Source organism: Scophthalmus maximus, chromosome 3 (genome assembly GCF_022379125.1).
Source record: "Scophthalmus maximus strain ysfricsl-2021 chromosome 3, ASM2237912v1, whole genome shotgun sequence".
NCBI classification, from domain to species: Eukaryota; Metazoa; Chordata; class Actinopteri; order Pleuronectiformes; family Scophthalmidae; genus Scophthalmus; species Scophthalmus maximus.
In genome coordinates, this window is record NC_061517.1 from 3,536,077 (window position 1) to 3,605,484 (window position 69,408).

The window sequence follows — 69,408 nt, forward strand, 5'->3', positions numbered from 1 at the left end:
AAGGTCCCGTTTCAGCGAGCACTCGCTTTTCACGGCCTAACCACTCTCCTCGTGGTCTTGTGTGACTCAGAGAGGCAGGAATACGACATCTTCCCTTCCCCACACCGCCCGGCCCCCCTCTCTCTCACAGGAACACGTCGTACGCGCCCGATTCAGATCTGTAATTAGATAGAAATACACATGGATCACACGTTCAGTTCCAAGGGTGTGTGATGAAAGTCTAATTAGTGTGGAGTTGGACAAATAGGTCGCGGCTTTGTTGTTCTGCGTTTGGGACGTTTATTTGTGGAGCAAATGGTTTTAGCAAGATGCAATTGTGTAGGAGTCTGATGCAAAAATATCAAAAACATGCTATATTATTGCTATTATAGAACATGTTGCGGTTACTATGGGCTGTCAGCACACAAACAGTGCTTCATAACAGTTGGAATTCCTGACCTATCAGTGAAAAACCTCAAGAGATAGAGATCCACATGTTTATCATGGCCTGGACAGCGGAGGCATCTCAATGGGTAACCACATGTTGGTTTGGACATCATTGAATCATTGAACTTTCCATCACCTTCCAGGCTGCCCCCTCTGAAGATAAAAATCTTAAAAGGAGGCTTCATGCCTCCATTGTCCTTTTGGTCAATAATGATAAGAGAGTCTGAGAACATCTAAACTGACACATTTTCCCCCACATTTGTGAAAACACACACTCCCGAGATAGGTTAGTGGATGAGAAGAGCCCTCTTTTTTTTAAGGGAATCACAGGCTCCTCCTCTTCCAAAACTTTGTCACGGCTGTGGGAACTCCCTCGCGCCGTGGATCATGGTTAGGTGAGCGGGGAGGAGGAGGAGGAGGAGGCGTGCGCGCTGCGAGAGAGCCACAGAGCCAGAGGCAGGCTGAGGACGCGGAGAGGAGCTGACGGGCGCAATTCACGAGACTCCGACCGGGCAGAGTTACAGGGATGCACTTTTAAACCACACACACACTTCCACCGCTGCCTCCCCCCCCCCCAGACTGAATCCTGTTGGGAGAGAGAGAGAGAGAGAGGAAATCTGGGACATTTTTCCCCCCAAAAAACCAAACTTTGAGTGGATTTAATAATACACCCCAAAAATGGGATTGGAACGGTTCCGCGTAAAGACGCAGAGGACGGTGGCCCTTCTCCCCCGCGCGCTGCTCTGCGCCATCGTCGGACTGTCGCTCCCTGCGCCTCCGCCCGCCTGCGAGGCGTTCAACTTGGACGTGGAGAGTCCAGCTGTTTACAGCGGACCTCGGGGAAGCTACTTCGGATACGCCGTTGACTTTTATTTGGCCGATTCTTCCAGGTGAGTTTTTGTTTAACGCGCGAGGTAGTGAGACTTCACTCGTGTAGTGTCGTTGAAAGTATCAAGCTGTATTGTTTAGGATTTCATGTGGGCTCCACATACCCAGTTGTACACACACACACACACATATGTTGCGCGCAGCGTGCAAACTTTCCACTGGTCTACATCGGATGGTTCTTTTTGTGCCAAACTGCAGAACATTTACAAATCGCCCCCTGTTAAAGTTACAGAGCAAGTTTCCACTAAAGGGGGAAGAAGCTCTAGGTAACATTTTGTGGGGTGGTTTATTTTGACTCGGGACATTAAATCAAGTTTTTTTTGTTGAGTATCTAACCGTTGCCAGTTGTTGGACACATTCTTTTACGCACAGCAGCGCACACGCCGTCAGTGTGCACTGTAGTACACGACTCACTGTAATTGAATATATTGAGGGAAATTTACATTTAATGGACTTAACGACTTCTACATTAAAGCCTGGATGATGTCAATTTAAAAGAGTGGCTGTTTCATCATGATAAAAAAAAAAAGGATGAACCACAAAAAGAAGAACGGTTTGAAATCGCCCTTAAATCCAATTCACAAAATGTAATTTCATTCTGACCTCTTTAATCTGCCCTCTCCTTTATATCGCCAGCACACAAAAAAAAATCCCCTTTGACTGCAGCCTAAAGCAATCACATCTTATTGGAATGAAGCGTTGCTGGCTGGTGGTGATGCTTCCCGGCTCAGTTGGGGATGTGATCCCTGTGACACCCAGCATGCTACTATACCGTCTCAGCATTCTTCCCTTCCGAGATTTTTGGCCCCAGTCAGTTGTTGGACTTTACTTCATGCATGACATGCCTGTGGTCAGGTCTAATGCCCCGGCAGTCTGAGGAGAAAATAATAGTGTGGGACATCTCGACTGTCCTGGGAGCATGTTGACTTTGTATGTACTGGAATACAGCAACACCATTTTCCGGGGCTGATTTAGTTGCCGACAGATTTGCATTTGTGTCAGCCATTCGGCAGACTGACTCTGGTGGGCTGCGGACCCAACCCTGTAATCGCAATAATCATTAACAAAGGGTCACGCAAGCCGCAGTCAAGGATTTCTCTCAGACACGATCAGACTTCCTGGCTGAGATGTGTGTCTGACCGTGTCTCGGCCCAGCGTTTAACCAGCCAGCATGCTGGGATTTGAGAAAGGGCTTTGTGCGGAGTGGGCCCGCCAGCAGCAGCTCTGGTTTCCCCTGCTTCTCCTCCCTACTGCCCTGGACGGCAGACACTCAGACGTGGGGAGAGTCTTCCCCCCCCCCCCCCCCCCCCCCTCTACCCCTGTCTCTTTTTAAAAAGCCTATAGTGCCGTGGCTCTTTGCCTCTCTGCCTGGGAAGCAGGGGCTTCAGGAGAGCCGCGTGATTTAGTGCGGGAGAGGCTTGTATGCGTGGACCCCACTTCTCTCTCCAACATCCCCCTCCTTGCTTCCTCCTATGCTGATGTCATCCCTCATCTGAGCCTTTTTTAAATTCATCTTTCCCCGAGTCCGCCGCCCCCGCCCCCATCATCTCTTTGTCCCATTAAGTATGAGACAAGAGGAGACGTCATCTTACTAATGACTTAGTGTGAACTTCTCCACACACATGCAGGAGGCGATGAGACAATGGTCTTTAGTATGCGCGCAGCAGGAACAGTGTTCGAGTGTAGCTTCCTACAACCCGAGTGCCCAGTCATTTTTCCCGTGGATGATCTGTACTCAGAACGTCAAACAACACAAAGCGCGAGGGAGCAGATGTAAGTCCGTGCATCACTGCATTATCTGGAAAACCACACGTGTGTGCCACTTGTCATCCACAGTTTCTTAGAAGTCGACGCACCACCAAAACATATCGGTACAGAGTCAAGAAACGAGCCTCTGTTATCAGTTGCTCTTGCCATCACATCATCATGACCCCGCACTCTGGAGACGCGGGGGAGTCGCTGGAATCCCAGGGTGGGGGTCAGTCGAGGAGGTTTATGAGCTGCTGTGAGCTGGGCTCCGACCCCACGAGTTAAAAAATACTGCCGCTTGTCTACATCGCCGGTCAGACCTGCGGTGGTGTGTGAGCGCAATGAGATTGATGGGAGATGTAGAGATGCAGAGACAAGGGAGGAAGATTCTTCTCCCATCCATAAAACACAAAGGCTTCACTTTTCCCCCCAGTTTGACGCTCAGCCTTGACAACGAGTCTGTGTAAGCGGGTCTGTCGTGCCCTTTCGGCCCAGCGCAGTACAATTAGGTTTGGACACCGGCAGAAGGCCCACCATGGAAGAACGCCCGAGGACAGTGTCTGTGTGAACCGTCAGATGCACACAGGAAGGGCGAGAGGACAACCCCCCCCCCCCCCGTGCACGTATGTTATTCCATGTTGAGAGAAGATGAACTCCTCCAAGTCAACACGTTTCCGTGTGCGTGTCAGTCGCCACTTGCGCCCCCTGCTCTCGTCTGCGATAACGGGGGAGGACCTCCGAGATCTCGCGCTCCCTTCACACGGTTTCGCAATCAAACCGCAGTAACTGACTCCGCTTTTGAGTTTCTCCTGGTGCCAGGCAGGGATGCGGGGAGTGGATCGCACTGAGATAGAAGAGGGTCAAAGGTCGGGGGCTGTAAATAATAACAGACCTGGCCTGGAGTGTACGAGAGGATGAAACCGCCTCTGATGCGTGTTGAAAAGCAAAGGCAGCCAACCGGCCATTGTGATGAAATATGTTGGATTTTTGAGGAAAACATATATTTTTTAAACACCGCTGGTTTCTTCTGGCCTCATCGGATTGAGATTTTACATCAATTACCAACTGTGAAATACTTACTCTCCATGTGCAATTATTGTTACTGCTCTGTATATACAATAGTTTTCATATTTTTCATATTTTGTTCATATATGTTGCTTTTATATAAACTGCTAGCCACTTTGCTGCTGTAACACCCAAATTCCCCCATTGTGGGATGAATAAATGATTATCTTATCTTATTTTGTGAAAAGTTATGTCTAGGGCTCCAATTTAGGATTATTTTCATATATCGATTAATCTGTCGACTATTTTTTGGATGAGTTGTTTGGTCATAAAATGTCCTAAAATGGTGAAAATGTCGATAATGTTTCCCAAACCCCAAGATGAAGAAGTTTACTGTCACACAGGAGCAAATAAACCAGAAAATATTCACATTTGAGAAGCTGAAATCAAGAGAATTTTGCCCCCCCCCCCCCCCCCCCCCCCATAAAAACAGCTGCAACCGATTAATCGACCATCAAATTAGTAGTCGATCACTAATCGATTAACCGCGCGGCTCCAGTTGTGCCGACGTGAAGTAATGATGGAGAGGGCAACACGATCCGGTCCTGCTCGTGTGTTTCAAGTGACGCGCATGAAGCCCGCGCACGCCTGGGCCATGACGGGCACATGCGGAGGTCAGCCGGTCCATGTAGGCCGCTCTCCTGGAGTTCACCCTCTCACACAGGGTTAGAGTTGAGCTAATATTGACTCTGGGCTGGGGGTCTCCTCTGGCCACTAGAAAGCAGCGGCGTTTTCCTCTGGTGCCCTCTCCGCAGAAGATCAGTCTCATTTCTGTTATTGTTTTTCGCTGGGTGTCCCTTTTCCCTGAGACCCGTGTCTAAATCAAACCACCGAGCGTCGGAGCTGCGGGGGCGCAGCTCGTATATTTGTCCTGCCCCTTCTTCATCCAGGTTTCTTGTAGTTTGCGTGCCGTCAGACAATAGGGGCCTGTGTCTAATGGCAGAGAATTGTTGACTGTTTTTTCATTGGAGAGAACTTTCGGCAGGATTCGGCTGTTTCCTTAATTTGTTGGCCTCGTGAAAAAGGCTGCTTCATTTTTTTTTTCTGTTGTCAAACGCTGTGTGTGCTCATGATGATCAGGCCGGTGGGAATGGGGAACATTAGTGTCTGTCGCTGTAAAGGTCAGTGAGGATATACTTAGCATGGATACACTCAAACATCAAGCGCCTGTCTAGCTGTTAAAAGGGGTTTTAAATAAAGAGCGTGTGTGTGTGTGTGTTTGGCTTGAAAGAGACGTCAAGTGTGGATGGTGACTCCGCTGTCACGTCTGCTGTATTGCGTTGGGAAATGCCCCCAGGACGTCATGTCTGCTTTGGAGCGGAGTTGGCCATCGGTCAGGGTCGTCCTGACTCATACTTTGCTAGATTTAATCTCCGAGTGCCTGCGGGCCTGGTTTGCTTTAACCCCAGGTCATGAAATGACTCACATTCAGAGTAACTTGATAAAGGCTATCCCTTTATACGGCAACAAGCGCATGACGCCATCGTTCCGCTGGTGGGCAAAAAGAACTCCTACAGGCGTTGCATCGGTTCTCATACTCGGGATTGGAAATAAGACGTAACCTCTGGCCATTGCTGTCTATGGATGTGTGTTTGTATGTGTTGCATGTGTGGGAGTGGCTGGAGGGCTTTCTGGGCGCTCGTTGGGGCGAAGCGGTTCAACAGCTGCTTCAACCCCCCACCACCACCACCACGTTTAATACAACAGCCCCTCTATCCTGAGGTGAGAGGACCGGACCCCCCGACGTGGCCATTGTGGAGAGAGGTGTGAACCACCGGCAGTTAAACTCCCTGCAGGAGGATTTTAGGGGAGCTGCGGTGTAAAAGGGTGGGGGGCAGCGGGGTAGTAGGCACAAGTCACTTGGATGCAGCAGTCGGAGAATGTTTCAAAGTTTTCATTTGAAACGTATATAGAATAGAAAGGCTTTATTTTCATTGCGCAAGAGAAACACAGAACAACAAAATTAGAGATGCTACTGCTGAAAACACAGCCGATGAATAGGAGACTAATAAATACTGTGAAACAGAAAGGTGGTCACCTGTTAGTTATTGAACTGACTGGATATTGCACTTACAAATGATGTGCATATTTAGGTATGTGTCAATATGTCATAATAATGAATTGATAGAGGTTTTAGAGTTCTAACGGCCCCGGGAAAGAAACTGTTCTCGAGTCTTGTGAAATACTTTTGGCTGTGACCTGGTATTTGACAAAACAGCCGCTGGTTCCCCACACATTAACTGTAAAAACATGCACAGAGGGCACGGTGTGAAACAGTTATAGAAAGACTGTTACTTCCTTGGGAAGAACAATAATCCGACCGGGTGTTGACTTGCTAATTCGGTTACCAGACTAGTAACTTCTAAACCCCCCCAGCTGCAGAATATAGTGTAAAGTCATCAAGTCTGAGCCGTGTGACAATAAACAACATTGTTTGACCATAACTGGCCTAGAAGCACTGCAGTAATTTGTATGCCACCTGTTGCCTAACGCTAGATGCCGAAGGAAATTCATTTTCAGATTCGACTGTACAGCTCCTTTTTAAAGTTCATCCCACATGCCATGTGGAAACATCTGTGAATTGGCATGAGAGACGTTGACTTGCTCCGGGGCCCTGAACGTACAGATGCTTTTAAAGGGGATCTGACTGCGACAGTACAGTACCAGTACCAGTACAGTACCAGTACCAGGGCCGACCGACCATCTGAGAATGTGGCCTCACCTCAGCACAGCAGACTGTCTGTAGTCGGCACACGCCATCCCAGCAGGCACTGCTACTCTCATCATCTTCAGACTCCTGGACAGCAGCGCCGAGAGCACGTGTGTGTGTGTGTGTGTGTGTGTCAGTAGACGGGCGACCATATGGTAGCCGTAAGGAATCAAGCGGCTTCTGTCTGGCCTTGGCTCGGAGGGGGACGCGCGTGGCTCCATGTGGTCTCGGATAAGTCATCGCATACCACTTGCACTTTCTCATTTTCTGTCACTGCAGCTGATCTCACACTCTCTAAGTGCCCACGCAGTCTTTTGGAAAGTCAATATTGCCACTGCCGTGTATAGGATGATGTCATCCCGCTGCACCAAGTGTCCATTAATTCCTTGAGCATGTCAAAGTAACTGTCCAGGCCCCCGTTTGCACTCGCAGCGATGCAGGTGCCACTTGATTTTTTTGTTGGTTAAGTGATTCTTCAAGTCAAAAGGGGGAGGAGGTGTATAAACCTTTGCCGCGCTCCGTTTCTCAAGGTCAAGAGCGGCCTCCTGTCTCGTATCAGGTCGCTGCGTGTTGAGTTTTCCTCCGCTGATATGGAACCACTCCAGTGTTTAGGCATGTGTTGATAGGCCCCGTGTAAACTCCGCGGGGTCACTGTACACGTTTCCCTCAGGTGTCGCTGATGATTGACGGCCACCGCTGCTCAGTTTTTCCCCCCTCGGCCGTCTGTGCCATATCGTTCATTGAGCCGCGTTTATGGCTGCAGATGGCGACTGTATCCGCCACTGGCAGGCTTAACAAATGTGTGAGTGTGATTCCCCCCCCCCCCCCCCCCCCTGCTTTCAAGCATAAAGCATTTATAATAGTGTTCAAGTGACATCAGCTTTTGCAGCTGGGTGGAGGAGAATTAAATGTGGGAACTGGGGGGTTTGGGGTGTGTGTGTGTGGGGGGGGGGGTTACCAGAAGAATGTGCCCTCCGTCGACCTCCATCTGTAACCTCCTCATAAACCGTATTAGCCTCGGCTGCTCACGATAGCGTCACATCAGCACGTTCCAGCGCTCTGCATCGCCCCCTAATTTCTCAGGCCCACATAAAATTCGGTTACAGTCTGGCCATTATGGTGTGGTGATGCATTTTTTTTTTCATTTGCAGAATGTCCTCTGATTGCTCGAGCTGCGGAATGAGACAAACCCAGTCCTCGACGGTTGTTTACGCATTCCTTACGTGTTGCAGCCCCCCCCCCCAGAAATCACTCTGCTGTAGCTTAATTAATGCTTAATTGTGAGCCGGGGTTGGTGGAGGTCATTAGTGGCTGCTGCTGTACGTACAGCAGCTGGTGGGGTTGACTGTGCTAGACGTGGTGAAGCCGCTAATGCCTTTCATACGCCTTCTCTCCAGTATCCTCCAAGGATATATCGCCCATGTCTCTCTCTCTCTCCCTCTCTTGTGAAATGGATTTGCCATTTGTCCACAGCAACGTGACAGCCGAGCGAAGAGTGGTTCAATTCTCCCGTAGCCAAAACATCTCAGTGACTTCTCTTTCCTTTTCACGTTCATACTGAGCCACATCCGCCGGCATGACTTTCCATTTGCCTGCCGGCGATCCCTGTGGAACCCGCGGCGGCGCTGCGTTCACTCCCGCCGTCGACAGTCTTCTGTCTCCGGGCCCCGTTTGATTCTCTGCAGCCGCGAGTCCCCACGTCTTTCCTTCGGCCGAACAGCTGAGAATTTCTCACCCTCTTCTAATTGCTCATATTTGCATACGCCCATCCCTGGAGCCCCCGGCTTTCACAAAAGGAGTTTGTTATGCAGCACTTCGGTCGACTCCGGCCAAAGCTTCATTAGATGCTAATGATACAGAGGCCTTTCAGAGCACCGTTAGCAGATAAGGAGAAGGTGGGGCGGGGAAGTGCCAGCTACGACTAGACTGATCCTCACCAGATAGAGACCCATTAAATGCTAATTCCTCAACTCTCGTGATTGCTATCAATGCGTGCGTGCGATCGTGTCTGCCGCCACATCTGCGCGTATCTGTGTGAGGCAGTGAGATTTTGCCTCCGCTGCCAACTCGCTGATTAAAGCATGATACGCTTGCGTTGTTATTTCCTGTTTTTCTTCCTTTTTGAGGAAAGCCGACCGTGGCTGGACCCTGTTCAGATCAGATTCAACAAAAGATGCCGCGGCTTTCCTATTTCCCTGGCCTCGCTATTGAGAACATGTTCCTCCGGTGGTGTCGCTTATTGCATACATGTGCATGCCCTTAGATTATTCCTAGAAGGTTTCATTTGCCAAAGACACATCAGCTGAATTCTGCGCCTCAGAAAATTGTCCTGCCTTGTTGTCAATATTTTGAAATGAATCTTCCTCAAATATACACGGAGGGCTTTTAGGTGACGATTGTGCCAATTTGTAAATGACCACTTTACCGACTGCTTGCATATTTGTGCGTGAAAGTGAAGACATAGTAAAAGGGAGAGCCTCTGCTGTCTCATCGTAAGAATCCCTGAAGAGAGGAAGCCTCTCTGCGATTTAGATTATCGTCCAGGTGGAGCTCCGCTGCTCTTCTGGGATATTCCTGCGTCTGCATTTGTGGTCAGAAATAAAAGGGGGACACTGTCTCCTGCTCTCCAAGTGAGAATGGTTCGTTCCTTTTCATCTGTTCCAACATAAACCAGGAGTCTCTGCTCCACTTTTGGAAATTGGCACCGCAGCGTATCTCTTCTGAAGGTATTCAGGCCACAGTGATGTGGTGTAATAATAAACTAATCCCTTTCTCCTCCGGGGCCTTCCCTTTGTTCTCCCACAGATGTGTGGTTTCTGGACAGTAGACGATGTGAAAGCTTCGTACTGTACCCGCCACCAACACACCCTGGCCCACTGTTGTGTTAGATTCTTTCCCCATTAAGCCATCTCATAATGTCTCGTCATCCGAGGGGTTGATAGATCGTTTCTGTTTCCTTAATTGTTACGGATTGCGAGGTCTCGGAAATTATTGCGCGATTGAGCCCTTTGCCTCGTGCGTCTTCCTCTGAACCCTGCTGAGTGGTTACCCCGGGGGGCAGGATGCTCACTTCAGCCAAAATGTAAACTTTAAAGCACCATTGGAAGGATCGCGGAAGGCAGGAAAGGGTGTGCTCTTCCTGTCTTAGAGGCCCCTAGACACTGTCTGGTCTCAATGGTCCCGTGCCTCCTTTGCCCGCATCAGCGCCAGCAACTGTATCTGTCATGCCTGTCGGGTCAAGTGGGTCCAGAATGAGGTAATGGCTAAAACAATCCACTTGAGACACATTATCCACTGGGGGATTATCTATGCCCACTCCTCTTTCATATCCGGAGTACACCCTACAGTTTTTTTGGACGCACCTGTAAGATCGCCGCTTCCCTCCGTGTCTGTTGAAGTAGTCGGCCGCTCTTTCCCCCCGTAGAGCCGCGCGGTGTAGCTCCAAGGACACGGATGTTTTAGTGCGACAGCTGTAGAAACAAGAGTGTGACTCCACTTAGCCTGTCTGCTTTCTTGTTTTTCCTATTCGAATGTGCCCCACAGGGGCGCATGTGTGTGTGTGTGACTGTGCAAGAGTTTTTCTCCATGTGTGCGTGTCTGACTGCTGAGTGGAGTCTGTGAACGGAAAACAGGGCACACATCACGTGTCACAGCGCGGGATCACGCAAAGACGCCATGGTGCTGCAACCTGTTCAAGTGTTTTTTCGCTTCTGAGCCACAATAAAGCAGTCAAATGTGCACACTGCATCATATTTAGAGCCGTCGAGTGGAATTGCAATTTTTTTAATTGAGGCCAGGCTAAGCGCTAACAAAACGTTAGCAAACGGTTTGGTAATGGCGGCATGCTAGGTGGCAGCCTGTCGCAGGAGCTCCCGGTGTTTTTTCCACTTTTTTTTGTCTTTATTTTCCCCTTTTGAGTGTTTTTCTTTTCTGGACTTATCCCAGATCAATAAAGTATCTATCTATCTATCTATCTATCTATCTATCTATCTATCTATCTTATTTATCTATCTATCTATCTATCTATCTATCTATCTATCTATCCATCGATCTATCTATCTATCTATCTATCTATCTATCTATCTATCTTATCTATCTCTCTATCTTATCTATCTCTCTATCTATGTATCTATCTATCTATCTATCGATCTATCGATCTAAAGGGGCTCAGGTTCATGAGGGTTGGGTTATAAGTTGTGACACTTCATTCACAGCGTGTCGTCTCTGTTTTCTGTCCGTCCCTCACAGTGCGAGCGTGGTGATAGGAGCTCCCAAGGCCAACACGAGGCAGGTCAATGTGACGGAGGGAGGATCGGTGTTCTACTGTCCGTGGAACCTCGGCCAATCGGACTGCCACGCCATCGAGTTTGATGCGGAAGGTAAGAGTTATGCTTGGCACCCAGACAACGTCTTATCCATTGTGGTGTGGCGGGGAAACTCTGACATTTGGGGATTTTTCATGCAGCTGCCAAAATGATTTATATTCATCTCTAATTTTGCTTAAGGATGAATGCCAAACAAATGGATTCGTTTGTGATTTTCTGATCTAACTGATGAGGTCCTGATATAGTCTAGTTACGTGGCTGTTTTAGAGGTTGCGAAACTGAAGATGGCTGAGCTCTGTGGCTGCTCTGCTCACTCTTGGAGCCGTCGGAGCATTTCCTCTCTGCTCCTTTTGTCAGCAGCCGACCTGGATCAGGCGTCACTCAGTGTTCCACTCCGCTGATCTGTTGTTGGCTTCATCGGTTCCTGGACTCGGGATGATCCTTGCTTCCTGTTTGTGTCCGCTTTCCTGGGGATGAAAAGAATAATGGGGTGTTGAGGAGGTCTTGAAGGGTACTCCCGTGTTCCTCCGGGTCGTGTTTGTGTTGCCTTGCCGCGGGAACTATAGTGAGATAAGAAACCAATAATCAAATGTGTCGGACAAAGAAATGTCCTGTTTTGTACGACAGGTGAAGCAGTTGACAAAAGGGATCCAGTTCATTCAGATAAAGGTAAAGTAGTTGAGGAGAACAAGAGGAAGTTGCGTGAGGGCGTCTAATGAGTGGATTCTTATTTCAGTGTGTTGACAGAGCCGCCGTCTCTTTGTTTTGAACAATGGCGAAGTGAGGAAAGGAACAATCTTCAGTAAAAAGACTGTGTAGTTATACTAGCTCTTAAATCGAACATGCCCTGAAGCACACACACACACATAAAGGGGCAGTTACCGCAGCACTTTTGGCCTCTTTCCTGAGAAATCAAAAGTAAGCACTGCGAGAGCCAACTTAAATTTACTGTCCATAATGTACAATTGGGAGAGATATTCCACTGAGTGTTTCACAAGCCTGGGCTTAACGGCGTTCCTTCATTTGGACAGTGGTACCTTTTTGCTCGGCTCATTTTGTTTTCCTTGCAACATAAAATGTGTTGCACATCCCTCAGTGCTGGCCGGAGGCCACTGCGAGTGATGTCATGTGCAGGCAGCGAGGCCTCACGGCGAAGGTTGGTCCCCTGGGTCGTCAGAGAGCGTCCTTCGTATTCCTTTTTTTTTTTTTGTTGAGGGTCTTTGAAGGAGCTGATTAGAGTGCCAGAGCTGGTTCCGACATCTGGATCATGGCAGAGCCGTCGTACGGCAGAGGAACACTCAATACACGGACATCTGCATGCAAACGCACCGGTGCCAAACAGCTGTTAGATGGATGACATTTACTGCTGCAATTCATTTACTGTTGCTGTGACTGTTTTCTCTGCCAATCCTGATAGTAAAAGCTAGAGCAATAAAAAGATAGACATTCAATGGTGATGGTGGCGGTTACATTTTTTCCTCTTTTTTAAAAAAAACTTTTTCCACTATGAATGCTTGGAGTACTGCTACATAATTTTGTTTTATCTTCCACTAGAGTATTGGTAATGTATTCCCGAAAACAAAGTGGTGTCATAGGTCTCGGTGTTTCTCAGTGTGTTTGAGCTCTGACCCGCAGGCCGCAGACCCTCTTAATTAGCCCTTCTAATTGGGTCAACTGGCCAGAGGAACCCCCCTCCCATCCACTTCCTCTTCCATTGAGATAAGGGCTTGTCTATGGATCTGAGGAGGAGGAGGAGGAGGAGGAGGGTAGAAAGGGCAGTAGGGAGTGTGTGAGAGGGGTAGGTGGGTACAGGATGGGAGGAAGGGAGGGCGTTGAGGGAGGGTAAGGAGGAAAGAGGGCGAAACCAGAGCCCCGTCCCTCTGCTCGGTCCCCCTCTGCTCTCCTGCTGTCTGTACTCCCACAGGGGCAGCTTGATGTGATGAGTGAATTTGGCCATTTGTCTCCTTCCCCACTGACACACACAAAAACACACACTCAGACACTCACTCACACACACACACACACACACACACACACACAAACACACACTCACAGCGAGAGGCTCTAACCCCACTAATGGCCTGTCCTCTCACACACAGTTCAAAGGCAAGAGAGCATAGTCCATGGATGCAGGCCAGACCCCCACACCGCTGTGCCGGTCCCACGGGAAACTGGGCCGGGCACCATGTCACAACTAAAACCGGCGTCCCGAAGGGACTTCCGTCAGATGACATGTTATTGTGACCCGACTCTGGCTTTCCCCTCCGTCTCCCCCTCTGAGAGCGTTCCACGTGACTCCATTCGGCTGCCGTCAGTCGCCGCGCAGACAACAAACAGAGCTTTTCATCACCCATTTCAGTGACACGCCGCTAATGCTATAACCAACGATGCCACGTGAGAGCTTCTTTGGAGCGATAACGTTAATGTACTTCCATGCTTTGATATGGTGAGAAAACCAACAGTCTTGGTTGCCTCGGTAACATGACTCAAACCTACACTGGCCTCTACCTTTGCCTGGCGGGCTTTACATCGGCCTTGTCCAAACAAAGACCCCTGAGTTAGGAAAATATTAAAAAAGGTGTATGCTTAAGAAAAAAGTAGCATGCTGCTAAGGCAGATTAGCTAAAGTAACAAGCTTATAAGGAGCCGTTTGAAGCGCTGGTCGTGTTATTGCTTGTACGGCTAAAGCACTTGTTTTCACACATGGACTTCTGAACGCTTACCACATTGGGGGCAGGGCTGGCCGCTGCTGCCGCTGCTGGACAATGATGAATAAGTTTAGCAGGAAAGCCCAGACATGGAGATTAAGCAGAAATACAGTTGGGATATTAAAAAACTATAATCTCTCTGCTTACCGTCTTGGGTGAGGGGAGGCAGAGAGAGGGGTTGTTTGGACACCAAGACTTTCGGCGAGATAGCGCAAGAAAAATGAATAGGAAGATGGAGATGATGTTGAAAATGAAAATAGAGAATGAGAGAAAGAAGTGTGTGCCTAAACAGAGATTACTGTGAGGTTGCTATGAGGAAGCCGAGGCCACAGTGTGTATGTTTTCCTTGGACCCCAGCCCCTTTCGCTGTTTCCATAAAGAGACGAAGCAGGCCCTTCACCCCCACCTCCAGGCTGCCTAGTTGGCTGGGAAGAAAGACCAGGGGCGGGCAGACATGGATAGGGAGGCCTGGCGCACAGCCTGCTTTCTTCACATCCACGCAGGTCGTGATCTCTTGCTGTACTTATCAGTCATCAGTCCCTGAGAGATGCTGCGCTGCTCTTGTGCAACAGGCACTTTGGATTGATGAAGTCTAGAGGGGAACTTTGTCTTGAGGACTGCAGAAAGGTTGGTGTGGAGTGGTTCCTCGGATCTGCTGAGGCTGCTGTTGACCTCACATTTGCACCTCCTTCATACATGCAAGCAAGCAAGCGTAAACGGCAGCCATCAGTGAAGTGTAGATGGGGCTTTCCTTGCCAAATCAATTTGTTTGGATTTCATTCTCCATCGCAGCACAGATGTAACATCTGTCTTCCAATAAAGTTGGGTTTAAAACCCGACTCCCCCAGACCATCTGTCATTGTCACCTGCTGCTGTCACAGTGTTGAGGAAGGAGATCAGTGTTGGTGGCCAGGTGGTCAGAGAGAGTAAAAGGTCAACGAGGTTAAGCCAGGCCAGTTTCAAAACCCAGCCTTTCCGAGAAAACCACTATCTCCTCAACAGTGGCCATGTTGCAAATACCGTTCTGTTCAAATTCTCACTCTGATCTTTTGTATGGAAAATCGTCAAACTGCAGTTTTTTTAAAAGCCCGCTGTCTGCCAGTTGTCCAGATGTTTCCAAGGACTCAGGGAGGGAGGGGAAGGCCGACTTAGGATTCTGAACGTACAGCTGAAGGAATGCATGTTTTATCGCCGCTGCCGTATATCACTCAGTGTCATTTTCTTGTGTTTTTTCCCCAGGGGATCGCTCTGTTTCACTCAACAACACAGAGCACCAGGTCGATTTCAAGTCCCACCAGTGGTTCGGCGCCACCGTGCGTTCCCACGGTGACACGATTCTGGTAAGGTGACCCTCTCGGAGATGATTCTGGGGGTTGGGGAGAGGGAAGGACTAGAGTTTCAGCTTTGCTCCAACACCACTGCTGCTCTCAACTGTTATGATCTGGGACCATCATTGAAGCCTGCTCTCCGGCCACATCGCTGTGAGAAACGTTCCGCTTGAACAGATGTCTCACTCGGACTTCAAGGGGGGAAAGTGCATGTTCCTTTTTGGAAATTTCTATCTCAGATTACTGTCTATCTACTGTCCAGCTTTCACCTCCAGTCTCGACACGCCATAAAGAAATGTTTAGTGTTGCTCCCCATTGACATCAAAGTTGAGCTGCCTGTTGTTTAGCCCGATAGCACTTGGTTGTGACCTGGATTGAGTTATTGGTTACCCTGCTCCAGATGTACCACTGACCTCAGCCTGGGTCTCCTCCCGAGTTCATCAGGGTATTGTTGCAACTGGAAAAACATCTCCCACCTAAAAAGGCTCACCCCATTCATCACGGCATCTCCTCCCTCCCTCCCTCCCTCCCCCTTTCCTCCCCGCCAATCCCCAATCTTTCTCCACCTCCTCTCCGTACCACAGGCTTGCGCACCTCTCTACTCTTGGCGGACCGAAAAAGACACCCCCCATTCTGACGCAACGGGAACCTGCTACCTCTCAATCCATAATTTCACCAAATTTGTGGAGTATGCTCCCTGCCGCACAGGTACGTGGGAGATGGAAGAAATAATATTGATTGATGATTTTGACTGAATATTATTTGGCGTTGTGGATTTCCTTGAAACCAGAAGTTCTGGTTCTGGATCATGGGAAATAATTCATGTACTCTGATGTGTTTCAGAAATCAGTGGTGAGGGTGGACAAGGGTACTGTCAGGGAGGATTCAGCGCTGACTTCACTTCGGTAAAAACTATGTTCCCATTAACGAACCGCAGATACCTGGGTAAAACTTGTGGTTTTTGTTGTAGTAATTCGCAGGATTTATCTTTCAGGATGGCAAAGTGGTATTGGGAGGACCAGGCAGCTACTTCTGGCAAGGTATGTTGGATATACTAACCAACTGTATGAAAATCAGGAAGTCCAATCCTCCGAATGTCCTTCGAAGTTTATTTTCCAAACCCATTCTTCTCTTTGGTCCTTCTTCAGGTCAGGTGATCTCTGCAGCTAAGGAGGACATTATCAAAGCGTACTACCCGGGCTACTTCATGCAGTCTGTGGAGGGCCAGATCCAGACCAAACAGGTCCATTCTGCGTACGACGACAGCTATCAAGGTAAAACCTGGTGCTCTTTTTCACGATAAATGCACCTCAATGTGTTTGCCGTGCGAGCTGGAGATGACCTCAGTGCTCCCTCTGCTTCCACAGGCTACTCTGTTGCCGTTGGGGAATTCAGTGGTGATCAGGTTGAAGGTAAGCCCGTGAAATATGCCGTTACATAGCAATGCAAATATTTCTCTTGGAGTAAACATAGACTGAAGTCATCTACAATATTTTACACCATTATTGAGCTGGAAATGTCACCACGACAGTAATTCTCTTCTCCTCCTGCTGCGTTTGACCTGTATATTTTCCCTCCCTAAATCTTTGCTTCATCTCTCTGTGCACCTCTTAGACTTTGTGGCCGGCGTTCCAAAAGGACTCATGCTTTACGGTTCGGTAAGAAAGCTTAATCATCGCAGCGTTTTGGCTTTCATTTTATTTGGTCCTTTTTAGAACGAGAGACCTGGGGCTCTAGACTTGGGACCGGTGCAGGGAAAATAAAAGAACAGCCTCAGTGGTATCATCACAGTGGGGAATTATTTTTGCAGAGAATTCCATACCAGAGACTGTGCTTCTATTAGAACGTATTAAAAAAAAGATGTTCACCACATGTGGCCGCTTTTCTGCAGGTGTCCATTCTGAATGGGACAGATCTGAAGACCATGATTAACTACACTGGCGAGCAGGTGAGTCCGAGAGCTCTTCTCTTCGCCCCACCACAGAAAGCTCCTTCACGCTCCTCTTCCTCTTGGGTTTTTTCAACGGTCCACCTCCTCCTGAGAGCCTTAAGTTGTTGAGTCAGTGTTAGCGAGATTCATTTCCTTTTGCACCATCCACTTTACTAGATTTCGGTCTCTTTCGTGGTTTGCTGTAAATCTCGGGGTTTTTTTAGGGGGGAAAGCGCAGAGGCAATTTGTGCAAATGGTTCTGGGAATTTAAAAGCCCTGAGCTTGTTCAAACATTGATGATTTACTCAGCTGAGTAAATAAGATCACAATTGAATTTGTTGCAGTTCACCCGGCTCCTACAATGTCCATGCGTTCTACAGTTGATGTTCACGACGGAGCGGGAATGGACTCCAAACTGGGCCTGACCTGTAAAACCAATCAGGCCTTTATGTTTCCTTCAAGCCTGACTTTAATTCTCGTAATGCAGAAAGCACATCTGAAGCAGCAGCAGTAGCGTGACTGTTCTGTATTAACCATATCATTAATGATTTTAATGCTTTTTGATGATGGGGTTTTAATTTGCTTGTTTACAGATGGGATCGTATTTTGGCTACGCGGTGGCAACGACTGACATCAACAGCGATGGGTGAGTGTTTCTCCGTCTGCCTTGTCTTCCTCACCCTCCCTGTGTCTTTTCTTTAAACGACTAGTTGGCTATAATCTACATTGGACGCCACCAACAACTCATTACAACTGGGAACCATGTGTCTGATCTTAAATGAGTTTGTGTGATTTTTTTTTCTTCCTTTCTTGTGTGCAGGATGGCTGACCTGCTGGTGGGAGCGCCCATGTTCATGGTCCGGGGCTCGGGTGGCCGCCTGGAGGAGATGGGCCGGGTCTATGTTTACCTGCAGCGTGGGCCCCTGAACATGGAGCTACGCCTGCCTCACATCACAGGCACCCAGGCGTTTGGGAGATTCGGCAGCACCATTGCACCATTGGGAGATCTGAACCAGGATGGTTTCAATGGTAAGGACGGGGATTAGAGTAGGGGGGACTGATATTCATTTTAGTTAATACTACGATTTGCCTCTTTTTATTAATTGCACGCATTTGAAATTAAAATTATAGCCATCCTTTTTTTTATCACGTAAAAACTGTATGTATAAATAGTCTCAATACTTCAATCAAAGTTCTTAAAAGTGCAAATTATAATTAAGAAGTAAACGGAGACAAAGTAGGCAATGGTTAGCCCAGTTTCATTCTAGTGTGACTTTTGGTTAGACCATCTCACCCAGAAAAAACAATTTTTACTGAAAGGATATGGTCGACCCTTATGCCTTTTTCATTAGGTTACCATGACTATGGTTCACCCTGATTAGTTTTCCACAGTAGAGTCAAAGGTATCTTAAGGGAGATCTTTACATTCAAGACATACGGTTAAATGTATATTTAAAAAAAAAGTATATTAAAGAAAAATCTAATACTCCTCTTGAACTTCTTGCTCTTTGCCAGACGTGGCTATTAGCTGTCCGTTTGGAGGGGAGGACCGGCAGGGACTGGTCTACATCTTCAATGGATACTCGGGAGGACTCAGGGAAAAGCCGTCTCAGGTGATCGCGGGCCAGTGGGCCGCCGGGACTATTCCTGCCAGCTTCGGATTCTCCCTCAGAGGTGCCAAGGACCTGGACATGAACGGATACCCAGGTGAGTGGGGCTGGAGGTATAACTTCTAACTTTTGAACTGTTCGGTACATTTTTCTAATTCTGTCCCCTTGAATCCCCTCAGACCTCATCGTCGGTGCCTTTGGTGTTAATAAAGCAGTTCTCTATAGGTATGTTATTTCAAATATATATATATATATACTGTATGTATTCATTCAGTCTATTGGTTTATGGGAATAGTACGAAATATGCTTAATATGCTTTCCTGCCTGTCTACACTGAAAATAAAGCTGCTGCTGGTTGATAGTTGTCTTAGCTCAGTATTAAGACTGGAAACGCCGACTATGCTTTATGTACAGTATCTAGTTTGTTTAATCTGTACAAAAACAAGAGGTGTAAAAACACAGATTTATGGAGCTATTTCAATCTGTTCCCATTCTCAATGCTAAGCTACGCTAACCAATCTCCTCAAGACAAACACGGGAGAGTGGTATCGCTCTTCTCACCTAGCCCCCAGGAAGCGAATTAGAATTAGGACGTTTCCAACAATGTCACACTAATTCCGTGAAAGAGGCAAAATGTGGAAAATTGACTCCCGGAACATCCCCTTCGCTGCCTCCCCAGGTCCCGCCCCATCGTGAACGCCAGTGCCTCCCTGACGGTGTACCCCACCATGATCAACCCCGAGGAGAAGAGCTGCATGGTCACCAGTGGAAACACCAGCGTTCCCGTTTCCTGGTGAGTGGTTCAGCCCGCTCCGTTTCCTGTGACACGGCCCCGACCGCCGCTGCTCCGTTGGTATTCGTTCTATCCGACCCGCAAAAAAAAAAGAAAAGAAAAAGATTGGGCTTCCCATGTGCAAACACATCCATCCTGACAGGAAGCTCCGATAAGGAATATCCTTTCCATCAGCAGTCACGGTGTTAACTTGAACCGCTCTTATCTGACCCCCTTTTTTTCTTCTGCCAAATGTCTTCATGTCACAATGTTTCTGCTGCGGAGCGGAGGAACGACCCGCTGAATAGCGGCATTGTCGGCCTCCTCCGAATGTGCACAGTCTTCGATTCCAGAGAAGGGGAGAGGAAACAGATGACGGTTGCTTGCTGCTCAACATGGTTGACACTGTGCTCATGTGTCCGCCGGGCCCCCCCCCCCCCCCCCCGCTCCAGATCCTGGCCCATAAAGGAAACTCTTGTATACACATGTGTCCTGATTATGCTATGTTGCCTGGCGATGAGGAGTTTCTGGCGGGGGTGAGAAGGAGAGCAGGAGGGGGGGGGGGCGGCGATGTGGGAGTGGGAGGGGCTGCGAGGTTCTTTCGGAGTGGTCTTTGAATGAGATATTGTTTGGCGGCGGAGCACAGCTGGGAAACATCAGGACACGTAGACTCGGCGAGCGTGCGCACACACAGCTGTGCAGAAGACAGGCCGACATAGGAGTCCACAAAGTTTCTCTTTTGCTACTACTCCTTGTGCTCTCTGTGTCGTTCTGTCTCCCTTTTCACTTCTCTTCCCCCTTTTCCCAACACACTCCTGCTTTTGTTTTACTCGCTCCAGCTTTTTTCGCCACCGCGCGTCTTTCTGCGGGTTCACCAGTAGAGAGAGGACTTGGGGGGGGGGGGGGGTCGTTTGGGGGCTGCAGACTTTCGGAGAGTGTTATGCGGCTGATGTCATGGGAGAGAGCTGCAGAGCTCGTATAGACGGCCATTGACTGGTCAGCACTGAAACCCGAGTCGTCGCCCAATTTCACCCTTCTTAACTCTGCTATTCCTTTGTGTGTGTGTGTGTGTGTGTGTGTGTGTGTGTGCGCGTGTGTGTGTGTGGTGTGGGAACGGAGACGCGACGATTTATCAGCCCTGGCTGGCGAAAGCAGTCAGATGCCAGCGTGTGTGTCTCCAGAGCATTTGGCATTTTTGTCATGTTATTCATTGTGTTCCCATGACACCCGGCGGCCTCGTAACGTGAACCATGTAAGGAGCCGCCGGAGGGGGGTGGGGGGGGGGGGGGGGGTGGGGGGGGGGGGGGGGGGGGGGGGGGGGGGGCGCGAAAGTGGACGCACGAGAGAAAGTAGAGGGAACGGGGCGAGGGCAAGCGGGGTGTCCCACCCGCGTGCCATATATATGTATTCATACTGAATCTCTGCCGTGAATCAATGAATAAATATACGCGTCCTTGTCTCACCCTCTCCGAAACAGCGTCAACCTGAGTTTCTGCATATCCGCCGATGGGAAGCATCTGCCGGGCGTCCTAGGTGAGCCGAGTTCCCACATTTGCACTTTTATCATTACGTACAGAAACTGTCAAATAATGGCTTCAATGTTAAAGTGCGCTGCAGGTGAATATCGACCACCTCTGAATGATCCGACCTCCGCTGTGCTCAATCTGTTCCTCCGTCACTCCCTGCGGTCATTATCCGTAATGGCTCTTTCCGCCGCACAGAGCTGTTCCCTGTGCCGCTGCGCGTCTGAGTTACATTGACGACATTGTTCGTGCATTAAGAGTATTTATGGAGGTCAGAGTGGCGGGAGTCAGGTACATTCATCACGCCATGAATGCTCGTGTGTGTGTGTGTGTGTGTGTGTGTGTGTGTGTGTGCGCGCGTGCGTCATGTGTTCCAGATTTCCAGGTGGAGGTGCAGCTCGACAGTCGTAAGCACAAGCAGAAAGGTGCGGTGAAGAGGGCTCTGTTCCTGGACTCCCAGCAGCCCTTGCTCCGGAGGAGCGTGAGGGTTCGCCATGGCGAGCGCGTGTGCAACCACACAAAGATCTATCTGAGGGTATGCCCCCCCCCCCCCCCCACCTTCTTCTCACTAAGAAAAAATATAAAAAAACACAATGAATGCGACTGAGCCTTTTTATTACGGTCATAATAAGTAAAGTATGAATCGGTAGCTTGTTATTTTTACGATTTTTATGCAGTCCCTGGGCATTTTTTTTTCTTCCATAAACCCTGATATGTGTTTCTTTGCCTCCAGGACGAGAAGGAGTTCAGGGACAAACTCTCCTCCATTCACGTGGCCCTGAACTTCAGCTTGGACCCGGAGGCCGCCGCCGACTCCCACGGCCTGCGGCCCATCCTCAACTACCAGACCACCGACGTCATTGAGCAGAAGGTAGGTGGGGTTTTTTTTACGGCTCGGGGCCGCGCGGCGGCACGTAGGTGAGTCGTCCCCCAAATCCGGGTTGGTAGGCGTTTCGGGGTGGGGCACACTACGAGCCGGGGGCCGTTTGCCCCATCTGGTTGAAATCTTCTGGCGTTCAGCCGCTTTTTTTTTTTCCTGAGGCAGCGAGTAGCTCAACATGTGGGCATCCTTTCAGCTGTGGCGCAGCGTGCGCCGTGTGTGCGCTCAGCAACAGCCACCGGCTCAGAGCGTTCGGGGGAACGGCAATCAGCGCGGGTGTTTTTTTACCCCCCCCCCACACACACACACACACACACACACTTCTTCTCTCTCCTGGTCTTGTTTCTATCCAGTTCCTGTTGGATCGGGGGTCCGAACCCTGTCATCGATGCTCTTCCCAGATATCAAAGCGCTTGGGCCTCCGACAGATGTGGTCCATCGCTGAGCCGAGACCTTGAGATGGGCCCGAGCTAAAATATCCAACCTTGAATTGCCAAACCTGATCTGTTCGTGTGTGTGTGTGTGTGTGTGTGTAAAATAGGAGTGGTAGAAATGTCAGGCTGCCAACATATTTCATTCATCTTGCTTTAGACTGTGTGAAATGTAACAGTGCATAGACAGTGGGGGGGGGGGCCTCGATCAGACACACCACGCTGCCCTATTGATTCCCACATGTGCTTTTTGGAGATTATGTGGCAGGCCATGTAAGCGCCTTTGCGCCGACCCTGCCAAGTTCTCACTCACTGCTCAGGCTGCAGCCGAGAATGAGATACGGTTTTACGCGCTCGACAGAGCCCGGGTTCTTTCTTTTTTCTCGACTTGATACATTCCACATGTTTTCCTGTCGAGAGTTATGGCATCGCGGCGGCCTATTCATTTGCCACGATTTTCCCAGACACTGTAAACGAAGAGATGTATTAAAAAAAAAAGAAAGAAAAGAGCATAAAAAAGATCCGAGGTCGTTCTCACCTCCTTCTTTCCTTTTCCTTAGAAATTACAAATGGCCGAACCTCACATCAATGCCCTCATTGTTCTTGGAATAAAAACATCTGACCTGACGGGCGTGACGTTGATTAACGCGCGCGCTCGCGCAGCTAATGCAGCCTTTTCTTCGATCGCGCCCCCTCCCGACTCTTGGCCTCGCTCTGTCACAAGCCGACATCCGCGTGGTGTTGTTGTCTCACAACTGTGACGGAGGCTGCGGATGTTGCTTGCTTGTGCCCCGTGCACACGGACGGAGCCAGGGGCGCGCGTGTGGCCAAGTCAGCACGGTGGTTACCATGGTGTGCATAATTAGAGCCCCTGGATGGTGTAATGACAAGGAGGAGGGGGGGGGGCGGTGCTCTCTGTAATCTCCCCCTGCATTTCTATTTATCATCCTCATCCTCGTGAGCATCATCGCACTTGTCGCCCCCCCCCCCCCCTGCCACGCGCTCGGCGGTCGTCCACTTCTCCGGCGGTGTTGCCTTTCCTTCCCCCGTCTCTCCCCTTCGCTGTAATCTGCGAACCGCCGCTCCTGATTTTCGGGTCACCAGAGATATCCCGTGTCTCAGAAAGGGTTCCTCTGTGGGACGCCGGCTACCCCTCCCCCCCCTTTTCTATATGATCATACGCTGCTGCGGTGCGCCGGGTCGGCGTGGCGTGTGGTCAGAGCGCGGTTCGCCGCATGAGCGCTGTGATGTGGGGACGCTGGCGAGCGCCGGCAGCTGCGCGCTCAGCTCCTCGGAGGCCGCGTCCTTCTCTTACGTCACGAACGGAAAGGGCGTGTGCGTGCGTGTGTGAGCGCACGGCAGCTGGTTTCGCAGGAGCGTGCGTCTGTGTGTCTGCGCCTGACGTGACCTCACCGATTCGCTCATTGTCCCTGCGAGCCATAACACTGTTTTCGTAGCCGCCTGGTGTGCGGGGATGATGTGCGGTGAGTAAGAGGGAGGCGGTGCGGTGCAGGTGTGTGTGTGTGTGTGTGTGTGTGTGTGTGTGTGTGCGTGTGTGGTGGGAGGTTATCAGCGGGCCGGGGCGGAATGTGTTAGTCATACCACATGTCGCATCTTGCTAAACTCACGCTGTTGTCACCTTTTTTAAACATCTGATTTATCTCGTGTGACTAATTCTCCGCACATGTTGCGAGGGAAGGATGTTTTTGAGCCGGGGCCTTTACTGTACGCTCATCTCCTCCACTCTGCCTCCTCCCTTAGGCCCAGATTCTGTTGGACTGCGGGGAGGACAATATCTGCGTTCCGGACTTGAAGCTGGCGGTTCACGGGTGAGTTTGGGTTCATCTCCATGAGGGACTGATTCCGGGATCACAACGCAATGGATGAAACACGGGCGACCTGTGAACACTCGCTGAACTCTTCTATGCAGTCTGGGGCCGTTGGATTGTTTTTTTAAGTGCTGAAGCATAAACATTAGAGACCTTCACAGACATATATCGGTATCGGCTGATATTTTTGAGAGCCCGACGGATGTTATCGGCCAACTGGTTTGAGCCTTTAAATGTGCATATACGTTTACATTTTATGTCAAATGAACAAATGTTTTTGTTTGTATTTGTATTTTCAATTTATAGATACTCAAATATCACATATCTGTCAATGATTCTTAAAATGTCGTTATCAAACCTTTAAGACAAAGACATTTGGTTGTATTTGTATTCTCAATTTATATGATTATGATAAAGTTCATGGCTAAACTAAAATATCAAGCCTCAATTACAAAAAAATATATATATATATAAATAAAATATATTATAAATATATTATATATATATATATATATATATATATATATATATATATATATATATATATATCCGATATATATATAAATAGAAATGCAGGGGGAGATTAGAGAGAGCAACCCCCCCCCCCCCCCCCCCCCCATCCTTGTCATTACACCATCCAAGGGCTCTAATATCGGCCAATGTATCGGTATTGGGAATCTTGTTCTCCCAAATATCGATATCGGACCCCCAAAAAAATCCATATCGGTCGGGCTCTAATAAATACATCTGTTTTTTGTTGTTCTGCCGCTCTGTTCAGTTTAGCAGTGTGTGTGTGTGTGTGGGGGGGGGGGGGGGGGGGGGGGGGGTTCACTGTCCCCTGAAAACAGGACGCAGCTCTGCTCCACAGGTGCCACGACAAACAGTCGAGGAGGGGAGGGGGGGGAGGGGGGGGATGAAAGGGGATGTGTTTGGAAAAGCATGGGAGCGGTGCTCCGGAGTCCCGACCTCGCCTGCCGCCCGACAGCCGTCAGGAGAACTCCCGCTCCGCCACACTTTGATTCGAAAAATCTGTTTGCATTTTTCTCCGAAATAACAGCCTCCCTGATGCTCCCCTTCGCCGCTCTGTCATTTTGATTTTTGCATTCCTATATTTATCTTCCGTTTGCCTTTCCCCTCAATATATATACGACTGATCCATCACACATATAGAATAACCTGCCGTGAGTGAGTGTGTGTGTGTGTGTGTGTGTGTGTGTGTGTGTGTGTGTGTGTGTTAGCGCTGCTCTCCACAGAAAGTGTGATTAGAGCAATAAAAAAATACCTGAATGTTTTGTTTTTTTCATTCTGCTCTGTAGCAAATTATCGGAGCCGTAGAGCAGCTGAAGGGAGTTGATGGGATGGGCATGATTTAGTGGAATTTCAGGGAGAAAAAGACAAATCCATCATTCCGGCAAATGTTGTTCCTGCTACTCGGCTGCCGAAGCACATGACCTTGCAGACCGAGGGGTTCCCCCGGGTGGTGTTTTCTACTTTGTTCGAGGCCTGAAACAGTCCAACGCCACTCGGAATCAGACTTGCGGTTCCGACTGTCTGTCCGGCCAGAGGATCCGCTTCAGGAATCCCTCCTCTCCTGCCTCTCTGTTATGAGGGAGGGGGGAGGGATGTAATTAAAAGCGTCTGTGCTTCGCTTCTCATTGTTCTTAGCTGCGGAGGAGAGGGAGCGGGGGGGGGGGGGGGTGTCACAGTCCTGCGCTCTGCTGTTACAGCGTGTACGACTCAATCGCCACATTGGCGAAATGTCGATTTCAGTGGGGGAGCTTTGTGACATGAATCCGTTATTCTCGTTCTTTATTACTTTTCAATAATTTTTTAAAGGAAAAAGGGGGAAAAATGATGTCACTGTTTACTCACAGCACATCACGCCTTTACACACAACTTTATCCCCCTAGTTGTTGGACTATTTAACCTGACAACCTGACCGCGTCGGTGATCCACTCTCTTTCCTCCGGTTATCAGGGACAAGAGGGAGGTCTACCTGGGTGACGACAACTCGCTGACCTTGACCTTCAACGCCAAGAACGAGGGGGAGGGGGGCGCGTACGAGGCGGAGCTGTACGTGGTGCTGCCGCCCGAAGCCGACTACAGCGGAATTGCGCGCAACAACGAGGTGAGCGCATCTTCGGCGTCGAGTGTCTCGGGGACTCTCGGCCTTCTGTTTCCTGAGGAATTTCCTTTGACCCGTTTGTCCTCCTCGTCCGCCCCCAGAGCCTGACGCAGCTGACCTGCAGCTTCGAGATGGAGAACCAGACTCGGTACCTCAGCTGCGACTTGGGCAACCCGATGAAGTCCGGTACCAGTGTAAGAACGCCACTTTCTCTTTTTTTTGGGGGGGCGGGGGGTTGTAGCCTGTGACGCGCCGTCCGAGATGCACTCTGACAGCGGTACACCGTCCACCACGCCACATCCCCTGGTTCCCCTGCTTCGCTGGAAACAAAGTTGTACGCTCATCCTCCGGTTGGGCAACACAGGAAAAGTCGGCATGTGTCGGGAGGAAATGTTGTGACAAGAAGTGGAGGCCATCTGTGCCCTCAGCTCCCTGCCGAGCTTCCCCTCTTTTTAATGACGGAGTCACAGGCTGGCGTGTTTTTAATGGGTCTGTAAAGGAGGAGTGTGAAATGCGTGTTAACCGGCAGACACAGACAGACTCCTTTAAAAAAACGGAGCTCTTAGATTGTTCATTCATCGTATGTGGGTGAAAAGGTACAAGCAGGGAGACTTTATCTTTACACAGATGATTACATGTATGATTTACTTAATGTAGCAATAATACATACATACAATTCAACTGACAAACATAAACTACAACACTGACCCAATGAAAGAGTTGTTCAGACTAGAAAACACTGGGTCCTAATCAATATTTCATTCTCATATATAGCATCTATATATATAATGTTTTTTTAATATAGACCTCTATTTTCATCTATCCACTTTGCTGCCGTTAATACCCCAAATGTCCCCGTCGCCGGGACGAATAAAGGAAAATCGAATGGAAAAAGGGGATTTCTGGTTTCGTCACACAGATCAACAAGTGGTCAGCGCCGTCGCATCCCCAAAAGAAACCTCCCTATCCCCGGTCAGGGCGCTGCGTCCCCCCCCCCCCCGAATCATCTACGTGTCGTCATCTCACAGACATTATGGCTGTCTCCATAGAAACGCTCCGTCTCCGTCTCAGTAAACTGATTGGGGGGGGGGGGGCAGCCGACCCTCGCAACGAGACTCAACATCCAGAGAGACGGGACGGACACGTCCTCAACGCTTCCCATCGAATCTTAATGTCAGAAATGAAATGAATCGATTGATGCAATAGTCCACACGGCGGATCACACACCCGTCCAAGTGTCTCAATGAGAAAACCCCCATGTGACAGTTGATGTAATGCATCAATTGCAGACTGCGGAAAACCTTCAAATAACATCCCATAAACCTCATGTGGACTTTTTCTCTTCAGGTTCCTGTTAGATTATTATGGGGAAAATTATGGATTGGGACCCAATTTTTTTTCTCGATGGTGACTTATAGGATAGGATGGGACTTTATTGTCCCTGTGTCGGCATTATAAAAAAAATACAACGCAATACATACACACAAACAAAATAATGGAGGAGCAGTAATCCGGTCTGGTTTGTTCTGTGCAGCTGTGGGCGGGTCTGCGCTTCACGGTGCCGCGGCTGAAGGACACGCACAGAACCGTCCAGTTCGAGATGCAGATTCGCAGGTACGGCTCCACGTCAACTCGCAGCCGAGACGCTCAAGAGCTCACGGAATGTGCGCGGAGGCCGTTCGCTGATCCCAGTCTGTTTCTGCTCCGTCTCCGCAGCAAAAACGAGAACAACTCCCACAGCGAGGCCGTGCCCTACAAGCTGGAGGTGGTCGTCCAGGCTGAAGTCATCCTGCAAGGGTGAGCTGAGGGTTGTTTTTGAAGGATTTCCTCATTTGACTTCATTTCGAGTCTCGAGTTCCGCCGCCTACGCGCTCCTCACCTCCTCCTCCTCCTCCCCCTCCTCCTCCCCTTCTCTTCTCCAGGGTGTCTCGGCCAGACAAGGTCTTCTTCCCGCCCGCCAACTGGAAGGTGACCAAAAACTACGGCGCGGAGCAGGACGTCGGGCCGGCGGTGGAGCACATCTATGAGGTAATCGGCTGAGCAGATTGAGGTCGCAAAGCGGAACCCGCTGCTCATGAGAGCGAAGGTGAACTTTGCCAGGGCAGCGACGGCTGCTTGCTCTAGGAGATTTTTCTAATGCACTTTTTTTTTAATTTTCCAGCTGGTGAACAACGGGCCCAGTCGGATCAGCCACACCCTCCTCGAGCTGCGCTGCCCCCTCAGTGTGCAGGGCCACAATCTCCTTTACCCCCTGGAGTTCTCCACCGAGGGGCCCGTCAACTGCACCGCCGACAGGAACATGAACCACCTGCACCTCAAAGTGAGTGGAGGAGACGCGCACTTGGCCAGGGGTCAAACCAGGTCAAGTATAGACAGCGAGGGGTGGTGGGGGGCCTCCCGCTGGTGATTCCCAGAGTCAGATGTGGGCGCCGCGGCGTCCACACCCGCCGCCTCCACCCTGCCTCGCAGCCCCACCCAGGACACTTAGCCCACCGCCGCTTTTGAAGCTCCGGCTCTTCCCCCCGTGCCTGGCGATGAGCGCGCTCACTGATCTTCTTTCGACGACCGCCGATGCGTTCCCTTTGCAGCGAGCCGTTTCGGGGACGTTGCGGGGCGCAGCATCATCCAGTGTTGCAGTTGTTTGTGTTTACATTTGAAGCTTGACAGATGTCGGAGCAGGGCTGCGAGTGCTCATCCGTCTTTGCTAATGGTTTTCTCCCCCCCCCCCCCCCGGTGAATTGCTAAGTACGGCGTGTTTCCACGGGAATCCATGCAGAGTAGGGCTCACATGCTTCCGATTAATGACCCAGGGACAAAGGCATTAGGGTCTTCTGTTGACAGAGAGGGTGGCGTGCTCCTCTGCCCGGCGAGGCCAGTGTCCAACCTCTGACGTGCTGGCGTGTTTGCACTCTCTCTCCTCTCTTTAGCTCCAGCACACGTCCACGGAGCCGCCCATCCTGGCTCTGAAGGCCCAGGAGCACCGCGTCGAGCGGAGGGACGTCCACAGGAACCAGCTCGCTCATCTGACCAACCTGGTGAGATGTGTCCCGGCCTATGTATGGAGCATGTTGCGCGCGTGAATGAGTGTTTTGCCGTCGGGCCACAGGAAGGTGAAGCACCTAATGTAATAGGGGACTTGAAAGTGGGAGAATAAGGAGCGTGAGTTCACAGTTTAGGGTGAATGTTGTCACGCTGTTAAAACCGCTTTGTGCCACTTACACTTCTTTCTTTTTTTTTACACTGGTCCCCTGCTTTTACATGAGGCCCCCTGGGATTGGGTAATTAGGTTATGATGTCATTAAAAGGGAGGGGGTCAAAGGGCAGGGGCCTGTCCCTTTGTGGTGATTAACATTAAAGAGGCTTCAGTAGTGGCGGAGGGGGCGGAGAGGACGTTGGACGCGGGAGGCTGTTGTCTCTAATTTTGGGGCTCCGGGTGTCGCGAGGCCCCCCCGAGCCCCCGAGCCCCCGAGCACACTGGGCCCATTGATCAACCCACCTGCACGCCGCCGCCCTCTCTCCGCCTCCGCCCCCGTGGATACCTGCCTCTCCGCCAATGAGGTCTTTGTCCGCGCGCCGGTCGCCCCTCAACTCTGCTCGTTCATCAAGCGATGTCCAATGACACGTCGGCATGAAGGAGCCTATTCTCCCGTCCGCGTCTGAACTTTTTGTTCAATGCTCGGCGGGAGGAGACGTCCTCCTCCGTCAAAGTGTCTCTTGATTAAAGTGTTTGGCGATGCTCTCGGGGTGAAGCCGCCCGCCTGGAGGTCAAAGTACGAGAATTTAAAAATGACCTGCTTAGTCTTTGAAGAAGCTCGGCCGTGCGGAGAGAACAAAGCGCCGGCTGTAATTGCCCTAATCACGAAAAACAAAATGATCACTTTGATACTTCGGTTTTATTATTCCTGTTGTGTTGCTGCACTTTGAAATACTTGCGTATTGGCAATTACTGTTTTAGAGCAAGTTATATATATTTTTAGTGCCACGTTATAAAAGTTGTAAGTACTTTCAGAGTTTCCAGGATGTGATAGATTTCTCTCGCAGGTGTTTATCCTGCAGCGGGACACGTGTCTTTTAAACAACCAAAAAAATCCATGTCTTTCATCGGGACCACCTGGACAACAACCTGCAGAGAATCTGGAGCCAAAAATCTGTTTTTATAATTAACAAATTATTTACACGTGTAACCGAAAGCCTTTGTGAATTTATTAGAAAGTGTGAAACCCACAAAGTGTTTTTTTTTATGGTATTCCAAATCTCTTCTACAAAACTCTCAAAGCAATGTGCTTTTTAATTGCTTATGAGTGATCTCTGAAGCTTGATTTATCATTCATTAATAATTTATGATGCCGCCAGTCGCAACGTACACTTCCTATCTATATAATGGGTGTTGCTTCAGAAAGTTTAGTAGTGTTTAGAAGTTAGTTTAGAAAGTAAATTTATATTATATATATATAGTATATTTGTACTAATAATACTATTTGTGGCATACCTTTTCTCACATCATGATGTAAATATACGCCGTCATCCAATGATTTTCTTTCCCAATGACGAAATGTACAAAGACATAAAACACAAGAAATCCTCCAGCAGCTTTACTAGAATGATTTTTTTTTTTTGATTTCCCACCACTTGGCGTAATGCATTTGTCAGCCGACCGTTTTTTCCCGATCTCCTCGACAGTCCCTCCGTTGTGCAGCAGCTGTGTAGTCGGACCAGACAGTTTTTTTCAGGTTGTGGGAACGTCCTCCTCCTCGCCCCCGATGCTCCAGGTCCTGACCACGTAATTCCACCAGGGGAGGATGCGCGGGGGACTTGGGTCTGAGGCATCTTTGGCACTGGACCATGCTCATGTCATTTCCACAAAACCTTAGTGCCCCCCCACTGCCCCTGGGGCTTTAAAGAGGGTCTAACCAGGAAGGAGTGGACTGACATGCTCCATGACTGTCATTAAGTCCGTCTAAGACGGAGCCTGGGGGAACTGCCAGGGCGCTCCCCTCCTCCTCCTCCTCCTCCTCCTCCTCCTCCTCCTCCTCCTCCTCCTCCTCCTCCTCCTCCTCCCCTCCTCCTCCTCCTCCTCCCCTCCTCCTCTCTCCTCCTGTGTTTTGCCCAACTCGGTGTAATAAGTAAACTAATGCCCTCCCGTAGGGAAAACCCAGCCGAATCCTCTCGGTGTGTGTGTGTGTGTGTGTGTGTGTGTGTGTGTGTGTGTGTGTGTGTGTGTGTGTGTGTGTGTGTGTGTGTGTGTGTGTGTGTGTGTGTGTGTGTGTGTGTGTGTGTGTGTGTGTGTGTGTGTGTGTGTGTGTGTGTGTGTGTGTGTGTGTGTGTGTGTGTGTGTGTGTGTGTGTGTACGCCATGTGCGACGCTGTTCAACGTGTGAAACTCAACCAAAGCCGCATTATGAGGAGGGACCTCATTAAGAGTTGCGTATTTTCTAGTGTTGAGGGGGGGGGGGTGGGGGACTGGGCTGTTTTTTTTAGTGGTTGGACAATAATGTGGAGAGTGCTGCACTTTTTACAGTCTCATGACATTCCTTCAATCTAATTCGAAGCAGGCGTGGAACAGGGATCATAACATTGGACTCTTTGTTATATTATTGTCGACCTGCAGCATTAACAGGCCTGTTATTTGTCCCTCCTCTGATTCGTCTGTGCCGGTTTGACTTTCACCTACTTGTTCTTTTTTTTTTTTTTCATTTTAAAGATGCCACAGAATCCGCGCTGTGAGAGAATGACTCGTAGACTTTTGTATTAACCTCGTTCTCTTCCTCTCTTTCTTTTGCTTGCGGCGTGTCCGCAGTCGTGCTCCAACGTGGAGTGCTGGTCGCTGCGGTGCAAAGTGGGCCTGCTGGAGAAGGGGACCACCGCCATCCTCAAAGTGCGCTCCCGCGTCTGGGCGGAGACCTTCACCGAGGTTGGTGGCATCGCAGACTCGCTCCACACGCCGACACCAGGCCTGTCGCGATAGTTACATTTTCCATTTGTTGTACGATACGTGAATATTGTCTCGCTGCCTTTGTCCTCTCATCTGTTCTCGCCGTCTGATTAATCAATTACTTTTCTGTTCTATGAAATGTCACGAAATAGGAATTTCGGAGTATTTATCTGAAGGCACCATGTCTTCAAATGACTTGCACGTGCAACGACCAATAGGCCTCTACCGCAAGCTCACACACAGCTTCAGTATCAATAAATGCTCTTAAGATGACGATAATAAAATGTTTATCGCAGTAATTTCTGGGACAATATATATATCGTGCAACAAATCAGCAGTTATCGTCGCAGGGCCTCACGAACACTTGCCCTCTTCAGAGGTCAAAAGGCTGATCGATGAATGCCTGTGTGTGTGTATGTCTTTTTTCAGGGTTTGGCAGGAAGTAAAAAGGTATTCTTCATTTAAAGAAAGAAGGAAAGACAAGGAGTAAAGACCTCAAATGTGTGGCTGCAGACAAAGACAAACAGCTTCAGTGCTGCCGCAGTGTGACCAGTCCCACATATTTGCCTTCACAAATGGGATGACAGTTGCTAACTGAGCGTGTAGATCTCTGCAGTTTCTACCAGTTTACATCACTGTGTTCCCGCCATGTCTGAGCCACACACACACACACACACACACACACACACACACACACACACACACACACACACACCTCTTGCACGCTCTAACACGAGGCATATGTGCGAATGTACTGAAAATTCATTATCTGCTCGTCACAGCTGCTCATGGGATCGGAATGCCGGGAGGGTTTTCTTTACCCGAGATGCGCGCGGTCTCCGTCGCCATCTAGTGCTCAACTAGCGGACTTGCATTTATTTAAAAAAAAGAAAGAAAAAGAATCTGATTAATAAGCGACGTGATGTTTTCCTGTCTTCAGAGGGCCTATAAGCAATACGTGCTGGAGTGCCTGGCCAGATACAGTGTGGAGAAGATGCCTTATGCCATCCTGCCCAGACATGCACCCAGTGGACACAAAAAGGTATTCAAGAATTCATACAGAGGCATCGACGTGCTATTATTATTTTTTTGCTGAGTTGTAGACAAACGCTGCGCGCTCCTCCCCAGGTGGTGACCCCGGTGGTGTGGAACAAGCCCGACATCGAGAACTCGGTTCCTCTGTGGATCATCATCTTGGCCATCCTGGCCGGTCTACTGCTTCTGGCTTTACTCATCTACGTCCTGTACAAGGTCAGTGCTGCTGTGAAACTACGTTTTTTAAAATCTGAGCATACTGTATATTCTGTAAACTGAAATGTTATTGAAATTTGACGTCACCCGTTGGTTTGCCAGCTGACGTACTGAAGCCTCGAGTTACACATTTTGACCGTCGCCATGTTGGTTTTCTTACGAGCAGACGTAGAATCGGGGGGCGTGGTCTGAGCGCAATCATGCACCCATTCTCTCAATGAGACCATCATTTACAAAATCATGCTGTATTTGGAGAAGACTTGAAACTAGAGATTGAACCATAAAACTCGTTTTTTCTTAGACTTCTATAGCAAACTGACTTCTTTTTGCAAGCAGTGAGTCGCCCTCTGCTGGTGATTCCAGAGAATACAGGCTTCAGGCACCGTGTTTCTGAACGTCCGCATCTGCATTAGCTTAATTTGTATGGACCCTGTGACTACGTCCATTTTTATATACATTTTCATTTACAGCCTATGCCTATGATATGTGCACATTTTTTAAAACATTGTCCTCCTTTTTTTGTGTACAGTTTGGCTTCTTCAAGCGATCCCTACCGTACGGCACCGCCATGGAGAAGGCCCAGCTAAAACCACAGGCTGCCTCTGAGGCCTAGAGGCCCAGCAGAGCTACCAGAACCACAGAACCTGGCCACATGATTGCAACGGATGAACACGGTGGAACACGAGTAGAGTGGATCAATTGGATGAGTTGACGGAGAACGAGACCACTGGAACTCCACTGTGCTGCACTAGAAGAAGACGAAGAAGAAAGAAAGAAAGGGAGGAAGAGAGGAAGGAATCCAAAGATCTTCAAGCCAAATGAATGTTGTTGTTTTTTTTTCTTTTTTAATTTATGTCTGTGGGGCGGTTCGGGATCAAACAGGACTCTTCTCAGTGCCTCCCAGCGCCGACATCCGAGCGTCGGCCTGCAGATGCAACGAGACGCTCTCCTGTTGTGGATGCTCGTGACGGTGTGTTCAGCGGCCACCCGCCTTGTCTCGGTGCTAACGGTCTGATGCGTTCGCTGCCTCCGACGTGGGATGCCACGGCGCTGCAGCTCCCGGCAGCCTGGAGCTGTGAGCCCCCCCCCCTCCCCGACGGAATGCTTCTGATGCGTCCAGAACATTTAAACACGCCCGTCTTCATCGACATACAAACAGGTTTCGGGTGAAGACATGAGTCAGGCAAATGCTACGCTGCCCAGTTGTTGAAAGCAAATCCGTTTGAAAAGTTTAAAAACATATATATATATATACATATATATATATATATATCATAAGTCGTGACCTGTCTGGGTCGTTCCCCTGGTTCTTTGCCCGTCTCTGGGACAGGCTCCGTCAGCCCGCAGCCCCTGAACGGGATAATGCTTGGATGACAATGATCTCTCTCTGCCTCAGGACGGTGGACCGCGCTGGGTTGCGTTTTTTTTTTCTTTTTATTATTTTGCACTCAAAGGAAACCTACTGATATATTTCCAAAAGGCATCCGGAGACTCACTCGTTGACCTTCCTTCCTTTGAGTTCGTGCTTTTGACTCCTACTGATCACATTTCGTCCCGCGCCTGTGACGTCGGCGCCGCGTACCCCGGACTGGGACCGGCCGCAGGCCCCGCGGAGCCTCGCGTCGGTTCAGGCTTTCGAAAGCAGTGCGCGGCTCTCCCCCAAGGATATGTCCTACTCAGTTTGGGTTGAGCTCAGACCGCGTGCGAGCGAATGACAAGAGAGCGAGGGAACGCGGCGCAGCGACGTCTTGATCCAAAGACGTGACAGTCAGCGGCGTTGTAGCCTCGACTGACCCCAAGCAAGACCATCGCTCCTTGCCATCTCACTTTCTCACGGTGCGCGTTACTGTGAGACACTGTATTTTTTTTAGATTCGTCTTTCTGAGGTCGAAGCCGGCCCCCGGGTTTCGAAAGACGAAGCGGCGGCTCACGTCATCCCACCACCACGCGGCTACAGGGACTGAACATCATATTGTTTTTTTGGTTGTTTTTTTTTATGTACATAGATTTTTTTTATGTGCCTTTTTTAAAAAATTGTAAAATACCCAAATGTCCGTGGGTTCAAGTGGGGGGGGGGGGGTTTGCGTGACTTCACGCACACGTGCGTTTGTGTGAATGGTGTATTTATGAACGTTTGTTTTGCGTATGAATTGGTTCTAACCGTTCCCAGTGCCGGGTCCCGTTTATCCCCCCCCCCCGCCTTTTGTGAGCTTGAGATCGTCGAGGTTATTAAGCCCCCCTTCTGCGTTGACACTGAACATGAAAATATGATTGACTTGTTTAACGGCACAGCGTGGATTGAAATACTTATTACCTCAGTGGAAATTAAAAAAGCCCAACATGTCGCGGTAAGGCTGCCGTCCAGATGGATGTTGTCCCGCTCACAAAGGGGGGGAAACGGCTCGGCACCGGGAACTCTATGTTGTTTGGAAGTGCAATATTTATATTCACTCTTTATTTTTATTTCATATTACAGTGTCTTTCTCATTTCTTTGTTTGTTTTATGTGTTACAGAAAAACCAGAACTTTTGAGTATGCGATGAGCACACGAGAACAAATCCTTCTGTGAGCTTCTGGCTTTTCACGCTTTCTCACTTCAAGTGTGAATTATTATTATACATTTCCTTGTTCGACTTGAGATGCTCTCGCCACTCGCTCGACCACTTTCCCCATCTTGATTCTTTTTAAACCACAGTCCACCGCCGCCAGGACGTGTCCGAGTTGAACTCGGGCATGTTGATATAGTTTGATATTTTATGTGCTCTGCTGTCGCACCTGTCACAACACCACCGTTATATTCACCATGTGTTTTACGTTTGTTGGCCTCATTACACTCTTTTTAATATAACCCTCCCCCTTACTGGATGGTGATTTACTATTTGTCAAATGGGCCATGAAATCCCCATTTGATAATTGATTTAAATCCTCAAACATGATTTTTTTTTCCCCACTGAGCAGGTCGTCCCATTATTTATAATGACAGGGGATCATTTTACTACTTCCTCCATGGTTACATCAGGAGAAGGCACTGGGTTTTTTTTGTTTTCATTTTGTTTTCTTCTTCTTCTTTTTTTTTCATGTCGTAGCCCATTTTCTCTCTCCGGAGACTTTCAAAAAAGAAGTTGTACATATTTAAGAACATGGAGATTAATGAATTCTGAAAAACTGATTTGTTGTGAATTTTTTTTTCACCCCATATTGGGGAGAACATTTTCTTTATTTTTTGTCGGGTGGTATTTGGAGGTCAGTTTTTACCTGTTACGGTTTGTACTTTAAATAAAAAAACAAAACTTCTCTTTGTACAAATTCTTGCCGCTTTCATTGAATACACATAACTGAGAAAATAATTTATTTAGAAAACAGCATTGTATGAAATTGTCAGTTGGTAAAAAAAAAAACAGAAAAAAAAACTGATGTGTAAGTTTTAATGTGGAAAATACTATAGTGCTGAGCTGAAGTGATGAGCCGTGGCAAAGATCTGCAGCGTGTGTTCGTATGCTCCTGGTTGTCCCTGACAACAGTTCACAATATTACACATAAATCAGTTTTAACAACAAAGGCGTGAAATGTTCACGTTGTAACGTTGCCTTTGGGAGGGGGATGGATACGATCGGTACGGCAGCGTATTGCTGCCACGCCAGAAAAAAAATGAATCTGTACAACGATATAACGTGAAAATATCTTGATTTAACAATAAACTTTTCACATTATATCGTGATACTGAACTGTGTTCCTTTTCTCTGCCGTGGCAGCAATACGCTTCCATACATCATATTTACTGAATAAAAACAAAATGGTCCCAAAGGTTCAGACGTTAGTTCGGCATTGGAGGTCATGGCTGTGCACGCGGCACGTGTTCTCTCTCGGTGCCGTGCCGCGCACACAGAGCGTCTCCGTGGCCGAGTCCAAGCTCCTCGAAGGAAGAGCGAGTCTCCGCGGCACTCGACGTCCCTCCGGACGCTCCGTCTTTTTTTTTTTCAAGAGAAGTGTGGAAACCTTGTTTCGTCCGGCCGGAACCTGCGGCGATGTGTGTGCTGCAGTCCCTACAGTCTTTGTCCGTTTGCAGGCGGGCGGCCTAGCATTCCAACGTCCGCGATAGCTGCGTCAGCCGGCGCTGGTTGTCGATCACCTTCAGGTTCTGGATGTGGTGCCGGATGTTGCTGGGACTCCGCAGGGGCAGCGCGTGGTCCGAGTCTGGATCAGAGGAATGAGCCGCGTTTGAGACCGATCTGAAGGTCACGCTGATGTGGAACAACGAAAGGAATGAACAGGGGAACCCGTGTGGTGGACGTAAAGCTTACACGTGGATATGCGAGTAGCAGGCCCCTCCAGAAACATCCGATCGGCCAGGCCCCTCTGAGGAGACGAAGGCACTGCAGAGGAGAAACAGACCTTGACTCACTTCATATTTCACTTTCACATCGACCATACGCACAGAACTGATATCGTCCATTGAAGCCGCAAGGGCTTTTGGCTCTGTCAGATGTGCATGGAGCTCAGGGCCACTAACCGTAAGGCTGGCTTCGGCATCCTCGCACTATCTTCACCGTCCTGGCGATCATTCGCTGCGACGTTGGGAGGAAAAAAGGAACCGCTTCAGATTAATATCACAACCGAGGACGAGAGGAGCGAGAAAAACTGAGCCGAGCAACTTTTTCCCGCGAGCACTTTTTCGCTCTTACCATCTTCTCAAAATTGACCAATTTGTCTACGTAGTTCGAGTTTCCCTCATGGATGAACGTCATGTCTGCGGCGTAGACGAAGAGACAGGAAACAGTGTCGGTAATTTAACCTCCTGGTGTGATTTAGATTCGATTTGCTGTATCGGCGAACGCTTTGCTCGCACTGCGTCTCTTTACCTTTGAGCAGAAGAGGCATGAAGGGGATGTACGGAGGACTGAGTTTGGCCACGGTCAGCCTGTAGGCCCTGTGGTTGCGTGACGGGTCCTAACACGAGCAGAGAATAAACACCAGCGTCACGCTGAAGGTTAGAAATACGACCTTTAACAGGAGATATTTGGAAACTGACTTCAATGGAACGAACTGAGGCGACAGCACATAATGAAACGTACCATCAACCTCTCATAGGCACAGTAAATTCGTTTTGTCTTGCTGGGTATCCTCTGTGAAACGGACAAGCACAATATCGATATTGATATTGTCGACGCAAACATTCATTATCATCGTGACCGTCGTGTTGCATTCAGGGGTTCCTCACCTCCCAGGTCTTGTAGAGCCTCTGCACTGCGCTGTTGCTCAGACCGAACATCACGGCGAAAAAAGAATTGAGATTCTTCTGCTCCTTTAAGCTGCGAGGAAGACGAGGACATGGTTTTCAAGAATTAGGGTCTCGGACGAATGAAATGCTGATCTGGCAGAACTTTCAGAATTTTTTAGTTTCTTAAAAAAACAACAATAGAGTAGCGGCTCGAGTAACTCTCACGGTAACGCTTATTACACGTGGGTGTGTTTACAATATTCACCATCTGATTTTAATGTATTAGCATTTGCTAGTTTGCGTTATACATAATGTGCAGCGGATGCTCATTCGTTTTGCAGGTACTGGTTCATGGACTAAAGTACAAATGGACAAAAAAACAACTGATGCCACACAAGGGTCGTGAAAGTTGTACCATGAGTAATCCCGTGCGGGACATTTCTGTACCAAAGTTCATGGCAATTCATCAATTACACGTTGAGACAGTTCACGTCAGAGGGTCACCAAAGTCATTGTAGGCTTCATCTGTAGAACAAGAGCTCACGGCAGCAAAATCTAAAAAAGATTGTCAAGATATTGTAGTCTGACTGATCTAATTCCTAATCAAAACTTGCTCTTACACCGCAGCGATCTTGATGAACTTCTTGAGCAGGACGGCTCGTTTCACCAGGTCCTGGCAGAGGCACAGCTCGGTCACCACCCAGTACTGCACCTCGTTGAAGCGACGCACGAACCTCTCCAGGTTGGCCGTGGTGGCGCCGGGGAACTTGTGGCGCCCGAATATGTAGTAGACGAGCTCCACCTGCAGCAGAGAGGGGGAGACGTGGGGAACGACGACTCGCAAAACCACAGAAGAAGTGTGCAAATTCAAAGAGAGGCCCGCATGTTTTTACAGGCGACTTCGAGGAATGCGGCTCGCTTCCGAAATGCGCGCGACAAGCTGGTGCCGTCAGATAAACTCTGTCCATGAAAGAGGTGCACCGTGCAGTTTCCGCGCCGGCTGTGGTGACATCACACTCGCTGAGAGGCACTGGGGTGTGTAGATAAGCGTGTTGTTTCCGAAGCAATCACTTTACACGCCGGGGTCAGACACGTGTCACATTTGCGGGGGGTTACCTCGTGCATGGCCGCGAACAGCTCCCAGTCGTAGTTTGCGAGCTCGTTGGCGATGTCTTTGGAGCCCATCTGTTCCAGGACGTCGGCTGTTCCCCGCTCGGGACCCTGCTGCTCCCTCAGGGGCTTCTGGGGGAGAGAGGCGGAGAGAAGGTGATGCTTTCTTTCTTCATGGGCAGGCAAGCTGCTTCGAATTGAAGGCGCCTATTTTTCACTGTCATGTCTCTGGGTTAGGTCGAATTGTCAAATTGGCTCGGGAAGTTCCCTAAATCTTTAAGTGACCCAGATATTTGATCGGCAGCCATGATGAGAGGTGTTCGGATTCTCAAAATGCATAGGAAAGGAGCTTCAATGCTTCCCTTCCTATCTCCTTAAGCATAGGGTACACTGGAGCTTCCTATGCGAAAGGAAAAGAGATATAGACGCCCCACAATTCATTGCGGCAGCGATATTTAACGTTACGCGCCATGCAGGGACGTAAACGATTCAATACAAAGTCGAAAAGAAGAAGAAGAATATGAATATGAACCAGAAGAGACGCACGTCATCATGTCAGTTACTGTTACATATGAATCATAACATGTTGATGTCACACGGTGGTTAAACGCTGAAACCTGCTGATGGAGCCGCTGCCTTTTTGTCGTTCATCTTCGGAAATTTGATGTAGTTTAGTGAAGGTCAAGGCGGATTCCCTGAGCAGCGCTCTCGGTCCTACCCGTCCTCCTGTACACCTTTCCTTGACCTCGTGACGTTTTCCACTGAGGTCGAAGAATAGTAGATAGGAAGGAGAATTCGACCGCCCTCTCTCTCCGCCACTTGGATCATCGGTTCTGTGACTTTTACATTTCAGTTTCATTTTCCATTGTTTTATTTTCATGTTACTAATGCTGCGTTCTGATCTTCGGAGTCAAAGTTGCAACTTGGAGTGGGCGTTCCAGTTGCAACTTCCGACTCGGAGGGTCCGCAATTCCGAGTTCCCAGATTATAATGGAATGCAGCTTCACCTCTCCTCTCGTTTCAGATCTACCCTTGCTGCCATTGTGCGGTTCCCGCTCCTGTGATCGTCTGCCTCGCCCTCATTAGTGTTTCACCCGGTGCAATTATCTCCACTCGTCCTGTGTGTTATGATTTAGTCTCTGTGCCAGGTCGTCTTTGTCTCGAGCGCTGCAGCACGTCCTCTTCTTGGTGTTTCATGATCTTATTTTAAACCTCGCCTTTTTTGCCTCACCCTTATTGGTTTGCCACATCCGACTGCCTGCCTGCCTACGTACCGACCTGTGTTTATGACTAAAGGACATTGTTGTGACTTTTGACGGCGTTGTCTGTCACTCACCAGTTGTTCCACTTGGCTGCTTGTGCAGATGAACAGTCTCTCATTGAGTCCCAAGGCGGTGTAGACGGCGGTCGCATCCAGCTTTAACTGGGCTCTGTCTGTGTGCATTGAATATATATCACAAATTAATACTCAGCATCAGAACTGACAAAAGAAAACAGCAGAAGATCTAAAAACCCAACCTAGGACAGGAGGCCTTATTCTAACAGTTTTACAGAAACCAGCAATCGTTGACATGATGTGTCATCGATGTCTGAGTCCCACCTCCCGTGGAGTTCATTTTGACCAGGACGTGATCTCCGCCAGGTTTGACAATTGCTGACATCGCGTCCTGCACGGACGAGTTCACGGGGAGCATCAGAGTAAGGGGTTTGTTGTCCGGCCCGCAGATCTCGTACAACACTGCACCGAGAGCACACGAGCCAAAATGTCAAGATGTGCCGATTGGACGACGTATTGGACATGTGATAATATGCGTTACACATAAGCCCCACCCACGGATGCTGAACCTGAGCTAATGTCGTAACGTGCTGTGACACGGATAAACCTTTTAATGTGAGACTGTGCCTTACTCACCTTTATCCTGTGCTCTGATCGGCTGCAGCCTCGCCACGGGCTCCTCACAGCTGGAAAACCAATCGAATTGCTGGTTCTGTCGATGGCGTCGGAGTGATTCGGTGAGCGAGGGACATTTAACATGACATTCAAACTGTTGTCTCATCAAAATGTATCTCTGACATTCATTTTTCTGATCACACTCACCCTGCCCAGTGACTGATATCCATTCTCCAACCTGCCAAAAGTATGAAAAGATAAAACAGTCCCTGTATAGTATGTGCTGCAATATTCACGACTTAAGACTTGATTTTAGTAGAAATATAATGTTATAAATTACACTTTTGTTCTCCTCCTTTCCCTGAATTGTTCCTTCAGCAGGCTGGACAGACGGAAATCACCCGCCACCTCCTTCTTCAACCTCTGTTTCGGCCCAACGTGGACATTGGAAAAAGCAGCAACATGGTTATCGATGAATAAAATCGTCATCCTTGAAATCCAACGGAGTCACAGATTACAAAGTGTGACAAACGTGAATGCTTCACCTCCAAGAAGTCCAACGCGACGGGGTCTTCTTTCAGCAGGAGGCCGTACAGCGCCACCCACTGGCACAGCAGCTTCACTACCTTCTGCTTGGTGTTGAGAACGTAGGCGGCATTCTCCTGCTCCGAGCCGTCTGAGAGCTCGGCCTGGTAGGTGCGACGGCGTTAAGGGGGCGTAACAACGCAGGCTTTTTTTCTTTTTCTTTTTTTTTACAAACAGACGATCGCTCACGAGAATATAGTTCATCTGCAATTAGATTCTTTGTTTCTTTGCACTGTGGACAATCGTCATCACAATCGCCGACACAGGAGACACGCAGAGGCCGTGCTGCTTTAACAAACATCATCAACATCCTTATTGACCGTCGCAGGATATTGGTGCTGCAGTGACGGACACAACTGGCTGGAGGGCATGAAAAGTTTATGGGTGAGCAGGAAGTCGCTCACGCAGGGATCTGCAGGGAGACAAACGACACGACGACAACAACAACAACAACAACAACACAGTTAAAATTTATCACTTGACTACTGTGAGTCTGAGTATCCTGCAGACACCTACCGATGGCGTCATTTCCATTCGAGTCCAACCGCACGGTTTCCAGCAGGTGTTCCAGGATCTTCTCAGGTGTTCCCGACATGACCGTGTACCTGCAATAATTTAATAACATCACTGCATGTTCCGTGTTTAATGTTTATTATATGACAAAACAGGGACCACAGACGAACAAAGTGAGGCTACAGTAATGCTGGTTTCCAATTAGTGCTAAACCCAAAAACTACGGTTGACGTGCATGGTCTGTCTCAGCTTAGTCGACAAATAAATGCATAGGTAAATCATTTTAATGACCTCATCACATATCCTGTGTTATGATTTTGCGTTTGTACGTTGACTGATCCTGACTGTTGACCCAAAGAAAAAAGTGGAAGGCCCCTTGACGTCATCGTTGCATAGTTTGTCCGACGGACTCGTGTTTTTACAGGAACTTGGAGGGTTGGCAGACGCGCATCACGGCTGAGGGGACAGTTGTTTCTGCCCCGTCGCGGATCGTACGATTATTGTTGTTGCCCTTTCAGAACACACTGTGTGTACGTCATAACTCCATAAATAAATTAGAATCAGAAGCCCGTTCACTGCCAAGTAGGTTTTTTCACATACAAGGAGTTTGCTTTGGGTATTTTGTTGAAACAAATTAAAAACCAAGGAGGCCTACTGACTAAATATACAACATAATTAAATATAACAGTATGTGCAAAATCGAAAACATGAACAACAATCTGTCACGGAGTGTGGCGGCTGTACAAGTTGTGCGGGACACAACGTGCAAGTTTTACAGGTTGTGCAGGGCCTCCTTCTCCTGCTGGCACCGGGCCAAGCCCCCAAAAAATGTTTGAATTTTGTTTTTAGGATCTTCAGATAATAAATCTTGGCAGTTTGCTGGAGTGGCGAGAGAACGGGAGGGGGCGGCAGCAGGAAGGAGAGGCCACGCAGCGCCAAGTCAAGTCACTTTTATATTTGCCAAAAACACTTGACAGGGCGATAAGGAGTCCCTCGACAATGCAGGGTTGAAGTCCATTTCTTTTCTGGCTGCCAGATAACAAACAGTCCATTAATAAGAACTTAACCACATCTGACGAAGAAAAGAAAGAAAAAAAAAGGCTGAATAACCTGTCCCTCGCTGCGTTATGACGACCAATGGCAGAGCTTGTGTTCGTGGGTGTGAATCTTTATGTATCCGCTCACACCCACTTCAAAATGTCTGAATGATCGTGCGTCAGAGTTTCTCACTTGCTGTTGGTCCCTTGCTCGGCCGAGGCGGCGCTCTTCTCCAACACCAGCACCGATTTCCCGTGCTCCTCCAGCCGCACTGTGTTCGCCTCCACATCCTGGAGAGCAAGAAGGACAATACCATTTTATTCATATAGCACAAGTTTAATCACGAAGAGAGGGGGGAAAAAAAGAGTAGAAATTATAATACAATAATGACCCGGGCAAATATATATATATAATTGTGTACATGACGTCGCAGTCACGTCACCACACACACCTTGAGGATGCGTATGAAGTCCTGTTTGTCGACACGGAGGAAATGGCAGTTGTCCTCTCTCAAGATGATGGTGGCGGCGCGCGGAGCGTCGTTCAGCAGAGCCAGCTGCCCGAAGTCCTCGCCCTCGTGAAGCGTCGTCACCAGTCCCTGGGGGCGCATGGAGCACGTTTCAGAGTAACATCTCCCACGGCAGCACCACAAAAGGCCGTTTTGACGAGCGGTGATCCTGCGCTTCTTGGTTTAGTTTGGGATATTCACCTTCCCGTGTGTGATCACGTTGACGGAGCCTTTCCAGATGATGTACCACGAGGTGCCCTTGTCGCCCTGACTGAACACTGCATCCCGAAAGACGAAAGACAAAACAAATCAGCGGCAAGCAAAGGTCACCGGGATTTGCGTGAAGGTCACATTTACACGGCAACCTTTAGAAAATGGGCTCCATTGTCAATGTGTGATTTTCACATTTTTAAGATAAAATGTGCAGAATGAGAGACGAGACCCGATAGAATCGGTCGATATTGGAATATTTCAAATGTTATGCGTGACGGGCCGATACAACACATGTGAAAGCTGTGTTGTGTTGTGCAGAAGGGGATGTTATGCTCAATGTGTGTTTGTCCACGTGTGTGTAGTCGAGGTTTTCTGCCACAGAGGCTCAAACAGATCTGTCGCACACTCACACACTGTTCCGGCCTTGGCGTGTGATTCAAAGACGAGCACCGCCGCCAGCTCCTTACGCACCTACAGGCACAGCAGAGCAAGAAATGAGACGGAGCTATACATTCATAACTCTTGTTTTCAAATATGTTATGATCCAATGGTTCTTTTTCATCAAAGTAGTTTCGAGCACAAGAGGCAACTACATGTATAAGATTTATGTTGACCGGAGATTTATGTCATGGAATATATTTATTTTTTATATTTTTTATTTATTTTATAGGTTGACTGATTTTCTCGTACACAGCTCCTTCTATTATCTCTGATCAAAGAACATTTCTAAACCATTATAAGGCAACTATTATTATTTTAAATGTAGAGGGTTTTTTTCCATTTAGCATAAGGTAAGATAAGATTATCCTTTGTTCGTCCCACAACGGGGAACTTTGGGTGTTACAGCAGCAGAGTGGATGGCAGAATATGAAAAAAAGACATGTACAAAATCTAAAAATATAAATACTATATACAAATGTCAAGAGTGTTATGGTTGAATCTGTATTTGGAGGAGAGCACTAGCTCAGCAAACGGACTCAAACTGAAGTCTCGTATTCATAAAATTGACGATCTACCGTTACCATCAAACAAATCTTCTAGATAGTCATAAATCATGAGGACACCGATGTGCACGCTGTAGCGGCGACTGACCGAGGCGGAGAGATGAGCGGCGGCCTTGACGTGGAGCAGCTCCTCGTAGATCACCTCCAGATCCTCGGCACTCCTCTGGCTGGGGCTGAACACGGGGGGGGGGGGGGGGGGGGGGGGGGGGGGGAGACACTCGTGTCACTCGGCCACAGATGCAACTTCAAAAAGCCTCGTTGAATCCCGACGCGTATGATTATCGTATGAATGTGGAGCAGACTGACCCTTTGCGCAGGATCATGGTGAGCAGCGCGTCGGGACCCAGCTGGGACAGGAGGGACAGCCCCTCCTGCAGCTCGTCCTCGCCGTCCCTCTCGTTCGCCGCGTGGCTCAGGCCGAACTCGCAGTCTCGGAAGCGATAGAACTGGGTGTCCTTGTCGTGGAAGTTCACCTCGTGTTTCACTGTGAAGAAGCGCCGCGTTAGATGAGGACTAAGTATTGACTCGGAGGAGAATTTACAAAGCCTTCGAAGTGGCAGGGTACATTGCAAATCTATTCAGAGTGATGCTCTAGAGGAGGCACTTCTTTTTTCATCCTGATTGCGCCGGTCTCTTCCAGGAAGAAGTGGTTGGTGAACACTTGACTGAGCAAGAACACGTTGTGAAACAAGGGCCTCGGCAAACTCGGCCACCAGATCTCAAGCTGCTCAAGCACTTCTGGGAAATTCTTCCAGTGCTGCTTGAGACATTTATAATCAGAATATCTTTTTTTAAACTACTAGAATATGACAGGGTTTCTTTTGTGTGGAATTATTTCTCAGACAGTCCACGTCCAGACACGAACTCCAGCGGCACTTGACAAATGTTTTGTGTTAATAAGTTCTCCAATTAGGCTTCTGGCCAAAGGAGAGTAAGTAGAGATGTGGAGAAAAATAATAATCAAGACCCAATTCTTACCATGAACGAGGATTCCTTCGTCCACCAAGACCTGCCACATCCCAACGGCCTGACTCCTGGATTGGAGGCACTCGTTTTGTTTCATCAGCCAATCGGCGAGCTCCTTACCGGAGCAACACTGTCTGAGAGAGAAATGTATCGACACATCAATTTTTCATTAAAAAAAACAACTCTCGACGCGAGACGTAAAAACGACGACATCGGAGCAGGTAACAAGTTACCTGTATGTTTTCAGGTGGTACTTCCTGTCCCGGATCAGACCCGGGTTCCTGTCGCTCATGACGCTGTACACGGACCTCGCCGCCTTCACGACGCGATCGGACAGGAACTGGATGTGAACACGAAAAAGACGCTTATTCATTCGTATCTTCTAATTATAGAAACGCATGTAAGCATGTTGTTGTCTTCCGCTTGAAGTGATGAAACCGCCAGAGGAAAAAGTGTGATAGGCCTGATTACATAAAGTAAGACATGTAACACAGACTGCGCTGTTTTCGAAAACAGTCGACTTTTGTATGTGTGTGTGTGTGTGTGTGTAAACTTGAGAGACACAAGTTTCTTTGCATTTCCCCTCAGCATGGAAATCGTGTGTGATGGTCTGTACATCAACAGCATGAATGGAAATTTCTGTGGGCGTCGAAGAATAATGTGGTGTGTGTGTGTGTGTGTGTGTGATTGGCTGTACATCAACAGCGTGAATGGAGATTTCTGTGGGCGTCGGAGAGTGAAGTGGGGCGTGCGTGTGTGTGTGTGTGTGTGTTAGTGTGTGTGTGTGGGTTGCAGGGAGATGAGAAAGTGTTTCTAAAAAGCTACGTTAAACTCTCCCACACCTCGTTGAGTTCCCAGCCTCTGCACACTCGCTCTCAGCCAGGCTCGCAGTGACAACAAACTTTCACTTTCTGACCACCCTCAGCATGTTTCCTTTGAACCCCCCCCCTCACTCTCTCACACACACACACACACACACACACACACACACACACACACACACACACACACACACACACACACACACACACACACACACACACACACACACACACACACACACACACACACACACACACACACACACACACACACACACACACACACACGAAAGAGACTGCGATCAGGGCTGCAAAGAACCCCTGCCAGCCGCTGATGCAGAAGCGAGGCTTACGTAACAAGAATGCGCTCTGTGTGCCGCTGTCGTGCGGCTGGCGTCCTATTTTCTGGCCATTTCACGCTTTATTTTCTGCTCCACTTCTGTTTATCAAAACCGTCTCAATCTCGTGATTGACAAACGCCGACACTGATATATTGTTCGGCTCCCCGCTGTAAGGGAAAACCCTCCCTCTTCTCTCTCCTGCGCTCAGTCTTGTGATCTCACGAGTGACTCAGACTGTTGTCTTGTTGTTTGTTCTTGGGATTTTCCCCCGCGGGGTTTGTCCAAGGTGGTGGTCTTCTCAGAAGCCGACACTGACCGTTTCTCCCGTATTCGTTGAAACTACATGAAACTATTGCTGCAGCCTCTCCTGCAGCTCCTTCACGGTACGAAAACCTACACTGACCTTTCAACGGATCTGCTGTGGCCTCGCGCTTTGTTGACACCACACGGCGCGCTCTGCTCTTTTGACAGGAGCTGGCGGGCCCTGGCACACGCCCGCTAGATCCACAGACTTTACTGTGCAATCGCACACTTTCCGCCCGTCGTGCCCACATCGGCCCGTTCCCAGACCTGACATGAGTAAAGCTAATGTGCCCCCCGAAGCGACCGTAATGTCCCACGGGAGTTATGTTGTCTCGAGGTCACAAGTGTTCCCAGGGGCCTCCGCCCCCCCACCCTCCCCCTGCCCCGAGACTCCCACAGTCACATTCTCAGGCTCACGTCGACTCCGAGGCTTGTTTTGTTTTCTTGATGCGGAAATTTTCCATTACCTAACCCAGTCCTTTGCAAAAACAATATCGAACGGCATATTTCACTGAGGGCCTTGGCCTTCACAAGGGAACTTGACAGTCGTGTAAACATGTAAAAACACGATTCATTTCAGAGCAAACTGTCTCTGCGCGTAGTTTGTCTGCTAATCCTGTTATCTCGGAACTATGATCCACAGTTAATTGTTCCAGCTGGGTCGAATGACAGAGCAAACAGCTTTTTCCCCACAATGACAATACGCACTCAGCGAGCGTTGAGCGCCTGACGCTGAACTATGGATCATGGGCCATAAACCCCTTTTATGTCTCGGGTTCATTCCACTCATTTAACGGCGAAGAGTCTACAGTAATATGACGTAAGGCCGTCTTAAGACTCCTCGTTAAAAAGTATATCATCAACTTCCTATTGGTTTAGGCGTAAAGTGCCGATTTTATATTCTCTTCGCAGAGCCTGGACACTTTGCTCAAACCGGGTCAGCAGGGCAGATGCTCAATGTCACGCGGCAGCGGCGCCGTCGTTCGGTCGGAGAGGAGGTTTTAATTTTCATTATCACAACACAATCATGTTCGAGATTAATGTGCATGTATTTTCTCTCACTTCACTCTTGCTCCCTAGAGGTGAAAGTGATGAGCTTTTGTATTGTGTGTACTAGTACGTGGGTTGGTTTCATGTGCTTGTCTTGCTGGGTGGGATGATGATGATGATGACGACGATGATGATGAGCACAGTTATCCAGTGTAGGTTTCCTCCGTGGGTGAGGCATTTCTGTTTCTCTCCCTTTTCTGTGACCTCTGGTGACCTTGTGGGCTCATCTGTCGTGAGAAGCAGCCACGGACGAACACTGTGTTCACATAAACTGTGTAAAACATGTATTCTCTGGAATCACCAGAAGAGGGCGACTCCTCCGGGTTCAAAAAGAAGTCAGTTCCTATAGAAGTCTATGAGGAAAGCACTCGTATAACGTCAGGAAACATTTTCTTGAGGAGTTTATGGCTCAATCAAGTCAATAAAGCACCGTTTATATTGGTGTGGATACAGCGTGATTGACAGCTAGGACCGTCCAATCGAGGCATGGTTGCAGGTGCAGGTGGATGTGCAGTGGACAAGCTCTCAGTCAGGCCCCACCCCCTGCTCCTCCAAATATGGTTACTTCTGGTTTCAAAAAACTAAGATGGCGCTGGCCAAAATGGCCGACAACAAGGTTCCGAAAACACGATAAGAACCAGGTCTGGTCCAAGGTTTAACTTTAATCGGGTCAGGGTAAGATCGAATGATCACCACACCTTTGTAGCGTCAATGTATACGCACCTCCTCTCTACTTTCGCTTTTCCGTCGCATTTTATATATCTGCCAGAGGAGGAAACGGAAATACGAATCTGCGGCGCAAGAAATTCACGTTGGGACCTCTCATCCCCAACGGGTGACGTCGCGGTGGGTTGCCACTTTGCCGCACGTGTGTGAGCTGACGAGGAGCTTCATGCAACTCATGTAATCGACAGATTCCTGACTAAATCCAATCTGAATCAGCAGCTCGTCAGCTTGTGATCACTGGCGAAGTGTGGTCAATTTACTTTGTGCAGGCCGAAAGTGGAAAGTTACATATTTAGCTTATATATCTTCTCTCCCACTCTCTCTTCTCGCTCCCCCTTCTTCTCCTCTCTCCGCCCATCTAGAGTCTGGTTCTGTTGGAGCTTTTCGTCCTGTTCATGAAGGGGATCCCCCCCCCCCCCCCCCCCACTGTCGCCAAGCGCACGCTGATTGTGGGAACTGTTCGGTTTCTCGCTATAACATCGCAAGTTCTCCATCTTCCTATGTCAAAGTGACCCAAGATGAGTGCGTTGTGTCGTCGCTAATACAAAGAAAAAAAAATGAATTGAATAAAAGCTGGAGGTCGATCGAGGGGAGAGAGCTTATTAAAAATGATCCGTCTTGTCCCGTCTTGTCCTGTGCTATCAGAACAACACTTGCTAGGCAACCACACAAATCCTCCAAGAGGTTAGCAACCAAACAAGCTTCCCTTTCCTCGTCAAACCCCTGTTATAAGTGTTTTAAAGGTTCCTGCTGTTTAGGAGGGCTGAGGTTCAGAAGTGTGAGGGGCCGGGGGCCGGGGGCCGGGTGAGGTTTAGGACTCCGGGGGGCGGGGACGGTCAATTAACGGTGAACCTTGGAGTGCCCTTTAGACTCCTTGTGACTTGTGCATGTCCCGCTAGGAATGTGCTTTTTAAGACTCGCTTGAGTAGCAATGCAGGATATTATAGCGACGAAAAAAAGAACGTGTTCAGCAGTTTGACAGGATGCAAGCGCTGCAAACCCGCGCGACAGAGCAGAAGTCAGAACGCCTCGGAGGGAAAAACAAATGAGGGGTTGATTGAGGGCAGGGCCAACCAGTTTCAATAACTGTGAACGGCCAAGTGACAGAAGCCTGATATGTGCTGACAAATCTGATTATTGACACATAAAAGAACATAAAAATAAAGTCACGTGTATATCAGTATATCACATGCCAAACTAAAAATTAACCCTAATAATAATAATGAACCCCGACGACTAAAGCTCAAGTTTCAATAAAGTTGAAAGAGAAGACATAATGTTATATACTGTTTTTTTCTCTCTCTGACACTGACCCTGTTTTTTAAACTTTTAAAAAAGGCGGATTTTCGGCCTTCGCATATGAAGAGTGCAGCAGGAGACATTCCGGGTCCGACGTGTTCACAAGAGCAGGAACATTTCCTAGGTGGAGCGCCCACTTGCTCGTGGAGAACTTTTTCCCCAGATATTTTTTCCTGCCGTATTCTCACACGGGCTCGCTTTGACATTCTCCAGATATTTCACAGGGGGGCTGGCCTGGATGTGTGCGCTCCCGCGTGCAGCCGCTCCGTAAAAGTTCAGGAAAATGTCTGGACTTCAGTTCGTATGCGTGAGAGCAGTTTGAGTTTCTTCTCGTGTTCCGAAGGAGTTTAAAAGCACCAGAAAGAACGTTGGATTAAGTGAACCCCACACACACACACACACACACACACACACACACACACACACACACACACACACACACACACACACACACACACACACACACACACACACACACACACACACACACACACACACACACACACACACACACACACACACACACACACACACACACCTGCTTCATAGTGTCCTTTGAATCCAAGGCCTCTGGCAGTGGAGTCTGGGAGAAACAGAGAGAAACAGAGAGAGAGAGAGACTTTATCACAGCAGAGCCATATCTCAAAAATCAAAACAAAAACAAAAACCGTTGAAATAAAGCAGATAACTTCCTGTGGAACGACATTCCACGGGAACTACACCAGCCGGACTCCGAGTCGCTGGTGCTAATCTTACTGCAGAAACAAAACCCAGGCCGGACTGTGCCGATAGAGAAGACCAGCGATTGTCTTTTCATTGGGATGGTGGTCAACACAAACACATTATCTCCGCCGCCGCGGTGGTAAGTGTTTGTCTCTCGGGCGTAGCGTGGGTGGGTGTCAAGTGAGTCGGGGGGGGGGGGCACGTAGACACACACAGCCTGTCCCCACGCAGTTTCATGAAGTGAAAAGGTTGATTTTAACTACCGACCGGCCTTTCCTTATGAAATGGCTTCTGAAAGTCCAGACCATCCAAAGACTCAGTGTGCTACAGTAGCCTCAGATTATTTCTGTGGACTCCCTTGCTCGGCACTTACACGCTTGACATCGGCACTGACTTAACTTTAAACCTCCCCGGCATCTACAGTACAGATAATCGATTCCCGTGTCTGCACTTCGGGCCACGTCATACGTCCTCTTTGTTGCTTGTTTTTGTTTTTCATGTAGTTATGATTCCACAGCTGAACACTTTTACTCCCGAGGCAAATTGTTTCAGTACGCATGATTATGTGTGTTTTTCCAAGACAGTTAGCAAATATGAAACACCTCCTATCTCCTGATCTGGTAGCTCATGTTCCAAGGAAGGAAAACAATATATATATATATATATATATATATATATATATATATATATGTAGTTTTTCTTCCTTTATGCTGCATTGAACAAAACACGCTGTGATCGATTCCTAATATCGCTGACGCACACGTATACATTTGTGTGCGGCCTTTTCTGCAGACAGACTTTGTGGCGCGCAGCCCAGATACGCCACATGATCGACGGCTGATTGGCCCATCGTCAATAGTTTTAACTTGCTCATTTAAAAAAATAAATGAACAACAACAACTCATTAACTCCCACTGTAAGTCTGTGACCGTGGACGAACAGCTTGAAGAGACATGGAACTAAAGCTGCGGTTGACCATTTCTGTTGGATGCATTCAACTGAACGCGCCTCGCATTAGATTTAGTAGTTATGACCGAAGCCCTGACCGCACAATAACAAAACAAAAAAAGGTCAAATGGACTGTATTTATATAGCGCTTTTCTAGTCATATAGACCACTCAAAGTCACATTCACCCATTCACACACATTCATACAGCGCTGCTATTCACCACGCATTTTTCTGTCACATTCATACACATTCATACACTGTCGGAAGAGCCGTCAGAGGCAAGTTAGGGTTAAGTGTCTTGCCCAAGGACACAACGGCACGTGGACTGGCGGAAGCTGGGATCGAACCCGCCATCCTTCGGGTCGGTGGACCAACGACTCTACGTCCTGATAAGTGTCCCACAGGAACACACAGTTGGGACTCTCTCTGATTCTGTTTGTGCACCGTGTTCACGTCCAATGGGCGGAATGCGACAGCGAGGGAAGGACAGGAGGTGCGATGCCTGGGCCTCTCCTGACAGCGAAGTGAGCTCGGCCTGCATCTGACTATTAAGGAATGAGCTGATGCCTCAGAGTCTGTTAAATTGGACTAACTGTGGACGTCACACAACAATGAACAGAGAGACTGGATAACATTGGGGGGGGAGACTGAAAACTGAACTCCCAACTCTTTGCAGCTTCACTTGATACTTGTATTTCCCAGTTATAAGATGAATCGTGTGTTCACCGGGCAGATTTCTGCCAGTATTCAACAAAGCAGATGGAGAGAGATGATCGTGCGAGTGTGTAACGTCGAAGTCAGTGCATTTGTTCATTTTTTTTTTTTAATGATAAGGGAGCGTTTATTATGAGGTGAACGGGAACATTCATGCTTCAAAAAAACCAAAAGGCCCTCGTTAAACCGTCGAGGGCTTCACTGTTTCGTGATTTATGACACGTGCAGATATCCTGACTAAACACAAACCCTCCGAGTCGAGCTTCTCTTGTGACGTTCAAAGAGCACGTGTTACATCCAAGGGACCATTACGCTCCAGGAGTCAGGGGGACCAACTGGCCTGTCAGCTCCAAAAAAACCCAACCCTAATCATAGGTTATTTACTCTCGACAAATATACTATGACCTCAGTATTTGGCTGGCGACACACAGGAAGTTCAGGGTGTAGAAGTCAGTCGAGATTTACAGTCGTGTTTGACCCACTGATGCTTAAAAGTCAAGTAAATTTAGAAGCCCCGAGTCTCTCCGTCTTCCTGTGACCTGCACTCGGCGCCTCCCCTTCGCGCATTCCTGCGACGCGCTCTTCTGCGAAGCGGGACCGGGGAGTTTACGGTGAAGGTGAACAATAAACAATACACTATTTATAATAACCTGACTCTTTTTTTTTGTTTTCATGGAAAGCTCTGAGAGCTGTGTCACCTTCCTGCCGCATGCCCCGAGCTGCTGAAACAATGGGGAGAGAGAAACCGGACCGCTTCAGTCTGCAAACTTCTGCTGCAACTTCTTGGGTGAAACACGCCGCAGCGAGTCACATGAGTGGAGGTGAGAGGAAGTGAGGTTCACCAAACCTCTGTGACAAACACCGTCCCCATCACTCTCTCCATCTCACATGACACTGTGGATTTTGATCACCTGCAGGTGCAGTTTCCTCCAAAAGAAGGCGGTCGTCACTTCAGGAGACAAACTACAGGTAATAAGTTGATCATGTGCCAACATGTCAGACCACACACTCTCTCTGGACACATGGACAACTACATAAAAGGCACATTCACTTTCAGGGTATTTGCAGTAACGCACGGGTATTATGAGTAATTCAAAACATATTTACTGCAGTCTGTGTTAAAGGCCAAGTCATTATATGAATATGAAAAAACAGACTGAGACGTCCCCCTCTTTTAAGACTGCTCCTATGATGATTAAAAAAATCATAATGACAATAATGGCGGTGCATTATGATCACTCTCATCTCTCCTCCTCCTCCTCATCACCTCGGTGTCTCTCCTGTGTTAAAGGAACCGGGTTCCTCTGAAGCAGACTGTAAAGCAGCGCATACCCAGCTGATGCCTCGTATGGTCGGCGTCTCCCCGGAGAAGCGGTCCGGGAACACTTGGTAGTTGTGACTCCGAAGGAGATGCATCTCGGTCTCGGATGGAGGAAAAAAATACAAACAAGCGGAAACAATCGGCAAACAACAACAACAACTTCCACCCTCGGTCAGAAGATCTGCGCGCACCGCGCTCAGCGCCTCCGGGCATGATTGACGACGGCACCGAGGCGCCTCCGGCTCAGTTCAACAAGTCTCCGCATTTTCTTGTTTCCTCCAAATAATCCACACAGGGGCTCCGCGTAATTCCTTGCATCCGAAACACAAGTCGTTAAAAGTCTGTGTGTGTGTGTGTGTGTGTGTTTTGTCCGCCCTCAGTGAGGACGCGCCGTGTGACGGAGCTCAGCCATCCCTCCAGGCGCACGGCACAGGCGCACTTGGTTGGCGCGTCTGCGCGCACTTGGGCACTGTGGCGAGGAGCTGCGCGGAGAGACGCCCCCCTGTGGTGTGCTTCACCGTGGGGCTTGACGCCAAAGTACTGTGTGTGTGTGTGTGTGTGGGCAGGTGCAGTTTTTACATTATGTAAAAAACATGTCAGCAGGGGCGGAATTAGGATTTTAAAGGTCGTGGTGGTGGTGGGGGGGGGGGGGGGGGGGGGCACGCTAGGTTACAATTTCTCTTGCACATTCTTATTTAACTAATTTCCGTACTGTTCAGTTTTAATGAACGAGGCAGGATGGCTCTGACACACAACTCTTAATCTCTCTGCAGCATATTATGTTCAACACCAAAATCGTTACCTTCACAGTTGTCCCCGTAAACACACAGCCAGGCCGGAACCAAAGGCAAGGTGAATGTAAATAAGAAACCTTTAATTCAAACACTAATATTTATTAAAGAAGCCAATAGTTGATTATATTATAAACCACATGCACTAGTGCAGATATATCATTCATATGATAATAATTACAAAAAAAACGTTTTTCAGAGGATCTTCCAGAGGTGGAACTAAAATAGTGTGACAGTGATAGTCTGTCCCAAACCCTCAAAACAATACGAATCAAAATACCAATATACATATACCAAAATATATTTTTGCTTTAAAACTTAAGCCCATGAGGCTTTTAAATACAAAGTTGTCATCAGAAGAAATTTCATACGGACACATTTTATGGTAATATATGATGTAATATATGTATGACCATACTGTGTTATTGCAAAATGTATAATCCTCTCTTACCTCTGCACTTCCTATATGCCAGCTGTAAGAAGTGCGGTGTCCAATACTGCCCCCTGAATTTTTTTAAAATGAATTGCGCCCCTGCATGTCAGCTCATAAAAAAAAGGCGCTGCGTCAGTTTCACCTGACTCACAGGTTTCCCCTGATGGCACTGATGATGTATACAGGTGACACAACTTTCACCTGTTACTGTACTGAGGTGAACAAACACCCAATCACATTTTTAATGAAAAACAAAATTCACAACCTTCTCTTTAAAGCACCACTGTTCGTTATTAGCTCACAGGATTTATAAACTACCTGTTGAGTTTTCCCCGTCACTCCGCAGACGGATGAGTTTTGGGTCAAGGGTATTTTAAGGAGGAGTAATGTTCCACGCAGGCACATTACGGTCTAGTTTGTTCAGCGCAGTTGTTCAGTGCAGGACGCACGAGCTGCAGAACTCGGCATACACACTTATCAGGTTGTCCAGCTGCCTGGTTCAACTGGGGCCTGCAGGCACATGGAGATGCAGATAAACACTCTCAAGGGCACAAAACCCTCTGAGGTTGGAGAACAGCACTCGATGTGTCTCATCGGCTGCTTTTTGCCGCATGTTTTAAGCACAGGTGTGACACATGCCCGTGACTGGTTTATGGATCCATAAAACTCAAAGCTTTATGGTGTACATTGTTGGCGACAGCACTGTTGTACTGTTCTGTTGTGAATGCCGGATGTTGCCATAACCGCATCTTTTTCTTATGTCTCAGACCTAATGTCTGTGGTTCACTGCTATAATATACTGACTTCACACATTCTGTAAGGAATAATGTAATGAAAGATGACTTACTTTCCCCTTCTCTGGTGCACTATGTCTCGGTGTAGAACAGATGGATTTCACCAACTTCTCCATAGAGAAGATGGCTTGAACTGTATCTGTGTAAAATCATGGACAAGCAGGGTGAAGGTTAGTCGGAGAGCCATCAGAGAGAAACATCATTAATTAGTCAGAGCAAAGCAAAGCATATACATGTAAATCTGCAGACTGTCAAATGCGGCCAAGGGGCCCTGAATGGGGTCTTGCGAGGCTGGACTTGTTTAAATCCCAGCTATTGTTCCCGTGCGGGGGCTGCCCTTCCTGTACCGGCCTTCAGTAAGTGCCGGCCCCGGAGTCGGTTTGCCTACAGACAATAACATCTGATCTATCACGCTCTTCCAGGCTTCGGTTCGGTTGTTTCTCCGGCTGGATGGTGGCGTGGGAAGGTGGCAGGGGAGCGACAGAACTGCCCTTCTCTGTGCGCCGGCAACTGGTGAACCCAATCTCGATTTCAAAACTGAAGGGAGAGTATGTTCCCCTCCCTGCACTAGAGTGCATATCTACTGCCATCTCTGAGAAGAAGAAAAATAACAACCAGTGACTTCTTACCAAGCTTAGCCCTCCGTAGAGTCATGAGGATGCTCCAATCCCCAGCTGTGCCAAAAGACAGTATTAAAAGTAAACAAACGATCAAAGCAACTGGAAAATACTATTCTTAAGTGGCGCCGATTGACTTTCTGTGCCCTGGCAAAAGAAGTTGTCTGACTCTCTCTCTCTCTCTCTAAAGTCTCTTCCAAATGCCTCACAGGAATCCTATGATGTCCAATGAAGAATGTTCACGATGATAAAAAAAGAATCCAGTTCTGCTTCTCGAAAAACCTCCCCGGGGAAACGCAAATACGATTGTTTTGCAGATAAGGGGAGGGCACATTTCTACAGTCTCCTGATTGTATCTGACGGAGAGGTTGTCTCGTGTGCATCGCGGCAGATAAGAAGGTGACTGTTTCAAAAGGATTTGGGGTATTTGTGTTTCTGTTACCAAAGACTTCCGCCACATTAAAGGGGGAAAAGAGCTGGGTAACGTATCTCCTGATTGATTTCTGAATAAAACCAGAAAATGTACGAATGGTAATTGCCCTGCGGCCCTGGGATTTGAGTGAAAGCTCATTAACAGTGGTGCATTGTTGGATGACCTTGTTAACAGCTGCATATGTGTGCGTGTGTGTGTGTCTCATAAGACACCTTCGGGGACGGATTTCAGATTAAAGACCAAAAGGCCGTGTCTGATTGTGAAAACGTTAATTTTGGGGTCATCGGTTAAGGTCGAGGGTCAGGTTAAGTTCAGGGTTAGGGTAAGGGGAGGCTTACCCTTAAAATGAATGCAGCTCTACGTAACGTCCGCAGTGTCCAGGTGAAGTGAGTCTGAAGTCGGAGGGTTGGACGTAGCAGAGGGACCATCGGCCCCTTTATGCCCCTGACCCACATTTGTTTTTAAAGTCATGGATCACTTTATCTAACGTGACTACTGTAGTAGTGCGTGTTAACAGGTCCTGCAGTCGCAACGCTGGCCGTAACAAAAACTTGAACTCTGCAATAAGACAGATCCCAGTTGAGTATCAGGCCTCACTTCACATGCCCGTCTCTGACAGTTTGAAAATAAATGCTGCCCTCTATTGAGAACTCCAAAGTCCTGCAATCCTTTTCAAGGGAAGAGGAAACTCTTCATAGCCTCAATCAGATATTCTCAGAAATCCTGATAGTGTAGAAAATTATTAGAACAAATAATTATTTAAATCATCTATCGACCAACTGTTGATTTTGTCCTATTGTGTTTATGTGTTGTTAGTGTTTGTCCGTCTCCATCTCTCTCTCTCTGTGTCTTTCTTTCTGTATTTATTTATGTGTGTGCTTCTATTTACTGTAGATCCTCCGGGAATGGGAGTGGGATTTCCTGCAACACATCTACGCCCATGGAATGGGGACACGGAGTGGCCAACTGTCTTTGTTATGCCGGTCTGCTGGTAAATAGAGTACACACACACACACCTTTTCCTCCCTCGCTTCCTTCCTCCCTCGCAGTGGCAGGGAGAGACATCATATCTGTTTGACCCCGCGGTCAGATGAAGACTTGAGCAGAGTGAACCAGATTTCATAAAACCTCACAAAACTCCTCTGTCAGAATCGCTCTAACTCATCTAACCCATCCGCTGCGTCGTTATAAATAACTGAAGAACAACAAATAACTCAGACATAACCTTTAGCAAATAAATGACTCGCATTATTTTGCTCAACTTTGATAAAAAATGAGCTGTTTATATCATAAACTTCATAAAATCTTGTCAGGACGTATAATGGCAATTGGCTATGCAATACATTTGCACGGCATAACACATGAAAATTAAGCAAATGTCACATTTTGAAATACACAATATTAAACAGCAATATAATAAATCAATGTGTCAGTCTGTGAGATGAAGGGATCAGTAGCTCACCTCTTCAGTACGCCGCCTTCCACACGTTTTTTGGGGTTTCCTGCCGCTGCTTTTTCAGCCTTTGCTCCGTTCATATGTCTGTTGATGATTCCTCAGTCGGTGCAGTTTATGCGAGTCGTGTTGCTGGTCACAGCTTCCTGTATCTCTCCGATTGGTCACGAAGAAAGCGCCCCCGGGCCATGTGAGACACAGAACGTGTATGTGTGTGTGTGTGTTTGTATGTGGAGATGGAATCAGAATAAATGCCTTCTTTGGTCTACTGTGATTTGCTTGCAATTCACAAGTAAATTATGGGGTTGTCATCTGTGACACGAATGACCACTGGAAAACTTTGAAACCTCCGCCCTCGGAGCACAGATTTCCACGCATCACATTATGTGTAACGTTGCTTTCTTCATAGTGAAACTGCAAAACGTTGCTTAGGATTTATAAAATTATTTTTCTTCCAACGTTTCCTGCAGCGACAGTCACTTCTTTGCCGATCCAGTCTGCCCAGTCTTTTTTACATGTGGAAAATCTTATGTCTGTTTCAAATTGTGTCTTTAATATTTGTCATCTATATTTCTTTCTGTCTGACAGTTGATACTTACACAAGCTGTGTCATGTGTTCAAGCGAAAGGGTTATACGACTGTGTCTGATCTTATGCAACACTTCTATTAGTGCTTAATATTATCTAGATACATGGATGGATAAATGGATGGATAAATGGATAGATAGATGTCTAGATAGATAAATAGATAGATAGATAGATTCCGGTGTTACAGCAGCAAAGTATCAGACACTGACCACACCATATAAATATAAAAAAGATAAGAAATACAAGAAGAAAAGAAAATACGAGATACAAGACTATACAAATTTGATGATTCAAAATATAAAGAATATACATAATACTAGTGCAAGTCTGAAATTGGGTTAGCAGTCATGTGCATAGGAATATAGACAATGACCCCAAACACACAGCCAGTCATAAGAAGTCATCTCCATGAAGACGAGTGAGAGACAGAAGAGCTGCTCCCCCAAGATTCTTGGAACAAACATACACTGCACGAGTGAACCGAGGACAACTGGTGCAAATATCAAGGCAAAAAAAAAAAGTCCATGGTCTCTGTCGTTTCTGTTTCCTGTTTCCGGTCTGATATCTCTGCAGGTAGATCTTCCACACCTGTTGCGCATCTCACTCATTATCCAGTTTACCTCGGAACCCGGGCCTACAGGGTGTATCAGGGCCAGTCATATAAGAAATAAAAATGAAAATAAACGATTTTCACTTTTTTTTTTTTTTTTTTTGCATTTCGGGAATGAAGTCGAAATGTCGAGAATAAAGTTGAAATACTACTTCGAGAATAAAGTCCAAAATTGTGACCCGGAAGCACTTTTCAGCAGCACCCCACAACCGGATGTTGACGCTTTGCTAGCCATTTTGCTAAGCTAACGCTAGCTGCTAACCAAATTGTAAAGTTGCGATATTATTATCGACAGGCTGAATCTGGAGGAAACGATGCGGTGACAACGGGTGTTTGCACGTGAACGTCAACGTGCGTCCTGACACGATGACGTTCAATTGCAAACAACCGTTAATGAATTTTGAGAGGCGCGCAGTTACCGGAGCTAGCGTAGCTTCGCTAACGTTAGTTAACGTGGATGTGACCGCTGAGCCGGAACCACAACACGGACGTATAGGGCTATTTCGACTTCAATCTCGACATTCCGATTTTATTCTCGAAATGTTTAAATAATTTAATAAAATCTTCCCCCACATTAATAATATATATTTTTAAATCCCCCTCATTCCCCCCTTATGCCTCGCCCTTTGCTGCGTTCCAGTTTACCTCGGAACTCGGCTCCCGGAAGTCGGGGTGGTGATTTTTTTCGACATCCTGAGTCCGACTCGCAGTGGCGTTCTATTTGCAATTTTCGACTCGGGGTCGTAATTCAGAGATCAGAGATCATACTTGAACAATAAACCCGACTTCGGACTTCCGAATTCCGAGGTAAACTCGAACGCAGCATTACTGCCAGGGGTTAATCTTGTGAGTAGTTCAGGGCCAGTCGAGAAACACCGTCTGCAAACGTTAAAAAAACGCCACTGTGGCCGGGGTGGCTTATTGGATAGAGCAGGCACACGAATACTTCGAGCTTTATGCCTTTATGCCTTGACGCAGAGGTCCTGGGTTTGAATCCGACCTGTGACGATTTCCTGCATGTCTTCCCCCCTCTCTCTCCCTTTCCTCACCTAACTGTCCTGTCAAATTAAAGGCGGAAAAAGCCCAAATAAATAAATGCACAACAATAACTAAGGATGCTGTAGAGCGCTTTTGAGCTTTCTTAAAGATTCAGGGCTAGATCATAAAATAAAGTATATGTTCTACTTCTTTTTTCTTATATATTTTTGTTTGATTGTTTTTGTTTCATTATTATTATTATTATAATTATTATTATTGTTATTATTATTATTATATTTTTATCTAAGAATGTAACCTCCTGGGGTTACACACTCCGGTACAGTAGGTGTCGGTATGCACCTTAAAACGTTGGTTTGCGATCTGCCATAAACCAGAAAAGAAGAAAGCACAACAATAGTTAAAACTGGCAATAAAACATGCAGTTATTAGTAAAAAAAAATGAGTCAAACACATCAAACCATAAAACGGACCCTGTCACTTGTAAATATATATCACATGGATTGTTCCTGGGAGCGTTTTCAGTTCAAAGTTTGTGCCTAAACTAGTCCTGTCACCAGGAAAAAAAAACGTTATTTCAAACTGTCCACAGAAACAACCACAACAGTAGCTAGTGCACAAAACACATACCTTCCATGAGTCAAATATCACGAGCAAATTAAGAATACACAATAAAGCAAAAAAAATTACATTCATTCAAGAAAGAAAGAAAGGAAAAGGGTCGCAAGAGTACAGAAATAATCACATTAAGACATATATATATATATATATAATAAATTATATATATGGAGTTCACTGCTTTTTTGTTCTGTACAAGTGAAATTGTTGCAATGTACTGTTCCATTTCCTTCACTGTGAATTTACATTTGTGGATGTGCAATTTTGCAATAGTAAGAACAAATTGATGAGGAAAAATGCTTTGTCGTCCTTATTACTGTGCTCATAAAAAAAAAACAACTCATATATCTCTATAACAAAAAAGTACAATGTTGTTAACTATAAAGGTGTTGACATCTTGGAGATCACGTGGTGGGAATGAGGCCCTCTGACTATGACGTAAGAGGTCTAAAAAAAAACACTGTTCCACTTATCCCCCACCAGGTGGCGATGTCTCGGTTGGGCGCGGGTCTTTCCTCCGCGCAAAGATATTCAACGTGTAAAAGAGATCGACGACTCTGTGGCAACGCGTTGAAAACAAACCCTTAAAGATTGATTCTTTCATTTAAAAAAAAGTAGTATCCACTTTGTTTTTTTACAATAGGACTAAGTAGATGCAATTATGAATAACATCCAAAAGAAACGTAGTTTTTACTGCTTTAGTCTTGTCATGGGCTGAAGACCGGAAGTCAGCCCGCGAGCGTCTCCTCGGTCATAACAATATGCTTGTTATCTTTGCGGCGTCTGCGACATAAACAGCTTCATATTTTGTTGTGTTTCCGCAGCTGAGTGTTTACACTGTCTCCTCCGTGTATGTTTGACTAAAGATTCCAACGGACCCCGCGACTAATTCGCTAACTCGACGGCTAGTTTAGTTGCTGCCAGTGATCGTAAGTTGTTGTTGTTATCCTGCTCGTAGTCGGGGAATTTCCTGACTTCCGGTGTCGAGGATGTTGCATAACGATGTGGCGTTAAGCTGTTGACTTCGCTCCGCGTCGTTTTCTTCTTCTTCTTCTTCTTCTTCTTTTGAATATAAATACGCATTTGTCGCCGACGGAGGTCGCAGCAGTTGCGCGCGGCAATGGGGATCAACCGGGTCTACATTAGCATCGGCTATGCTACCTTCGGCGCCCTGGTCGGACTCTCGGCGTTCCTGGTGTGGAACGTCGCCTACAAGCAGCCGTGGACGGCGGCCATGGGAGGCCTGTCGGGTACGTGATCACACACACACACACACACACACCGCAGTGAACTGTGTGAATAATATTGCATGTTATGTTGCTGAGGGTGTTTTGCAGCTTCGTTCCCCTTCCCACATGCTAACCGGAGCCTGTAAATGCCTGAATCCTTAACGCGGGGCCCAGTGGCACCACACCGCAAATCATAACACTCAGATATGATTCTTGTGTGTTTCTTATCTAATCTGGTCAGATTACTTTGAAATTGTAAACCCTGACTGAATACAAATTACATATGTGATCAGCATATAGGGCTGCCACTGTCGATTATTTTCTCGATTAATCGATTATCGTGATCGTGTTTCCCAAAAGTCCGAGATGATGTTTTGTTTAGTCCACTCACCAAAGATGATTTATTGTCACAGAGGCGCAAAGACACGAGAAAATATTCACATTCAAGAAGCTGAAAATAGAAAATTTGGGACTTTTGTCAATAAAAGAACGAACCGATTAATCAATCATCATAATAGTTGGTGATTATTTTAGTAATCGATTAACTGTGGCAGCTCTAATCAGCAACTTAATCCATTGGATTACAAAAAAATTGTAATCTAATCTGAATACTTTTGCATTACTTCAAAATCAAATATTGAAAATATGGCACCTTATACAAAAAAATTGGATGCAACCAGAAAATTTTGAGTTCCACAAATGTACTCTTTAAATCTCTTGAAACATTGAAAACCTTTTCAAAGCATTCGTGCAAGAAGAACACTTACTCCCCAGTTTCTGCCTCTTTGTCTTTTCTGACAGTTTGCTGAATATTTTTGTAATTTTTTGTGCTAAATAAACAATTCATGTGTCAGAAACAGTTTGGACGATTAAGATGTTTCACTACTTTTCTGACATCAACATAATAATTGTCAGATAAATACATTTGTTACAGTCTGTTTCAGGCCCATGTGATATATAGGATTTTTAAAATATAATGCTCTGTGTGTGTGTGTGTGTGTGTGTGTGTGTGTGTGTGTGTGTGTCTCTCTTCTGACAGGGGTGTTGGCGCTCTGGGCTCTCGTCACACACATCATGTACCTGCAGGACTACTGGCGCACTTGGCTCAAGGGGCTCAAGTTCTTCATCGCTGTCGGAGTGCTCTTCTCAGTTCTGGCGGTGACCGCCCTCATCACCTTCCTCACGCTCGCCATCACACAGAAGCAATGTAAAAAAAACAAAAAACTTTTCTTCTACTGTTGCTAGTTATTAATGTGTAATTTAAAAAGGAACAAGCAAAAAAATCCCAGAAAATACCGAGATATTATTTTTGGTCGATATCACACATCCCTTTTTACGACAACACACATGCAGTTTGAGTCCGAGCAGTAGATAAGAATCAGAATTGTGTTTATTGCCATGTAGGTTCTCACATACGCACTGTAAGTACAAGGAGAAGAGCAAACTGTACAATACAAAACAAACAAATAGATAAAAAGTAATGTACAACTATCCAAGATTGACTTCCTGGTCTCTTTTGTCTCTGTGTCTGTCCCGCAGCTCCCACCGACCCGCGGAGCCTCTACCTGTCGTCCGTGTGGAGCTTCCTGACTCTCAAGTGGTCCTTCCTCTTGGCCCTGTACTCGTACAGATACCGCCAGGAGTTCGCGGATATCAGCATCCTCAGCGATTTCTAGTCGGGACTGATTTTTAATAGACTGCGATTGAGGCTGCCGGCAGGCGCTGGTCAAAGAGCTTTTGTGACAAAGAGGAGAAACAAAGAGGAATTAAAAAAAAAAAGAAGTCATCTGACCTGTTCCACATGGAGTTTCACTTGTTGCCCTTGCTTGTGTTGTAACCTGTTCTCCTACTTTTAACGGCCCACGTGTTGTATCCCCGTTGTCGTCATAAGTCTAAAACCCTTGCAAGACTGGAACTGCTTTTGAGTGAATTCCCGGAAGCTGTTTATGAATAGACATGCCGGGGGGATTTTCAGTCAGAGTTTATCTTTGGATTGTTTATAATCTTCGAACAATATCAGTTTTTTCAATTCAAGCTGTAAAAAAAATCCTCAGAACCAAAACTAAAAACCTCTCTTACCTTAAAGAAAACACTGATCATACTAAGTTGACTGTATATGTTGGGCGGCTTGATTGTTTTTACCCAGGTGTGCATAGAGCTGCAGCTCTGAACCACAAAATGTTCATAATGCCCAGACGGTCGCAAAGGTTTGTCTTTTAGCTCCATTCATTTTTTTTTTCTCGTGAAGCAATTTGAGAAAGTGTTTTTTTTGTTTTATTTAACCACTGATTGGAGCAGTTGCACTCTCATCTGCAGCTTTTTGAAGAGATACTCGGTCAGTTTACGAAACGCAGAGGAGGAGGTGAACTATATTTCATTCTCTGATCTGAGGTGCAGTAAGTAAATCATGCCCAGAGAAAAGGCGTTCCTGTGGAATTTGTGCTTTGCCTCTTTTGTTCCACCAGGGGGAGACCTGCTTTTTTTTTTCTTCTGTCTCTAGAGTTCACAGACATTCCTCTTTTAGAGAGAGAGGGGGGGGGATAGATTTGATAAATAATTGCACTTTAGTCTTTGATATTGATGCCACTGTTTTGCACACAAATCCTGACACAATGGACAAACATGTTTTAAATGCTATCAGTCATGTTTCACCCTTTTAAATAATGAAATACACTATTTATACAGTATACATGTCATATATTTTACATTAATGATTTGTGTAAGTGTAGTAAAACTAGGCTTTGCGAGTACTTACGTCTACCTTCTACCATAAGTCATGTAAAAATTGTTTTTTTTTGTTGATGAGAAATTGAATGTCAGAATGTTACATGTATATAGAAAACCGAACCCATTAAAGATGCATTTATTGGTAATTACATCATGTTGTCTGTCTCTATAGTTAACAGCAGCACCTTTACAGATGAGTGACGCAAGTGACTCGGCCTGCGAGGCTTCATGTGCCAAAGTTTCTTTGTTTTTTTTAAGAGTTTCAATTTCGTAGGCTCCGCCTTCAAGGTGTAGTGGAGGGTCTTCAGCTTAACCTGGTGACAAATCAAACAAGTGAGCACAATACACACATCCCAGCCAAATGCCAGCAGACGTTGCTCCTCGACAACAAGGTACAGTGCTTTCTCTTTCTCTCTGTTATTCTTTTTGACATCAGTTGGAGCTTCTACGCACATTGTCATTGTGTTGGATGTGTGGGTCTTTAACTTAAAGCGTTGATTTTGATTATTTGATCAGTTTAGGTTCACATCGGTTCAGAGGAACGACATTGTCCGTTGACTGTGAGCGGTTGAAAACAGGAGTTACTGTATTGTCAGCGGGGGTTCGTTCTGTGTTTCGGTGAAGTTAAATCTCTTATCAATCTCTGCTTCTCCGTCCAGTTACTTCTGTCTGTGCTTTAGTTCCTAATAAACCCTGAGCTCCATACAGACTCAACCACGTCTTCACGGTAAATGGTCAAATGAACATGTATGCAAGTGCAGATATTAATCTTAATCAACATCTTATGTCCCCCCCCCCCCCCCCACACACACACACCTGCATGCAGACTGTAAGATTAATCAGGACAAAGTCAACTTGTGCATGTGCTACTATTTACCTTGTGTTGATAAAATATTTCAGCGTTGGCTGGTCCTTCATCCGTCAAGGTCAGATCAGCGTCTTTGCACTTAAATATAAAACAACAAAGCCTAGATTATGAGAATGATAAAAAAAAAAGGCTTTTCAAATCACTTGGGAGAGGATTTAGTGTAAGATTTTGTAAAATGACAGAGTGTAGTGATGGTGTGTGTTGCGGATCAATAGGTGTTCCAACGATCGTTTCGGGGCGCCTGGATCGAGGAAACCAAATTTGTGCTCAGGTGAGAGTGCAGACAAAGGAGGGATGGGCTTGTGTCAGAAACCGGGTTTGGTGAAAACTCCAGAGTTCTAGTGGCTTCGCTGTTGAATGAAACTCTGGGTTTTTGGAAAAACAACTCTCCGAATGCATGTCCTGCTAAATAGAAACAGACAGAGAGGGCACAGAGGCGTGGACTTTTTTTTAAAGCATAAGCATTATGAGACTCAATACAACACTCAACTGATTAATATGAGATTAATGCAGCTGGTATAGCAAAGTGGGTTACACCACTGTCTTTGGTACAGAAGCCTGGGGTTTGATTCCCGGTCAGGACTTGGGTAAGGAAGGCCGTCCTCTGATATGTAACTGGTTACTGTAAGTCCCTCTGGACAAAAAGCGTCAGCGAAATGAATGTAATGTAACATGTTGCATGATTAGGTTATTACTATTACTCGTCTTTCATTTGCACTGATGATTTAATATTTCAGAGTTTTCTTTATCATACCTAAAATATGTTTCAATATGCTGTAGCCATGCACCAGGACCGCCCACGCTGCGTGATTGACAGGCCGGTATTCAACCTCCCCGAGTTCGACAGAGAGTACGACAAGAGGAGACGTCAGTTCCCGGTCGGAGAGAAAGTCAAGAAAATCTTCAGGTACATAATCCCATTTTTTTCTTCTTCTGCACAGTCAACACCGACTACAAGTGCGACTCCATGTGATATGAACTATGTGACCTGCAACTCCTTTGTCCGCCATTAAACCAGAAGGACTCGACTGGGTGTTTTGAGCGCAATGAACCAATCTGGGCGCCATGTTTTGTATTCCCTTTAAAAGCCCAGGTGCAACAGTGTGCACCTGCATATTACTATCTTAATGTGCCCTTAAAATAACAGTAAAAACCTTGCGTCATTGACGCTGGTCAATGGCTTTTCTGCCAACGCAAAATAGCAATGTGCCAAACAAGTGCACTGACCACAACTCATTTTAAGACCAACCCGCCCATGGGGCCACGTCTTCGGGCCCCCCCGGTCTGACGAGCTGCGGGCCCCGTCGCTGTGGGTGCTACGGACGTTTTCGCGGAAACAAGAAGAAAGCCCGAGCGGTCCAGCGAGTTCCTCTCACGCTTGTTTTCCCTCAGATGCTCCGGGCAGAGACTGAAGGGCTTGTTACTGCGACATCTGCCCATTCTGAGCTGGCTCCCCAAGTACAAACCCAAAGAGAACCTGCTGTGTGACGTCATCAGCGGGGTCAGCGCCGGCACCATTCAGGTCCCCCAGGGTCGGTCAAACCCTTCTCCTCTCCGCCGATCATCAGTGTAATACCTGCTAGTCGCTCCAGTGTTGGCTGGATGGCTTTTGTATTTTTTTTTGTAATGATTTATTGGACTTTTTTTTTTTTTTGTATTTTCCAGGCATGGCATTCGCCCTGCTGGCAAATCTCCCTCCTGTCAACGGCCTCTATTCTTCGTTCTTCCCCCTCATCCCATATTTCTTCATGGGCACTGCTCACCAGATGGTCCCAGGTAAATCGGAGTGATTTATCTAGCGCCGTTTCACCGGGCGACAGTGATAAGTCGCCGGAGCTGCACAATGCAGATGAGCCGCATGCACTCAGCCCGACTCTGCCCAGTCTGCAGAAAGGCCAAAGATAAAATAGATGTGACACACACCGCCTTCCCATGTGCAGGCACTTTCGCCGTCCTCAGCATTATGGTGGGAATCGTGTGCCTTCAGCTGGCTCCGGAGTCGGACTTCAGCCATTTCAATGCCACCCTCAACGCCACAGTAGTGGACACAGAGCGGATGGACGACGTTCGCCTGGGGATATCTGGAACTCTGGCGTGCCTCACCGCAATCATACAGGTACTTGCACCACTAACCTCTCACTGTTTCAAAGACATTGGAGATGCAGCTTCGTCCAAAAGTGACACTTTTACAAATCTAATGTCCACACAGATTGGCCTTGGCTTCATGCAGTTTGGGTTCGTCGCCATCTATCTGTCAGAGTCCTTCGTCCGAGGCTTCATGACTGCTGCGGGACTGCAGATCCTCATCTCGGTGCTCAAGTACATCTTCGGCATCAAAGTGCCGCCTTACAGTGGCCCCCTGGCCGTCGTGTATGTAAGTGTCCGTGACACGCAGTGGATGAAAGGGAGACCCTGCCAGTTGATTTGCCGAAAAAAAAAATGGTGTACTTTGTGATTTCTCCGTCGCAGACTCTCAAA

At 47.5% G+C, this 69,408-nt stretch overlaps 4 protein-coding genes and 1 long non-coding RNA gene across 21 annotated transcripts in view; 4 read left to right on the plus strand and 1 right to left on the minus strand.

Moving 5' to 3' along the window:
- Window positions 1–831: 831 nt before the first annotated feature.
- On the plus strand, window positions 832–37,113 carry itga5 (integrin, alpha 5 (fibronectin receptor, alpha polypeptide)). Its single transcript, XM_035643830.2, has 30 exons — window positions 832–1,316; window positions 11,087–11,217; window positions 15,111–15,211; window positions 15,784–15,907; window positions 16,043–16,104; window positions 16,194–16,239; window positions 16,348–16,473; window positions 16,567–16,611; window positions 16,814–16,857; window positions 17,091–17,147; window positions 17,723–17,775; window positions 17,950–18,158; window positions 18,645–18,836; window positions 18,919–18,964; window positions 19,419–19,532; window positions 20,989–21,044; window positions 21,412–21,569; window positions 21,768–21,905; window positions 24,107–24,174; window positions 26,152–26,302; window positions 26,401–26,493; window positions 27,834–27,913; window positions 28,016–28,096; window positions 28,222–28,327; window positions 28,461–28,619; window positions 29,227–29,334; window positions 32,096–32,209; window positions 33,171–33,272; window positions 33,359–33,481; window positions 34,011–37,113. Exons 1-30 carry the CDS (start codon window positions 1,105–1,107, stop codon window positions 34,092–34,094), a joined length of 3,183 nt encoding a protein of 1,060 aa, XP_035499723.1. The 5' UTR covers window positions 832–1,104; the 3' UTR covers window positions 34,095–37,113.
- On the minus strand, window positions 36,818–59,698 carry rapgef3 (Rap guanine nucleotide exchange factor (GEF) 3). 14 transcript variants are annotated; one of them, XM_035643833.2, is made up of 30 exons: window positions 59,305–59,698; window positions 58,859–58,912; window positions 57,422–57,466; window positions 56,846–56,931; window positions 51,606–51,650; window positions 46,761–46,867; window positions 46,540–46,661; window positions 45,868–46,045; window positions 45,650–45,734; window positions 44,968–45,028; window positions 44,546–44,622; window positions 44,288–44,434; window positions 44,029–44,126; window positions 42,802–42,890; window positions 42,619–42,697; window positions 42,246–42,396; window positions 42,041–42,123; window positions 41,908–41,938; window positions 41,722–41,797; window positions 41,410–41,547; window positions 41,146–41,243; window positions 39,816–39,941; window positions 39,320–39,501; window positions 38,700–38,790; window positions 38,554–38,604; window positions 38,341–38,428; window positions 38,164–38,228; window positions 37,992–38,046; window positions 37,783–37,854; window positions 36,818–37,675 (listed from the first exon to the last, which is right to left on the minus strand). In XM_035643833.2, exons 2-30 carry the CDS (start codon window positions 58,908–58,910, stop codon window positions 37,557–37,559), a joined length of 2,697 nt encoding a protein of 898 aa, XP_035499726.1. In that variant the 5' UTR covers window positions 58,911–58,912; window positions 59,305–59,698; the 3' UTR covers window positions 36,818–37,556. The 14 variants fall into 14 exon arrangements, 12 of the variants coding, with proteins under 12 accessions (XP_035499726.1, XP_035499729.1, XP_035499728.1 ...); XM_035643836.2 differs by lacking the exon at window positions 58,859–58,912 and having other exon boundaries at window positions 59,305–59,697; XM_035643835.2 differs by lacking the exon at window positions 57,422–57,466 and having other exon boundaries at window positions 59,305–59,697.
- Window positions 51,680–54,924, plus strand: LOC118316239. Its single transcript, XR_004795150.2, has 4 exons — window positions 51,680–51,929; window positions 54,134–54,274; window positions 54,371–54,422; window positions 54,745–54,924. It is a non-coding gene; the product is annotated as an uncharacterized LOC118316239 (long non-coding RNA).
- A 2,927-nt stretch (window positions 59,699–62,625) lies between the features above and the next one.
- On the plus strand, window positions 62,626–66,213 carry slc48a1a (solute carrier family 48 member 1a). Of its 2 annotated transcripts, XM_035643851.2 has the most exons (4): window positions 62,626–63,035; window positions 63,205–63,356; window positions 64,375–64,542; window positions 64,875–66,213. In XM_035643851.2, the coding sequence occupies exons 2-4, from the start codon at window positions 63,227–63,229 to the stop codon at window positions 65,009–65,011; spliced, it is 435 nt and encodes a 144-aa protein (XP_035499744.1). In that variant the 5' UTR covers window positions 62,626–63,035; window positions 63,205–63,226; the 3' UTR covers window positions 65,012–66,213. The 2 variants fall into 2 exon arrangements, with proteins under 2 accessions (XP_035499744.1, XP_035499743.1); XM_035643850.2 differs by having other exon boundaries at window positions 62,628–63,356.
- An 825-nt stretch (window positions 66,214–67,038) lies between these two features.
- LOC118316235 (solute carrier family 26 member 9-like) overlaps window positions 67,039–69,408 on the plus strand; it is a 7,981-nt gene continuing 5,611 nt past the window's right edge. For 2 of the 3 annotated variants that reach the window (XM_035643843.2, XM_035643846.2), the window contains exons 1-5: window positions 67,039–67,837; window positions 68,323–68,462; window positions 68,596–68,706; window positions 68,871–69,304; window positions 69,400–69,408. The exon at window positions 69,400–69,408 is cut by the window's right edge and continues 144 nt beyond it. In XM_035643843.2, coding sequence (XP_035499736.2) covers window positions 67,692–67,837; window positions 68,323–68,462; window positions 68,596–68,706; window positions 68,871–69,304; window positions 69,400–69,408 — 840 coding nt within the window. In that variant the 5' untranslated portion in view covers window positions 67,039–67,691. The remainder of the gene's footprint in view (window positions 67,838–68,322; window positions 68,463–68,595; window positions 68,707–68,870; window positions 69,305–69,399) is intronic. The other variant, XM_035643847.2, reaches the window with a different exon arrangement.

Coding starts and splice junctions, on each gene's coding strand:
- itga5 (XM_035643830.2), top strand. CDS start 1,105: ATGGGATTGGAACGGTTCCGCGTAAAGACGCAGAGGACGGTGGCCCTT. Junction 28,097..28,221: donor GCTGAAGTCATCCTGCAAGG/GTGAGCTGAGGG, acceptor TCTCTTCTCCAG/GGTGTCTCGGCCAGACAAGG. Junction 32,210..33,170: donor GGGCGGAGACCTTCACCGAG/GTTGGTGGCATC, acceptor TCCTGTCTTCAG/AGGGCCTATAAGCAATACGT.
- rapgef3 (XM_035643831.2), bottom strand. CDS start 54,987: ATGCCCGGAGGCGCTGAGCGCGGTGCGCGCAGATCTTCTGACCGAGGG. Junction 38,047..38,163: donor TGGTCAATTTTGAGAAGATG/GTAAGAGCGAAA, acceptor CCAACGTCGCAG/CGAATGATCGCCAGGACGGT. Junction 37,855..37,991: donor ATGCCGAAGCCAGCCTTACG/GTTAGTGGCCCT, acceptor TCTCCTCTGCAG/TGCCTTCGTCTCCTCAGAGG.
- slc48a1a (XM_035643851.2), top strand. CDS start 63,227: ATGGGGATCAACCGGGTCTACATTAGCATCGGCTATGCTACCTTCGGC. Junction 63,357..64,374: donor GGCCATGGGAGGCCTGTCGG/GTACGTGATCAC, acceptor CTCTTCTGACAG/GGGTGTTGGCGCTCTGGGCT. Junction 64,543..64,874: donor CGCCATCACACAGAAGCAAT/GTAAAAAAAACA, acceptor TCTGTCCCGCAG/CTCCCACCGACCCGCGGAGC.